At 43.7% G+C, this 72,089-nt stretch overlaps 1 protein-coding gene and 1 pseudogene across 7 annotated transcripts; one reads left to right on the top strand and one right to left on the bottom strand.

Annotated features, from left to right (window-relative positions):
• Nucleotides 1–15,885: 15,885 nt before the first annotated feature.
• LOC308625910 (methionine adenosyltransferase 2 subunit beta-like) lies at nt 15,886–17,497 on the top strand (annotated as a pseudogene). Its single transcript has 2 exons — nt 15,886–15,993; nt 16,361–17,497. The product of its transcript is annotated as a methionine adenosyltransferase 2 subunit beta-like (transcript).
• A 5,694-nt stretch (nt 17,498–23,191) lies between these two features.
• On the bottom strand, nt 23,192–50,631 carry CEP43 (centrosomal protein 43). Of its 6 annotated transcripts, none has more exons than XR_014017245.1 (14): nt 50,440–50,631; nt 49,691–49,744; nt 47,710–47,764; nt 47,142–47,230; nt 46,552–46,689; nt 44,087–44,167; nt 41,586–41,645; nt 33,499–33,725; nt 31,298–31,410; nt 29,829–29,897; nt 28,155–28,194; nt 27,156–27,252; nt 24,245–25,577; nt 23,192–23,651 (listed from the first exon to the last, which is right to left on the bottom strand). XR_014017245.1 is itself a non-coding variant. In XM_081251431.1 (13 exons), the coding sequence occupies exons 1-13, from the start codon at nt 50,539–50,541 to the stop codon at nt 25,503–25,505; spliced, it is 1,200 nt and encodes a 399-aa protein (XP_081107557.1). In that variant the 5' UTR covers nt 50,542–50,631; the 3' UTR covers nt 23,192–25,502. The 6 variants fall into 6 exon arrangements, 4 of the variants coding, with proteins under 4 accessions (XP_081107557.1, XP_081107558.1, XP_081107559.1 ...); XR_014017246.1 differs by having other exon boundaries at nt 23,192–24,315; nt 24,825–25,577; XM_081251431.1 differs by having other exon boundaries at nt 23,192–25,577.
• Between the last annotated feature and the right edge of the window lie 21,458 nt (nt 50,632–72,089).

Genomic DNA, 72,089 nt, shown 5'->3' with positions numbered 1-72,089 from the left:
TAAGCTGCTCTCTTTGCCATGGTAAGACAGCCAGGTCTCTCTCCTTCCCGTGCCAAGCCTGGGATGCTTCATGCATCTCATCTCTCGTCTACGGGGCTCTCCCTCTCTTCGGAATTCGGCCCACATAGCTGTCTTGCACCTGAAGCTCTCTGAAGGGCTTAAGAAATGCTGTGATTTGACAGATGACCTGGAGTCTCCTTGTTGTTAGGATGGGAACAAATCTCTCCTGAGCCTTCCATGGACGTCTAACATCCGGCATTTAATACTAAACACTTGCGTGATTCCAGGGGCTGCAACAAACAAATTCAGCCCCTTCACGGAAGAAGTTCACATTTTAATGTGTGTCCAATTTCCCTCATCCTGGGGTCTCGGTAAAATCCAGAAGGGCCCTGAGCAGGCTGAGGAGATGATGCACCAGGGTCAAAGCTGAGTGGGGCTGGGAGGCACCTGGAGTCACCTGGCGAGAGTGAGCAGAGGCTGCAACCCAGGACGGGCAGAAGGTGAAACCAGGGGCTAGCTCTCTGGAGCAGGGCCAGAAACACGAGAAGCAGCAATGAAAGCTATGAATCAAAGCAAGGAGGTGTGGTCCATATACACAATGGAATACTACTCAGCCATAAACAAGGCTGAAATCCTGCCAGCTGCAGGAACATGGATGGACTTGGAGGGTATTATGCTAAATGAAATAAGTCAGACAGAGAAAGACAAATATTGTATGATATCACTTATATGTGGAATCTAAAAGATACAACAAACTTGTGAATAGAACAAGAAAGAAGCAGGACTCACCGATATAGAGAACAAACCAGTGGTCACCAGTGGGGAGAGGGAAGGGGGAGGGGCAAAATCGGGGGAGGGGAGTAAGAGGTAAAAACTGTTATGTATATTGTACACCATGGGGAATACCGTCAATATTTTATAACTATAAATGGAGTAAATAACCTTTAAAAACTGTGAATCGCTATACTGTACACCTGTAACATATAATATTACAACTACACTTCAGTTAAAAAATTAGATTAATGCATAAGATGAAAGGAACAACACAAAACAAAGAAAGCCCCCAAGCAGCTAGTTAAAAGACTGGCCACGTCCTAAGATGGAAGCCCCCTCTTATGCGTGCTGCTTCAGGAGGGTACGCTGTCCTCGGCTGGCTTACTTAGAGTGCTGCAAGTGCTGATATGAAGTCAAGGTAGAGCCAGGGGGGCCGGAGAGGACGGGGCCTACGGACCCGTCTGAGCAGCAGAGACGAGAACATTCTCACATGGTTGTCCTCCAGTCATCCGTTACGGGCTGAGCTGTGTGTCATCTCTCTGTCCCACAAGGAGCCCCGAGTGTGGTCATTAGAGATCAAAGTGCGGAAGGAAACAGAAGACATTTCTCCTCCTACCAGAAGTTTAAAGTTCAGGGCTTGTGAAGCAGCCTTCTTTAATTAGCTGTGCAACAGCCCGGTCTTAAATGAGAACCCAGAAAACCATCATTTCTAATTCTGAGAGTCTCGTGCTTCTCAAATTTAAGGAGCACATAAATTCCCTGAAATCTTGTGAACGCACGGACACTGGGACCACAGCCCTGGGGTGGGCCCGAGAGTCTGCATTTCTAACAAGTTCTGGGTGACACAGTGCTGATACAGTGCAGGGACCACTCGCTGGGCAGCAAGTTTCCAGAACACAGACCGGGCGCTGATCTAGGACCCACCGAGCACTCCTAGAAGGTCTGCAGCCCTCCCAGCTCTCCCACCACTAAATACACCCTGGGAGGGGCAAGAATGTGTAACTAGAAACTCTGCAAGTTGACTAAAAGGATTCTCAACTTGAGGACCTGAAACTGAGGCTTTTGTGAAGGGCCTCGCTGTAGCAACCGGGACTTCCCCAGGTTTCCAGGACAGAGAAAACACACAGCAAAAGCACTGATGGAGTTCCATTAAAGCAACTATCAAGCACCCACTCTGAGCCAGACACTAAGCATTTTTAGGTATGTTGCTACCCCCGTGTTCATTATTTACTTACTTTTCCACACTAATACACTCTACAAATGAATGTATTACCATAAGCCTGGGACAAAATACAAGCCTATTGTTTGTCAATTTCAGTTTGTCTGCACATTTCTAATCCTTCCCCTAACCCCTGGATTCTACTCTCCCAGCAGAAGGACGTATCCTTGTCACTCCATTACTCACAATCCCTGAGTGTTTCTGCTGTGTGTTCTTCTATATTAAGTGACATCTCAGTCAGTGGACACAGTTTATGCTAAGGCCAACTAGACATCTGCTGCTATCGGTGAGATCTTCTAAAGTTACCACTTACTGGAAGATGTGTACACTGGGCACACATCTTAAGAAAGACCAGTTCCCACCGTAACACAGAACTCGTGGGGTCTTATTTAATAACAGATCTGTTGGCATGAAAGTTGTCACCAAAAAAAAGTTCCTGCTGACACTTTAAATGGGAATATGGTCCATATGAACCCGTTGTCTTTTCCTTAGAGGTTTTGTTATCAGCCTCTCACTGGCAAAAATTGTTGAACACTTAATTTCTATTAGGAGCAATGATATTCAGCTTTTCACTTCAGATAAAATCACGGTTCCAGGCTCCAAGTCTCTAGGTCCCAAATCCATCTGTATCTGATCGTTAGTTCCTCGAAAAAGCTATTCCTAAACATCACTGTAAATTCAGCCGTGAAATGGTGGGTCTTGTTTGGAATTTTCCTCTGGGAATCAAAGAGGACCACGTACCCTGCCATCCCCCAGTGCAGCGCTGCCAGAAATGCAGAGTCCTTTCACGGGCGAGGTGGAATTGGTGTGCTCAAACACCCTGCTTCTGTATACATGTCCGTACACACGCACAGGGCAGATTCCAGCTCCCCACCGAGTTGGTTTCCTTCGTGAACATCGAGACTGGAGGAGATCCCTCGCACTTTCAGGCAAGCCCCTTAAGTGCTGGCGTCCAAGTAGCCACATCCTCTCTCCTCTCGTGGTGCTCCAAACGGGGGAGCCCTGTCAGCTTGCCTCCCCAAGTGATGGCAGTGTGGGCCAGGCCTGGGAGGGACACGGATCTGGGCGAGACATGAGGCTGCCACCGTAGCAGAATCTAGCCTACCCTGAGCGACCTGGTTGGTTTATCATAAGTGACAAGTTTGGAAAACTCAAAAGGTAAACAAAGGTCTCCCTCAAGAGAAATGATCTAAAATTTTCTTAACTTCTTAGAACACTTCTTCAAGAGGCGTACTTCAACGGCTCTAAAGCAGGGTTATTTTAGTCCTTTCTTGCCCTTTGAAGAGAGTGGGCTCCACCTCCTAGAGGGTGTTAGAAAAGCTGCACTCAATTCCGGGTGCCATGCCTGGGCCCCTACCTCTGCACCCAGCAGTGCGCGAATAAGCACTTTGCGTGGGTAATCTTCTGTCTCCTCCACACACCTACGAGGAGGAAACATTACAACCGAGAGCAGAGAGGAAACGTGCCCAGTCACATGGCCAGGAAGCAATGAAACCAGGATCGGACCCCAGGACCCCCTTATGTTCTTAGGAAATGGAGTACTTACAACATACTGACTTATCTCTATACCCACACCCTATGTACAGAAGACATACCATCTGGAGATGCTGACTTTATGCTGGTGGTCCCATAGATCTTTGTTAAAATCCACACATATTGCTTAGGAATAATAAGTCTTAGAAAACAGAGGTGAGGAGGAAGACGATGAATTAATATTGAGAACCCACTGTGTGCTGGATGCTGCTTTCTTGCTTAGTATTCACAACCTTTATGTCAATGAGGTGCTATCTCCATGTTACAGATGCACAAACTGAGGCTTGGAGGAAGATTAAATAACTTGGCCCTAATACATGTACTGCATGTCAGAATTAGATTTCAATCCAAAATCTGTCCTTTATGTGGCCCATGCTCTCCCCACACATGATGGTGCAAGGTGTTTCAGAAGTGGATTACAAGAAAGCCAAGTTTTTCTGGAGGTTGCTAGAAAGATCCGGTGCCTGGCCAGCTGCATCATGAGGAATAAGGCCACGGGAGACACCAGGGAGGAGAAGCGCTGTAAAGGGAGCTGAAGAAAGCTCGTCTGCTTTGTCTTTCCATCCCACGGCCAGGCCCAGGCCAGAGCAGAGCCGCTTTGTCTCCCTCTCCGATCTGACTGAAATCAGAGTACTTTTAAGGGGAGTACTCAAATCGGGTACTCTTAAGGAGAAATCAGAAATTTAATTGCTTTTTTGATAAACTGATGAAGTTTTATTCTGGACAGAAAAAGGCAATTTAACTGATGGCCAGTTTTCCCACTAATTCTATTCTCCCCTGCTTTCTGGACACAAGGCACGCAGCTGGGGAACAAACTTACAAAAACTGGAGAATCAAACTTGATTTCTATCATGGCTACCTCTAACTACGAATCAAGAAATCATTTAGTTTAGACAAAAACTATCCAAAATTTGATATTAAGAAATCTAGTAACTGGGATTTACACAATACGTGTGTAAATTATTCCACTCTAAAACCGTTTAGCAGATAAAAGCACTATAGGTAAATTGCCAGGTTTAAAAAAAAATAAAAGAGGGAAGATGAAAAAAAGGGTCATGGAGTTTCACCTTCCCTTCAGGAACCAACTTAGAATCTTTTTTTTTTTTAATGTATTTATTTATTTTATTTTTGGCCGCATGGGTCTTCACTGCTGTGCGTGGGTCTTCATTGCTGTGCGTGGCTTTCTCTAGTTGCAGAGAGCTGCGGTGGCTTCTCTTGTTGCAGAGCATGGGCTCTAGGCACGCGGGCTTCAGTAGTTGTGGCTCACGGGCTCTAGAGCGCAGGCTCAGGAGTTGTGGCGCATGGGTTTATTTGCTCCGTGGCATGTGGGATCTTCCCGGACCAGGGCTCGAACCCGTGTCCCCTGCATTGGCAGGCGGATTCTTAACCACTGTGCCACCAGGGAAGTCCCTATAGCATGGTTTCTAATGAGAAATCTGCATTCATTTGAATTTTTGTTCCTCTATAAGTAATGCATTGTTTGACTGCTCTAAAGACTTTTTTTGTCGAGTTTTCAGTAGTTTGATCATGATGTGTCTAGAATATGGATTTGGTAGAGGCGGGTGGTTATCCTGTTTGGAGGTTGCTGAGGTTCTCGAATCTGTTGGTTTATGTGTTTTGCCAGACTTGAAAGTTTTTAGCCGTTACTTCTTCAAATATTTTTTCTGTACACTCTTTCTCATCTCTTTCTGGCATGCCAGTGATATAAATGTTAGCATTTTTGGTAATATCCCAAAGTTCCCTCTGTTCTTTGTTTCTTTCAGTGTCTTTTCTCTGTTGTTCAAGTCAGATAATTTTCTAGACCTGTCTTCAAGTTCACTGACTCCATCCTCTGTTACCCTTGTTCTGCTACTGAACCCATCCAGTGAGTATTTTGTTCCCTTTTTTGAAATTTTCAGGGTTTTTTTTTAACATCTTTATTGGAGTATAATTGCTTTACAATGGTGTGTTAGTTTCTGCTTTATAACAAAGTGAATCAGTTATACATATACATATATCCCCATATCTCTTCCCTCTTGCGTCTCCCTCCCTCCCACTCTCCCTATATCACCCCTCTAGGTGGTCACAAAGCACCGAGCTGATCTCCCTGTGCTGTGTGGCTGCTTCCCACTAGCTATCTGTTTTACATTCAGTAGTGTATATATGTCCGTGCCACACTCCCACTTCGTCCCAGCTTACCCTTCCCCCTCCCCGTGTCCTCAAGTCCATTCTCTACATCAGTGTCTTTATTCCTGTCCTGCCCCTAAGTTCTTCAGAGCTTTTTTTTTTTTAGATTCCATATATACATATATATGTGTTAGCATATGGTATTTGTTTTTCTCTTTCTGACTTACTTCACTCTCTATGACAGACCCTAGGTCCATCCACCTCACTACAAATATCTCAGTTTCGTTCCATTTTATGGCTGAGTAATATTCCATTGTATATATGTGCCACATCTTCTTTATCCATTCATCTGTTGATGGACACTTAGGTTGCTTCCATGTCCTGGCTATTGTAAATAGAGCTGCAATGAACATTTTGGTACATGACTCTTTTTGAATTATGGTTTTCTCAGGGTATATGCCCAGTAGTGGGATTGCTGGGTCGTATGGTAGTTCTATTTTTAGTTTTCTACAAACAATAAATGCTGGAGAGGGTGTGGAGAAAAGGGAACCCTCTTGCACTGCTGGTGGGAATGTAAATTGATACAGCCAGTATGGAGAACAGTATGGAAGTTCCTTAAAAAACTAGAAATTTTCAGTTCTAATTTCCATTTAGTTCTTCTTGATGCTTCTCTTTCTTTGCTTATAATTTCTATCTTTCCATTCAAAAAGCATTATTGGGGTGGGATAGGGAGGGTGGGAGGGAAGGAGATGCAAGAGGGAAGAGATATGGGAACATATGTATATGTATAACTGATTCACTTTGTTATAAAGCAGAAACTAACACACCCTTGTAAAGCAATTATACTCCAATAAAGATGTTTTTTAAAAAATTCCAATTAAGTTAAAAGCTGAAGCAGTATAAAATATTTTTCTGTAATCACAGCTTGTTTTGGTAGCACTACATTTCACTTTAACTGCTGAAAGTCCAAATTGAAAGATGCTCTAAGTGCAAAATACACACCAGGTTTCAAAGACAGTATTTAAAATATGTAAAATAGCTTATTAATATTTTTATACTTTTTGCATGATGAAGTATATTGGGTTATATAAATATGTTTTTGCATGTTGGATCTGTTGTGTTTGAGAAAATATATTATTAAAATTAGTTTTCCCTGAGAAAAAAAAGAAGCATTATTATAGTAGCTACTTTGACATCTTAGTCTGAACATTAAGATTATTAATTAATGGATTTGCATTTTAAATATTTTCTATGTTAAAGTTTCCAAATCTTTTATTTAAAGGTAAAATTTAATTAACGAGAGCACTCCACCTATGAGTCATCTTACTAAGCAGGGCTTTACCTCATACACGTATGGCTGAATAAAGGCTGATGGGCAAGGACACCTACAGCATGGCTGCTATTATATAACAGAACACACACTTAGCATATACATTATTTCTAAAACCACAGAGGCCAAACCACAGTGGAAAATTCAGCTACTCTGGAGAGAAATAGCAAGGTTATCTTCTGCAAAGTTTCCTATTCAGGTATGCATTCTAAGGTGGCCTATATTTCTAATGCTTCTTAAAACCCACACAATGAGTTAGTCTCTATGAAAAAAATGTGTCTTTTTGGAGAGTTTGCCTCTTTGGCCCTGTATTCAATCTCACAGACAGGCTTTAAATATTGGGAGGTATTTAAAATATTTCACAGCACTACAGATTTCACTCCTTTTTCCACATGCAAAGACAGACCTCAGAGAATTCTGGATTTTTTTATCAACTCATTTTTTGAGAATTACTTAAGGAGTAGACGTCACCTATAAAAATAGCCTGATATATATACCTCCCTCCCTGCCTTTTGGATTCTAGTAACCTCAGAACTGGACTAGGGAAAATCTGCTGGATTTTATATCTTGAAGCAAGTAATTTAGTAGATTATTTTGTCCACACCGCAGCAGTTGAGAATATTTCTTCCCAGGAAGTTTCTGTGGCTAATTGATCCCGAAAAGTTAATCACTGATAGAAGAGATAAGACAACTGTGTATGATGGTGGGTCATTACTGTATCAGCTGATGGCCCAGTCTCCTAAGAGGAAGACAAAGAGGGCTTCACATTCTTTCCCTGCAGGAATCATCGATCCCCCACCCGGCTCCGCCCTTGCGCTTTCCTGCCTCCTCCTCCCGCCTCCCTCCTCCTGACCCATTTCTCTTTTTCACTTTCTCCCTTGTCTGTCTCCTGTGCTCTCCCTCTCCATCCTTACTTGACCATAATGAATCAACCAATATTTATTTCTTTGTTCTTATAAAGTTGGCCATTGTATAGACTTACAGTGTTATAAACTTACAGAGTGTTTAAACACTCTATTGCCAAGTTTTTAGAGTCTTCTATTTTCTCAGTAAAAAATTTTAAAGGTTCTCTGCTGTTTCTTAGGAGACCCATTGCCAAATATCTGTATAAGCCCATGGTAATTATTCTTTTCTCTTTCAAAGAAATGGAAATAGCTGCAGATAAACTGCAGCTCCTTCTCTGGTGCTAAGATTTCAGAATGCATACTGGGTAAATGACCTAGTTTGACTCGCTGCCACTACTAGGCATATCACAACAGATGATGTTATTTAATACCTAACCATGACACAGAACAACATGACACAGTTTTAGGTGGGTGGGTTTTTTTTGGGGGGAGGGTTGCTTTTAATACATTAATTTAAGTAATTACTTTCAGGAACTTCGAGCAAGACTCACTAGATAATAGTAGGCACACAAGGTTTGCTTAGAATATGCTGGCCGATCGCTGAGAAGTCCCATCTGCTTTCTTTACAAAACGTTGCTTTCTTCCGCCAGGAGGTTACACCTTCTGGGCAGCATGCTGACGCAGCAACAGAGGCACGCAGCCCAGCAGCATCCCCCAGGGCAGTTGTTAAAGGAAAATTCTTCTTTTCAAATATTAGAACTTGATTATATGTCATGGGTGGATAAGTGGCTTTCCATTCCCCCCTCCTCAGCCCCTGAGGCACCCTGAGAGGCCTGGGCTCCTACAGCCCAGTGTGAAAACACGGAACCAAGGGTCCAGCACCCTCAGCTGACTCGTGAGAGGCAAGGTCCACAGAAGGGGCCGAGCTGAGAGGTCCAGAACCCGGTTAGTTTGACTACAGCCCAGGATTCCTTCTTTCAAACAGACCACTTCCAATTTCCAATGAGCATTCGTTCCTCATTATGTTTGTTTGCTAATTCCACCTAAAATACATATCCTACTGGGTAAAAATTGACCAGTTCTTCTTTTTCCTGATGCTCATTTGAACACCTATGTTAACACCTAAATATTTTGACTTAGCACTTAAAGCTCAGAATATTTTGGTCACCAACTTTCTAGAAAATGTCCAGATTTCATTAAACAATCATTTGGTAATGGTAAATGGTAATGGATAGGTCAATGAAGCCATTTAAATGTTCACTTACTATGATTTACCTTGATTATATACAAACTCCTTCTCCACTGATACAGAGTACAACCAAAGAAAATTACTAAAGCTTCACTTTTTGAAAGACATTTCAAAAAGTTCACTGGTAAGTCAGCGGGTTAACATTCATTTTTTTTGTAGAAACATGCGTCCAGAAGTGTAGAAAGCAAGGGGCCAACCTCCAGAAGTCGGCTCATCTCCTAAGTTACTATTTCAACTCTGCTTCCTGCTCTGAGGCTTTGCAGCACATATACCAGATCACCCTTTGGATTCATCATTCTGTACATGTTCACAATTTCATGGAAGATCACAGACAGCTATGAAAGGTTGCTGCCTAAACTTTATTTAAATTCAAGTGGAGTAATCCAAATTGTGAGAAATCACAGTAAATGGCACAGTATATGACAACTTCAACAAAGTGTGAGGTAAAAATGGGAGTACTCTGAGTCATTTTGAGATACGACCCCTAGAACAGGCGGCCTGGTAATAGGTAAGGAATGAATCAGGATACACTGTTGACTAACAGATGCAGGGTAGGGGGGTTTCATTCGCTGCCGGGTTGTCAAGTGGAAGTTCACAGATCCCCCTCTAGAAATAGCTCAGGGTATCCTATCCACTAAGAGAGGCACAGTTCCCTTTCCATATGTTTTCCTGCCTCCCCACCTCACTTTATGGGCATGGGTTCTCTAAAAGACATAAAATTATATAAAGTAAAAATTATAACAGGCAATTCTTGGATTTGTAACACATACAGACGTAATAACAAAAACAGCACAAAAACAAGGGAAGAGGGAATAGAGCTAGACAGGAACATGTTTCTATATCTCAGTGGAAATAATTTAGGATAAACCTAAAAAGATTCTTATAAGTTGAGAAGTATATTGTAAGCCCCAGAGCAACCACTAAGAAAATAACTTTAAAAAGATACTGATGATACATAGGAAGGTTGTTAAGAGAGCAGACCATAAGAGTAATTCCTCATCACAAGAAGAATTTTTTTCTTTTTATTATATCTATGAGTTGATGGATGTTAACTAGACCTACTGTGGTAATCATTTTACAATACATGTAAATCAAGCCATCATGCTGGACTTAGCACCTTACACTTACATAGTGATATATGTGGAAAATACATACACACACACACACACATACAGTGAACAAATAAGGAATCATAGTTACACTAGAAAAGATACACTTAATGCAAAAGAAAGCAGCAAAGAACAGAAAAACAAAAAATACATGACACATATAGAAAACAAAAAATTTAAATTGCAGCCATAAATCAAACTATATCAATAATAACACTAAATCTGAATGGATTAAACAATCCAATCAAAAGGCAGAGGTTATCAGACTGCACTGAAAGAAAACAAAAAAGATCCAACTATATGCTGTGTACATGAGGCAAACGTTAGATTCAGAGATACAAACAGGCTGAAAGAAAAAGGTACATCATGCAAACAGCTACCATAAGAGCAAGAATGGTTATACTAATATCAGGCAAAATGATTTTAAAAGGACAAAAAAAATTGCTAGAGATCAACAGGGACATTTTATAATGATAAAAGGGTCATCCATCAGGAAGATGTAACAATCACCTAACAAGAGAATTCCAAAATACAGGCATTTTGGACAGAATGAGAGAATTGAAGGAAGGAATAGATTGTTAAACAGTAACAGTTGAAGATTTCAATACCCCATTTTCAATAATGGATAGAAAAACTAAGAATAAGATCGAGGAAACAGAAAACTTGAAAAGCACTATTAACTAACTAGACTTAAAAGACGGCTCTAGAACATGCTACCTAACAGCAGCAGAATACACCTTCTTAAGTGCACATGAAACATGCTCCAAATGCAAACCCAAACCACAATGTGATACGACTTCACATCCACCAGAATTGCTATATTTAGAAAGAGAAATAGGGCTTCCCTGGTGGTGCAGCGGTTGAGAGTCCGCCTGCTGATGCAGGGGACACAGGTTCGTGCCCCGGTCTGGCAAGATCCCACAGGCCGTGGAGCGGCTAGGCCCGTGAGCCATGGCCGCTGAGCCTGCGTGTCCAGAGCCTGTGCTCCGCAACGGGAGAGGCCACAACAGTGAGAGGCCCGCGTACCGCAAAAAAAAAAAAAAAAAAAAACAAGAGAGATAATAATGAGCGTTGGTAGAAAAAGCTTTTGACAAACTTCAACACCCATTTATAATAAAAACTCTCCAGAAAGTGGGCATAGCGGGAACCTACCTCAACATAATAAAGGCCATATATGACAAACCCACAGCCAACATCATTCTCAATGGTGAAAAACTGAAGCCATTTCCTCTAAGATCAGGAACAAGACAAGGATGTCCACTCTCACCACTATTATTCAACATAGTTCTGGAAGTCCTAGCCATGGCAATCAGAGAAGAAAAAGAAATAAAAGGAATACAGATTGGAAAAGAAGAAGTAAAACTGTCACTGTTTGCAGATGACATGATACTATACATAGAGAATCCTAAAGATGCCACCAGAAAACTACTAGACCTAATCAATGAATTTGGTAAAGTTGCAGGATACAAAATTAATGCACAGAAATCTCTTGCATTCCTATACACTAATGATGAAAAATCTGAAAGAGAAATTAAGGAAACACTCCCATTTACCACTGCAACAAAAAGAATAAACCTACCTAAGGAGACAAAGGACCTGTATGCAGAAAACTATAAGACACTGATGAAAGAAATTAAAGATGATACCAACAGATGGAGAGATATACCATGTTCTTGGATTGGAAGAATCAATATTGTGAAAATGACTACACTACCAAAGCAATCTACAGATTCAATGCAATCCCTATCAAATGACCAATGGCATTTTTTACAGAACTAGAACAAAAAATCTTATAATTTGTGTGGAGACACAAAAGACCCCAAACAGCCAAAGCAGTCTTGAAGGAACAAAATGGAGCTGGAGGAATCAGACTCCCTGACTTCAGACTATACTACAAAGCTACAGTAATCAAGACAATATGGTACTGGCACAAAAACAAAAATATAGATCAATGGAACAGGATAGAAAGCCCAGAGATAAACCCACGCACCTATGGTCAACTAATCTATGACAAAGGAGGCAAGGATACACAATGGAGAAAAGACAGTCTCTTCAATAAGTGGTGCTGGGAAAACTGGACAGCTACATCTAAAAGAATGATATTAGGACACTCCCTAACACCATACACAAAAATAAACTCAAAATGGATTACAGATCTAAATGTAAGACTGGACACCATAAAACTCTGAGAGGAAAACATAGGCAGAACACTCTTTGACATAAATCACAGCAAGATCTTTTTTGATCCACCTCCTAGAGTAATGGAAATAAAAACAAAAATAAACAAATGGGACCTAATGAAACTTCAAAGCTTTTGCAAAGCGAAGGAAACTACAAACAAGACAGAAAGACAACCCTCAGAATGGGAGAAAATATCTGCAAACGAATCAACGGACAAAGGATTAATCTCCAAAATATACAAACAGCTCATGCAGCTCAATATTAAAAAAACAAACAACCCAATCAAAAAATGGGCAGAAGACCTAAATGGACATTTCTCCAAAGAAGACATACAGATGGCCAAGAAGCACATGAAAAGCTGCTCAACACCACTAATTATTAGAGAAACGGAAATCAAAACTACAGTGAGGTATCACCTCACACAAGTTAGAATGGGCATCATCAGAAAATCTACAAACAACAAATGCTGGAGAGGGTGTGGAGAAAAGGGAGACCTCTTGCACTGCTGGTGGGAATGTAAATTGATACAGCCACTATGCAGAACAGTATGGAGGTTCCTTAAAAAACTCAAAATAGAATTACCGTATGACCCAGCAATCCCACTCCTGGGCATATACCCTAAGAAAACCATAATTCAAAAAGACACATACACCCCAGTGTTCACTGCAGCACTATTTACAATAGACAGGACATGGAAGCAACCTAAATGCCCATCGACAGACAAATGGATAAAGAAGATGTGGCACATATATACAATGGAATATTACTCAGCCATAAAAAGGAACGAAATTGGGTCATTGTAGAGATGTGGATGGATCTAGAGACTGTCATACAGAGTGAAGTAAGTCAGAAAGAGAAAAACAAATATCGTATATTAACGCATGTACGTGGAACCTAGAAAAATGGTACAGATGAACTGGTCTGCAGGGCAGAAATAGAGACACAGATATAGAAAACAAACGTATGGACACCAAGGGGGAAAAGTGGTGGGGAGGTGGTGGTGATGGGATGAATTGGGAGATTGCGATTGACATGGATACACTCATATGTATAAAAGGGATAACTAATGAGAACCTGCTGTATAAAAAATAAATAAAATTCAAAACTTCAAAAATAAAATCATATCCACCCTGATGACACACACACACACACACACAAAGAGTGTTGGTGAGGATGTGGAGAAACTGGAAGCTTCACAGATTGCTGGCAGGGATGTCAAATGGTGCAGCTAGTTTGGAATGCAGTTTAGCAGTTCCTCAAAGTACTAAACATGGGGTTATCATATGACTCAGAAATTCCACTTCTATGTATGTACTCGAGAAAACGTTCTCCCAGAAACTTGTATGTGAATACTGTGCGAATATCCTTACTAGTACTATTCATAACAGCAAAAAGTGGAGACAACTCAAATGTCCATCAGCTTATGAACTGACATATCAAATATGGTGTATCCATACAGAATATTATTCGGCAATACAAAGAAGTAAAGTAGTGATAGATGCCGCGACATGGATGAACCCTGAAAACATTATGCTAAGTGAAAGCAGCCAATCACGAAAGAAAGCATATTATGACATATTGTATCATTCCATTTATAAAAGAGGCCCAGAATAGGCACTTTCCAGAGTCAGGAAGTGGTGGTCTTGGGGGAAGGTCGGAGGGGTGGGGAAAAGGGAGGATGACTGCCAGTGGGTATGCGGTTCTTTCTGGTGGTGATGAAAATATTTTAAAACTGACTGTGGTGATGGTGGCACAACTCTTTGTGAATAGACTAAAAACTGTTGAACTGTATACTTGACATGGGTAAACTGCATGGTGTGTACATACCTCAATAAAGCTGTTTAAATTACTGGAAGGTGACAGGAACTGCATTATGGCATGTTCCAGCCTGCAATGCACACCCTGACCATTTTCTGGCCCCAAAGTTTGTCTCAGCTATCCCAGCTTGTTCTTTGGTGAGTTACACCCAGCAACTGGGTGTGGGACTGTAGGCTGCAGAGAAAATATTTCTATATTTCTGCATGGTTAGGGCTTACTGAACAAATTTTACTGGGACCTTGGACAAAGGGCGGGTCTTTACTGAATAGAGATTCACCTTTCTCATGGTCTGTGCTTACACTTCAAAAGGGTTTGAGACCTGGAGCCATGGAGATATTCCAGCAATCTCTCCTCCTGGAGACATTTAATTACAATCCAAAGAGTAAGAACCCAGGAGTCTTCCCCCTTTCTTCCTGAGGAGGATTTATTTATACTGGGAGAATCAAGTTGCTTTCCCTCTCTCAGGAGGAGAGAGGAACAATGTACATACAAGCCTGCAGATTCTTATTTCAGGGTTTCTCACCTACAGTGCAGACCCCCAGAAGGGATAAGGTGACAGCGATCTGGCCCTCACCACCTCACCACAGAAGGGGAAAAACTAGAGTAAAGGAAACAAGTCTGGTTATTGCTCTTGGGGATAATCAGTCCCCACCCAGGAAACCCCACCTCGACTTTCAGGACAACACAAATAAACACGGGTGTGGGAAAATTACCAAGGTATGTCCACTCCGGCCCTCACCACCATCAGAATCAAGCCTAGGCCACTATACAGATTTCAACCAAAACTTCAGTGCAAATTACTACCTGATTGCCTGCGGTGAGCAGTCCCACTCCTCAAAGATTCCACAACTTGCTCTCTGAACTACGTCCTGGTTCTGCTGGTGGACAGAAGCCCTGCGTTCTGCTCATCTTGTCAGAAAATGTTGAGGTCCCGCCTCTACAACCTACACAGTCTTACCTGTAAAAGAGGAATAAGTAATTCCCCTTATGTTGGGAGCATCATAGAGGAGCATTTGTCACCGACCTAAAGGGACAGCAGTGACTGAAACAAAGTGCCTGCCTTGTGAACTCCCATCCTCCTGGGAGAGCGCTCCACCAGCTGAAAAGGTTGTCACAAGCTGCTTTCGTCTACTCCTATGCATGGCGGTTATTAGTAACAGTTCCCAATGCAAATCATCTGTCTGAAGAGGCAAAAGGTAAAAACCAATGAGAATGCATCCATCATGCCTTCCATTTCTCTGGTGTGTACTAAACAGTCTTGCTGGCTGAGAAACTTTCAGGGAGGGGTCTTTATAAACGTCAAATTTAATACAGTCTGGTTTCTGATGAAGGAGCAAAGGCAGTTCAGTGGAGAAGGGATAGTTTTTCTCCAATGGTGCGCGAACAAATGAACATCCAATACGTATAGGGTTGGCCAAGAAGTTTGTTCGGGTTTTTCCATATGACGTTAAGGAAAAAATAAAATTAAAAAATAAAAATCCTGCTGCGGTACCACCAGGCTGTTTCTTTACCCATCTTCCTAGGCTCCTGCCTGGTTTTACGCCTGATTCTCCATCCTGTATCTTCCCAAGAAACTGCATTTCTGTCTAAGTTAGGGATAGACTGAGACTGTTGTCTGCAACCAGGAAGCTTGCCATTAGACCAGAGGGTACAGAGCAAGCAGCTGACGGCAGCAGGCTGCCGAGGGCCTCTGTGACGCTGATACCCCTGGAGCAGGCGTGATGCCCGGGAGACGACCAGATGTGTCCCTCTGCACGGAGAGCAGCAGGCCGCATGCCCGCTGCGTGAAGGCTCGTGAGAACGGGGAGGAGACGGGCGCCAACGGCGCTGCAGACTCTCCCGCCAAAGGTGCTCAGGATTCGGGTTTCAGGAAGGAACTTTCAATATTTCTCATTTGATCTACAGAATCTGCTCAAACTTCAGACGCCTACCTATTTTCAATGACCAGCGTTCCTTGATAACAGACTTACACTGTTTCTCCCTCTCCACTGTTTTCTGCTGGCTAGACTCCTAGCCTACTGACTAGGGCAGGGCCTCGCTCAGCAGCCTGTAACATCTGGGACTACCTTCTGCTAGAGGAGGGATACGAAATGACCTGTACAAAGCTAGCTATAAACATACATACTCTGAATAGACACAAGAGCCCAACAAACTATACATTTTAAAAGTCTGACAGATCGGCCGGCCCGGTCCTAGGGGAGGAAGGCCGAGGGCGCTGGAGTGAAAACAAATCTGCGGCGACGCCAACAGGGCGGGCACGGTGGGCGGGAGACGGAGCTCTGTATCCACTTTGTCCCAGTGAACTGCCCTTTGGTGGAGGAGGAAGTTAGCAGCCCCAACTGGCGGGTTCTGATTACTGGTGCCACCAGGCTTCTTGGCAGAGCTGTGTACTAAGAATTTCAGCAGAATAATTGGCACGCTGTCGGCTGTGGTTTTAGAAGAGCAAGACCAAAATCTGAGCAGCTTAATCGCCTGGAGTCTAAAGCAGTTCATCACATCATTTATGATTTTCAGCCCCATGTCCTAGTACATCGTGCAGCAGAGAGAAGGCCAGATGTTGTCGAAAATCAGCCGGATGCTGCTTCTCAACTTAATGTGGATGCTTCCGGGAACCCGGTGAAGAAAACAGCTGCAATCGGAGCATTTCTAATCTGCATTAACTCCGATTATGTTTTTGCTGGAACAAACCCACCTTATAGAGAGGAAGACGTACCAAGTCCCCTAAATCTATATGGCAAAACAAAACTAGAAGGAGAAAGGGCCGTCCTGGAGAACAATTTAGGAGCTGCTGTTTTGAGAATTCCTGTTCTGTACAGAGAAGTTGAAAAGCTTGAGGAAAGTGCCGTGACTGTTATGTCTGATAAAGTGCAGTTCAGCAGCAAGTCTGCGAACAGGGACCACCGGCAGCAGCGGTTCCCCACACACGTCAAAGATGTGGCCACTGTGTGTCGTCAGTTATCACAGAAGAGGATGCTGGATCCATCACTTAAGGGAACCTTTCACCGGTCTGGCAATGAACAGACGACTAAGTACGAAATGGCGTGTGCAACTGCACACGCCTTCAACCTCCCCAGCGGCCACTTAAGACCGATAACTGACAGTCCTGTCTTAGGAGCACAACATCCGAGAAACGCTCAGCTTGACTCCTCCAAATTGGAGACCTTAGGCATTGGCCAGTGAACACCATTTCGAATTGGAATCAAAGAATCACTCTGGCCTTTCCTCATTGACAAGAGATGGAGACCAACGGTCTTCATTAGCATTATGTGTGGTGGTGGTGGTGGTGTTTTAAATGAGCAGCATGTGGCACTTTTTAAAGAAAAAAGGGAATAGTTTTGTACAAGTGCTCTTTAATTGGGACTCATGATCTTTCAGGTGAACGATGCTCTTGCACTGGTGAAACTGTCTAAGGAAACCAAGGACAATAATGCCTTGTTTGAACTAGTGAGTTTTCTGTTTATCATTCTGTTCTGGCTTAACTTGCTGTTTGAATATAGTAAATTATGATTCTCAAATATTTGAGAGCCAGGATGAAACACATCTGCTGTAGACTTTTTTTTGGATGAAATGCATTGTTCATTCCTATAAATAACCTCTACATTTTCGGGACTTTTGCATCTGTTGGTCCTTCTATGTTTTAAAGTGTGTTAAATAGTATAAAAATCATTGGTGTTCATTATTTGCTTTGCTTGAGCTCAGATCAAAATGTTTGAAGAAACTTTATTTTTGCAAGTTAAGTGTAGTTTTTATGCTTGAGATGTTTCAACTTGTTATGTATATTGGAACTCCTGCAGCTTGATGCCTCCTGCTTTTGTAGCGGTGAATGGTGAGCCTCTGAGAGAACGTGTGTGTGTATTTGTTTAATATATATGAAACTGTCCTTTTCACTCCATGTCACCAAGTGATATTTCATATGTGTGGTTATACTAATAGTAATGGGCCTTGTAAGTCTTTTGACCATTCATGAATAAAAATAAATATGTACTGCTGGCATGGTGAAAATATAAAAAATAAAAATAAATAAATCTGACAAATACCACAAACATCGCAAAATACAGGAAAATAAATATTTTCATTGACTGCCTGCTGTATTTTTGTAATACATTTTGCCTACATTGCTTTAACGGCACACTTTCTGATATCACCTCTTCATATCAGAATGACTCTTAAAAATATCTTTCTACGGAGATAAAAAAATAATTTTACTCTAGAATGACTGATCAAAACGGTTTTTCAATTACTGACATATTTTAAGAGTTTCATCGATGGATGAATTCAATTACAATTCATTTTGGAAATGTCATGCATGTAAGTTTTAGAACTGTCAAATTTTGGAAACCTTTTTCGAGTTCTTTTTTCACATGAGTTTGGAATTTATAGCATTTCAATGTTTTTTCAGTGACTAGTAACATTTTAGTAACATAGATGCTCTCTTTTAATTATGTCCATTCACCAGTTTTTCATTAATGTTCTTGTCATACAGTATATCATAGTGTTATATGGTCTTCATCAATATTTTGTGTCAAATCAGTAGTAAATCTAAATGTTTTTACTGTGTATTTACATGATGCACTCCTCTTCGTTCATTGGGTTATCAAATAACACAAGAGCCTAGTGATTATTTCTATTCAAAATTTAACTCCTGAATTACTACTTTTGGTATGATCTGAGGAAGTATTCTGTTACAATTAGCTTTTAACGTCGGGATAACTTCTGATGTTCCGTCACTCATCTTTATCACACAGACCCCAGCAGCAAGACTGAGCAAAGATGCTCATCCTGTAAATTCAAGCTTGAACCTCACCCCTTAACAGCTCAGTCTGTAGTGCACTAAGAAATTACTTTTTAATCCCATAATTCTCTTGTGAAAGGAATTACAACACATTTTGGGGTGTTAAAATCATAGTTGATGTAAATTTTTATGGCATACTGTGACTTTTCAAACAGTCTGGGTGGTTTTCATTCCGTTACCACACCAGGCCTCCTTTAAGTGGTGTGCAGTCACAGCTAGAAACCCCGGTTGGGACACCACTGACAGGGACACGAGGAAAACCCAGACCATGAACACGTTACACTGCGGGTAGCTCGGTGGGGGGAAGAAGGCTTGGTGGGAAGTGGCATCCGAATCAGGCCTCGGGAGAGCAACAGAAATTCATCTGCCATCACCCAAGGCGCTCTCTCTTCTCCTTGCCCTCCACATCCAAGTTAAACTACATCCCGTGACTCTTACCTTCTTAGTAAAAAGACCGTTAACATTTACTGAGTATTATTTGCCGAGAACACTGCTCAACACTCTGCATACGTGACTTATGTTTCACAACAACCGCCGCGTCCGGTCAGGCAGTATTCACTCGCCCTTGTACCGATGAGCAACCTGGGAACATCGATGATAAATCACTTGCCCAACAGCACTCAGCCAGGAGGTTAGGTGTCCAGGATCCTGCTCTGTGCAGTGGTTGCAACACGTACACTCAATCCCTCTGCTACTCAGCCTCCTGCATCTCTGCTGCCCCCCACTTCCTTCTGGTGACACCCTTCCTTCTCAGAAGGGCCCCTGGCTCATTCCCCATGAGTCCGGCAACCCTGGGCAGAACCCATCAGCCCACCAGTTTCCAGGGAACCAAAGTCCAAAGATCATCTCGAACGTCATCTTTCTGGTGGTGCTGCGTGTAACATTCTCACAGGGCCCGTGAGCAGCACATGGTGGCACAGACGTGGTATTTCCCAAGCCCCCGTTACCGACTGTGCACAGAGCGTGTACACACCTGGCACAGCACCTGGCACCCAGCACCTTAAACGTTTGTAAACATCTGCTGGACTTCTGGTATATTTCCCCCACAACGGGATGTGCAGGGAGTCAAAGGGACAGACGACAAGTACCGGGCACACCAAGGAGACGAAACACTTGCTTCCTCTCACCTGGGCCTTGAAAGAGGAGAAAGGGTAAGCGTAGCCCAGGTGTGTGCAATGGGGAAGAGGGGTCAGGGAAGGTGGCGCCCCAGCCAAAGAGCCAACACACCTGGGGCTGCAGGAGCACCTGCCATCAAGGCCCAACACCAGACTAAGGACAGTGGGTGCAGCACAGCATTCTGTCTACCAAAATTTAAACATAAGGTCAGATAAAAAAAATCACACATCACATGGACTGAGACAGAAGGGGGAGAGAAATGCTAAATGCCTGAAGTAAAAAGGGAACTCATTCACCAAAAATTTCCATTTCGGAAAAGCTACCATTCAGTTTTACAAACTATAAATGATTTAAAAGAGAGATTAAGATCCATATCCAATAGTCTAGTGATTTATAAAACATGCCCAAGGGCTCCTCTGGTGACGCAGTGGTTGAGAGTCTGCCTGCCGATGCAGGGAACACGGGTTCGTGCCCCGGTCTGGGAGGATCTCACATGCCACGGAGCGGCTGGGCCCGTGAGCCATGACCGCCTGCGTGTCCGGAGCCTGTGCTCCCCAACGGGAAAGGCCACAAAAGTGAGAGGCCCTCATACCGCAAAAACAAAATAAAACAAAACAAAATGCCTAAATTGGCTTTTAGCAACTAGAAGTGTTTGAAAATTAAACATTTACGGGAAAAATAATTTCATCATCAAATCGGAAGATTGCATAAATTGCCAAAGCAACAAACTCAGGTGAAAATATCAGAAATGACCCCTGTATATAAGGCATGGCCCAGACACCTCTATCCTGCAGCTCCCCTGTCCCTATTTCTCTCCATCCACCCTGAGATGCAGGCCCGGGGACCCCCTGCCCTCTCTTCTCCTTCCTGGTTTTGGGGAAGCAGGCCTGACTTTACCCAAAGTCACCATTCTGCAGAGGCAAAGCCCTGGTAAAGGCACAGCGTGCCCCAGAAGGTGGGGAGGGGTCCACAGGTCCCCTCCCACTGCCGGTAGCAGCACAGACTGCCCCGCGGAGACGTGACGTAAGACTGATGCCACGTGAGAGGTCAGACCCATCTTACCTTGCTTTGTGATCCATCCTACAAGGCAGAAAGGTTCCTTTTTTTTTTTTTTTTTTTCCATCAGGGTAGAAATTCTTTGCTCAAAATTCATTTTCCCTCCTAACTTTGTAGCTATTGCTCTATTACTTGTAGCATCCGGTCAGGCAATTTCATTCTCATTCCTTTAAAATGATCTTGGAAGAGTCTTTTTTTCACACTAATCAGGATCCACCCAGCTGTGGGCCTGGCTTTCCCTCATCCAGACACTCAGGTGTCTCCGAACTTATGCACATTTCTGCCAATGTTTCCTGCCTCAGTTTTAACCCTGTGGATGGACACGTAGCTGCTGCAGTCCTTAGTCAATCCTCTGTCCACATCTCCTGACCATTCTGTTTCCACCTTGGTCTTTTTGCTACACATGCAGGGGGTTCTTTACCTTTGAGGGTTACTAATTTTTTTTTTTTTTTTTTTTTTGCGTTATCCCATCATTCAATCCATCCACCGAATGACTTGGCCTAACAATTTTTTAATCAAAAATCGAAATTTTGGGGGCTTCCCTGGTAGCGCTGTGGTTAAGAATCCGCCTGCCAATGCAGGGGACACAAGTTCAAGCCCTGGTCCAGGAAGATCCCACATGCCATGGAGCAACTAAGCCCGTGCGCCACAACTACTGAGCCTGCGCTCTAGAACCCGTGAGGCACGACTACTGAGCCTGCGTCCTGCAACTACTGAAGCCCACACGCCTAGAGCCCATGCTCCGCAATAAGAGAAGCCACCGCAATGAGAAGCCCGCACACCGCAACAAAGAGTAGCCCCCACTCACCACTAGAGAAAGCCCACGTGCAGCAACAAAGACCCAACGCAGCCAAAAATAAATAATTTGAAAAAATCATTTTGATTGCACCTTTTTCATAGCGGCCTTTTTTAGGTACAAACGTTCTCAAATCTCAAGTAGTGCAATTAGGTTACTTTAAAATTACTTTGTTCTCTGAATCGTTTCCCCCAAGATAAGCCATTCTGCTGGTTCATCTCAGCCTTTGTCACACGCTGTTCACTTTCCTCCTCCGTCCAGTGTGGATGACCCAAGAGAGTGGCTGCCCTCATTTCCTCTGCACTTGTTTCCACCAAATACGCCCCTTCGTACAATGGGGGCTGGCAGTGTAGACCCGTGTCAGGAGGGCAGGGTGGGTTAGTGTGCAAGGGCAGAGACCAGGTGGGGTCCCAGGCAGCCCGAGGCCGAGTCCAGGAGGGTCTGCACCTGCGCCGTGGGGCGTGCTCTTCCCCAGGTGAGCGCTGCCCTCCGGCACGTCCAACGGGGCCGTCGGTGCATGACCTCGAACCCTGCTGCTGCCCTGTGCCTGTGTCCACACTGAGCCGCAGACAGGAGGCCTGCCCACGTCCGTCAGGAGCAATGCTCCGACCAGCCTGGGGGGCAGGCGGGGCAGCCAGGCCCGCTGTCCCTGAGCCACTGCTCAGACTTGAAGCTGGGGCCTCCCTGGGTTCAGGGTAAGGACGGCTGTCCCCCTGAAAGCGTGCCGTGTTGTCCTCGGGCAGCAGCTGCCCAGCCCCAGACTGCGCTTCCCAGACCCCTGGATCTGTGGATGTGGTCGCCTTGGATCCTCACCGGGCACATACTGGGGCTGACTTCTGCTCCAGGCACCAGGGATACACACTGCTTACAAAGTCCCTGCTCCAACGGAGCTTATGGATGATAACCCAGCGCATCTCAGACAGCAATGAGAGATGAATAAAATACACAGGGCAAACGTGACAGTGACGGGGTGGGAGGGAAAACGGGCATCCCCTTCCGGCTGGAGCTTCTCTGAGAACGAGACGGAAAGAAGCCAGCCCGGCAGGATTCTGCGGGAAGGACGATCCAGACAAGGAGAGGCAGATACACCCCGAGACAGGACCCACCTTGGTAGCTCGCAGGTGCTGTGCGGCGCTGGGGCGGGGAGCGAGGAAAGAGGGGCAAGGGGCAGAGGCAGGCGGCGGCAATCGGGGCAGGACCAAGGGCAGCACAGCTGGTGCCCGGTTACCGTCGCTACGGAACACAAAGGGCGTGAGCTTTCGCCCGCTTTAGTCATCATCAATAAAACGAGACTTTTATTGACATCCGACAAGCAAAGAAACATTTGAAACACTCCACTGTACAATACAGGTTTTACCATAAAAATGTTATTTCCTGGGTTAATATTTCAACATGTACTTCTCAACAAAAAGAAAACGCTAATCACACTCAAAACCTTCTATCTAATCAAGGGACACATGTAGAAACAGAGCTTTTTCATAGCTGAATTTTAAGCTATTAAAACTATCTGATCAGATGTATGTATTGCTGATGACAGAGGGAGTCTCATATTTGGCCTTTTTCTCCCCATCCTCCCAGATACTATAAAAAGATCAGATTCTGTGGGTAGCAGAAAAATGACAAATTTCAGATGCTGCTATTCAGAAGTTTTCTGCAAAATTAAAGCGCCACACCCCGATGATCGTTCCATTGAAATGATTTCAAATCATTGCACAGAAATCTAGCTCCTATAAAATAATATAAAAAATAAATCACACGTTTGACACAGGTTCCAGAGGGCCAGAACGGAACCACAAGCTTTATAGAAAACGACTTTTTACAGAGATGACATCCAAGGAAATACATTTTACAGCGAGCGCACTGGGGGGCTTTTAGCAACAGACTGCATCTTCATGCAGTGCTATTTCCTCACACGAAACAAAAAGCCTGACCGAGACCGAGATCACACGGCCCACAAACTGAGGGCAGCTTGGCAGAGCGGCTCCCAGGCTGCCCCGGCCCACATCCTGTCCTGCTTCCTCTTGGTGTTCGTGGCTCAGCTTCACTTAAATTGTATAAAATCAGATTCTAATGTCACATAACCTTGATCCATACATTATCATTTCCCTTTACATTTCGGAGCCTAGTAAGTATTTCTGTAATGTTTAGACTCGTATGCAATGAAACACTAACATCATAGAAACCACAAAGTCCGTTCACTTCTTGAGATCAATGAATTAGGTCTAATTTGCTCCTTTTATTAATAAAGGTGACAATAAAAAGCTTTAATTTAACTGAAATTCAAAAGTACAAAATTTAACACAATCACAGCTTTACTTACATCAATGTGAACATGCACGCATCACTTCCAATTGTTCTTTTTAATACTTCAGGATCAGTAATGTCAGCAACCTACATAAATAGCAGCACAATGGATAGAATGTAAACGAGACTGCCTGAAATTCTATCACTGGCTCAACTTTTAAGGGTTACAATGAAACTATGTACAGTGTACAAAGCTTGTCAAACTGGATATGGTCTTAGGCCATTACTACTGTTACAGTCCAATTTGGATTTTAATATAACCAACTTACAGATCTGAAATAAAAGCATTGCTTAATGGTTTCAGATGCATTTTGGTATTTAATATGCTTCAAGGCATCTTTACAAATAATAAATTATAACTATGACAAGGAGAACCTGTGAATAAAGCTTCTTACATGGACATAGCGCGGCGACTGCAAGTGCTATCAGAGACAATTCCATGAATCAAAAGTCATAACCACATCTGGATTTTAATCTTTAAAACAAGCAAAACTAAGTAGCACACACATGAGTATTTTATATAACCTTAATGCTCTAACAAACCTTCCAAATGGAAGGAAATATAAAATAAAGTCAACCTATCAAATGTAACTTACAGTGATGGGCTTCAGGACTGCAGATTTTCCAGGCCACCTGCCAACTACCTGCAGAACCACCTGCTGCCGAAGTGCCTGACCGCAGGCGGCTGCCCCACAGGCGGACACGCGGAGCTTTGGGAACCTACGGCTTTACTGGCACCTTCGTTATGCGCTTAATACTGGCATTTCACAGGCTCGCTCCTTGTAGTGAATTTGAGCGTAATCAACTTCCATAGAGAAGCACATAGCTAAACCAAATTAAGAATACTGAATCTTCCACACATGGTCTCAAATAAGAGTATTTTGTTTAGTATAATGAAAAGTTAATTTTTTTTTTTTTGCGGTACACTGGCCTGTCACTGCTGTGGCCTCTCCCATTGCGGAGCACAGGCTCCGGACGCGCAAGCTCAGCGGCCATGGCTCACGGGCCCAGCCGCTCCGCGGCACGTGGTATCTTGCCAGACCGGGGCACGAACCCGTGTCCCCTGCATCAGCAGGCGGACTCTCAACCACTGCGCCACCATGGAAGCCCAAAAGTTAATTTTTTTAAATATCTGTAATCTTTTTGAAACACAAGGCACCAACAGGGAGCAGACATTTCAGCAAAGAGTGATTGTCCAGGAGAAAAAAAAAAAAAAAAGAACTGATCAGAGTCCTTTGTCCTTTGCTGATTAGAATACTTCCTTCTTTCATAGCCTAGGCAACATCTTCCAGATAATCCGCAACATCACTGAGCTGGGACACAGTTAGGTCCTGTGTCAGGTCATCAAGCTTTGTTGTTCAAAAGAAAGAAAAGAATTAGTGTCAGGATGCAAGCAGAGTCTTAAATAATGTTTAACATCTATTGCTATAACTTAAATACTATCTTATACTCTACAAACTGCTGCATAGTCAGAAGTCCTTGTCCTCACTTTCTTCTTCCTTTTCTGAAATTTTTTTGAAAGCTGAGCTAACAGTTGAACTCTACATTAACAAGAAGACTGGCTGTTAAAATAATCTGTCTGTAGTTCTTTTCGTAACTTTAAAGCAACATTTTCAGGCCTCTTTAGGATGACATAAGGTAAAAAGAGAAAGACAAATTATTACAAACTTATACCGTATCAGGAATTAGAGAAGGCACGTTATATATTATGACTTAACCTTCAGAACAAGCCTACGAGGGAGGCATTGACACCTCCATCTCACGAATAAAGAAACTGAGGATCAAAGGATGCAGCTCGCCTGAGAAAGCACATACATAAAAGAATAGGAACGCGGGCCCAGATTCACTATAAAATGCTGCTTCTCTCAAAGGCCTTCTCCCTACATGATAGTCCTTGACAGTCACAAGCACTTGGAGAGCCCTTCCTTATTCTGGAAAGCAATGTTCACCTCCAGGCTGTAGCGACCTACAACCTCAAAGGCAGACTCACCCACAGTTTACCGGGGGCACTGATATCTGATCCTGAGATGCTACCTTACATCTCAGATCTATCACACACCTAAGTATCTGCTCTCTGTCTAATAAAAGGTCAAATGTGATCTCCAAAATGCACTCCTAATTTCACACCCTGACTCCCCGTTTCTGCTGTCTTGTCTCCCTGCCTGCTCAGACCTCACAAACACTCCACACCCCAGTCTCTGCTTCAGCTCCTGCATTCACAGGGCTCTTATATACACACAAACCTTCGATACTGACGTCTCTGAAAAGGACCTCCTACCTAGTGTCTACACCCTGAGGTGGTTGATTCTGACTCTGATCCTGACCCACCATGGCCAGTTACACCCACAGCAATTGAAGCCCCAGTAATAACACGCCAGCATTTCACAAGCACTCAGTTAACAAAGCAGGCGACAAATGAAAACAATTTTACACATTCATTACAGACATTCTTTTTAGATTTGGACCAGGAAACTCCGTCATAAACTTTACGGAATTTTCAACTGCTTTTCTCCTAGTTAGTATAATTTTTTTTTTATTGGCGTATAATTGCTTCACAATGTTGTGTTAGTTTCTGCCGCACAGCAAAGTGAATCAGCCATACGCGTACACACATCCCCTCCCGCTTAGACCTCCCTCCCCGCCCCCCATCCCACCCATCTAGGCCATCACAGAGCACCGAGCTGAGCTCCCTGTGCTATACAGCAGGTTCCCACTAGATATCTATTTAACACATGCTAGTGTATTTATGTCAAACCTAATCTCCCAATTCATCCCACCCTCCCCCCTTCCCCTCCTGTGTCCCACATCTGTTCTCTAAGTCTGCCTTTCTATTCCTGCCCTGCAAAAAGTATAAAGTTTTGAAGCTTTACAGTAACTCAAGGCAACAGGCACAGATAGCACTCCATGGGAGAAGCACAACATCATACTTTATCACTGGTATTGACGTCATCTATTTCCACAGAGAGGTCTTCCTCTATCTCTTCACCAATACTTAGCTCACTTTTTTCTGAGCGATGGCTGGTACTAATTTCAGGGGAAAAAAAAAGAAAAATAAGAACTTTGAATATAAACATTTAGAGAGAGTAACTAGCATTCTTCAATCTTTCACGTAATTATTTTAATTCTTTAAATAAAATAGAATAAACTATTACACATCATTAATTCCATACATCTCATCTCACTTGAGCCTTAAAATAACTTAGCAAGGGCACAGGAATAGTCCAGTCCACTTACCAGATGAGAACACTAAGCTTCATAATAGTGACTATGGTCACAATGGCATGAAAGAAGCAAACCCAGATTTTTAAAATTTCATCTCTCAAAAAACTGTATAATATGTTAGAAAGTAAACACAAATTCTAAATTGGGGGAAAAAAACTACCAGTTACATAAAATTCTCAAACTCTGATTTAAAATTTCTAATCATATCTACAACAAATGTTACTTCCAAATTAATTATTAGCCAAGTCACAGGTTATATTTTCTTTACATACATAAAAAAATTACCTGAAACAAAATATTAAGAAATGTCACGTGAATCAGAAAAACAACTTGAGAGGGCAATTTGTTTAAGCCGAATGTAGACAATTCCCACCACTGAGATCAGAAAGGGGAGAACGAAAGCACTGAGCAACCAGTGGCCTAACGGCTTCTGCTGGCTTCTGAGTCAATCCTTCAATGTTATCTCCTTTTCTTATTCTTATCAAGTTCCCTGCACATAATATAGATGTTCTTATTCTAACGTAAACTCAAAAACATGCTTCAAAGTCCAATGTATAATTCTGGATTAACTATCTTCCATTCACCTTCAATCAATACGAACAAGAGAATCAAAGACTAAAATCAGCACCAGTGTAATCCTGTCACACTTCCCTGTTCCGAAATTGTTCACAATTCACGCATTTCTTTTCCACCACTGTTCTTACCTATTAAAATCATCAACATAGTCATCTTCCTCTCCAGTCCCTGGTAAGTTGAAGAAAAGATATATATGTTATTATTTATATAAACACACCTCACAATTTATGTACAATTAGACACACATTTCCTTCAAAAACTACACTACTGAATTATATGGCATCATTAAAAAGAACAGCTGGGCGGCAGTTTGGATTTGGGGGAAACTAACCACTCCCCCACCTTCCTCCGGCTTCTGTAGCCAATTCAAGGACAAAATAGTCACTGAATAATGGGCTGGAGCCTAACATTAGCCTCTGACTTCCTGGTCACACATACAAGCCTGTCCTGCAGGCCAAATCTGCCCACAACCTGTTTTTGTACAGCCTGCAAGTTAGGAATGGCTTTTACATTTTTCAATGATTGTAAAAATACAAAGAATACTCAGAGACTACGTGTGGCCCACAAAGCCTAAAATACCCATTCTGTCCCTTTACAGAAAGAGTTTGCCAACTCGTGCTTTAAACATGTGAAGCGCCTGTCTGTGAACATGAGTGCCTTTGACTAATATTTTTGTCTCCCAAGCTAAACTGTGCTCTAAAGCCTTATTCCAGAAGCGTCAAGGTTCTGAGGGCAGGACGGTGCCCACAAGTGGCCCGGGGCACTTGGAGGCTTCTCCTGCTGCAGGAGTACCGCTCCCGCTGCTGCTCCAGGCCACAGGACGGGGCACAACACCCCAGAGTTCCTGTTACACGTCCATCCCCATCAGACTGACTCCCTGGGGCCTGGACCACGTTCCGCCAGCCCCAGGGAAGCGCCTCTCCCTCGGCACGCACTGCGCGGCACGCACTGCGCTCGCGGTCCGAACGTCAGGCTCTCCCCTCTGCCTGCTCCAGCAGGTCTCGCAGAGCAGTCACTTCCTGGGAGAGGCTCCCCCATCGCCAAGGCTAGGCTAAGTCACACTACTACCCGCTTCCGTAAGGCTGTGGCCTGACTCTTCTAACACTCAAAGTACCCGTAAGGCACCTGTTTTTTGTTTGTTTGTTTGTTTTTTGCGGTACGCAGGCATCCCACCGTTGTGGCCTCTGCCATTGCAGAGCACAGGCTCCGGACGTGCAGGCTCAGCGGCCATGGCTCATGGACCCAGCCGCTCCACGGCATGTGGGATCTTCCCAGACTGGGGCACGAACCCGTGTCCCCTGCACTGGCAGGCGGACTCTCAGCCACTGCACCACCAGGGAAGCCCAAGGCACCTGTTAACACCCATCTTCCTGCTAGGTTTAAACCTCACAAGGACAGCATCTGCTGTGGTTACTACTCCCTCCACCCCTGGCCGACAGAGTAACCCTGGATACATAAAAACCATCCAACTGTCTGTGCACGAGGTGCTCACGGTAGGTTGACTGACACTTCATTTAAGATTTTATTCTAAAAAAATAATCGCCTTAGGCCTTCCCTGGTGGCGCAGTGGTTGAGAGTGCCTGCCGATGCAGGGGACACGGCTTCATGCCCCGGTCCGGAAGGATCCCACATGCCGCAGAGCAGCTGGGCCCGTGAGCCATGGCCGCTGAGCCTGCGCGTCTGGAGCCTGTGCTCCGCAACAGGAGAGGCCACAACAGTGAGAGGCCCGTGTACCGCAAAAATAATAATAATAATAATAATCGCCTTAAAGCAGTCAATACTGAAACTGGAAATCTACTTACCTAAACCAAGTGATCCAATTTTATCATTGACCAATTTAAGATCTTTCAAAATTGTGTTTCCCCTTTTACCTGTGAACAGAAAAAAATATTCACATTAAATTGACTTTTAGAATATAATAGTCTCTAAACCATGTCAACTTTTTTTTTGCAGTACAGTTTGTTGATACATCATAACCGAAAGCTAAGAAGAAAATTAGAAACTGTGATTACACTGCATTATGCATTATTATGCATTACACAATATCATATGCTTACACTATGTATCACACATCCCTTTTTTCACCACACTATTACATATCCTTTTTGTAGCCATACTACTCTTTATTGGAACCTGACCATCAGAATCATTTTCTACCCAACTATCAGATATCAGCCTTCTATAAAAAGCCCTACTGGGTATGAATTCACGGACTACAGTTAATTATTCTCATCAGTTTTATTTTTCCTTTGAACTTCTAAATTTTGCTTCAAGTTAATCGCTATTTCATTTACCAAACTTATCTCCTCATTGGTTTTTACTTCTTCAGTCCCCAGTTCTCAATGCCCTCTCTAAATCATCATTTCCTAGTCAGTGTGAAGAGTGACATGATCATGACTTCCGGATTCCTTCACTGAAGGTGACAACACCGTGGGAGAGGAGAAAAAGAGGGAAACTGGGCCGAACTAACAGACTCATGGCTAGTGTACTTTACATGCCCTGGGAAACCCTACTATAGTGGTATCACGTAACACAAAACGGTTAGTAAGTACTACAAGATTATGCAAAACCCCACAGCAATTTCCTAATAAAGATCTACTCAACGAGGCACATTTATATTGTAAACACTCTGCCAATTAAATCCTGTATTTACTATGATATAGTATACAAAGCTCATCTGCATGATTACATGTTTAAGGCTTTGCTTTTTAAATCCTTGGTCTTGTCACCGTCTGTGTGCCGTAGCAGCGCCATTCCATGTCTAGCTAACAATCCCTACCTCTGCTGCATATAAAAAGATATACATCTGATCCAAACCCTAAAGGGAGAATAGTATTTTAACATTCTTACGATGATTACTGTGCTATCTACAGAATCTATGAAACAAAGCTTTAAAAATTAATTGTAAGTAAATCCTACATAAGTCAATTTAAATGTCCAAAAAAGAGAGATGGCTTAAAAATTATAATGTCTATTTATTATAGAAGATGGTTAAAAAGTCAATTTCCTAAAAATATTTCCATGGCATAGGAAAAGCAGAATACAAAACAATATAGAGAATATGACCACGCTCAAAAGAAATTTTAAAAATAAAATATTAACAGAAAATATCACTGAGTAGTAAAATTATGGGCTATTTTTATGATTTTACATGTATTTTTCTGAAAAAAATAAACAATGATCATACACTACTTAATTAGAGAAAAAAATATCATCAGCATTCAAAGTCCACGGCTTCAGTCAGCAAACCTAGGGACTTCAAGACACTCACTTTCAGAGTCTTTCAATGAGGGAGCTCCAGGAAGGGAGCTGAGTCCACTTTTTAAGGGGGGGGTGTCCGAGAGCGATGCAAGGCTTCCTACTTGCTTACCAGGTTCACTTCTCCTAGCAAGAAACAAGCGTACAGTTAAATGGGATTCTTACATTCTGCCATTAAAACATAAGCAGCTTGAATATATCTTATAGGCAACACAGGAGCCGGGAAATAAAGAATATACATTTCACAGATTCAAAATCATGAAGTATACCTGGCAAGGCAAAACAGCCTAAGAATCACTGCAGATTCATGCATCGCTGCAGATTCATGCAGGAAGTTACCACCTCTCTCTAGAACTGTGTGTGATGTCTCACAAATTAAACTGCTCCCCTTCATCGGCTTCACTGTCTGGGATTTTATCGGAAGCCCCTTCCGCGGCCCAGAGATGCAGCCAAGGGACAGCGCAGGAGCGGACGAGCACAGCACGACAACAGCCCAGACGTGGCCCTGCAGAGCGGGCCGCAAATGACGCCACCAGCTGACCTCAGCACACAGCCCTGACCGCCAGCCTGCAGCGGACGCGGAGCAGTGCCCAGCAGCCCGCAGGCTCGCCCTCCGGCCCGGCGCCCTCTCACCTCCTCCGGCGCCGGCTCGGAGGCGCAGCACTCCAGGAATTCCCCTCTCCCGCTCTTACTTCTTTCATCTTTCCTCTTTAAAACCGGGTTGTTCTCATCAACACACGTACGTGCTACTGTTCTTCGCAGTTTAACGTTTCTGGCCCCACATGCCCGCCCTCCAGCCACCGCGCATCCTCTGCACCCTGTACAGGAAAACTCATCCGGAAATCGCTCTGCCGCATACAGTCCTCTCGTCTCAGGCTTTCTTGAACCCACGCTAACCCTGTAACACTGCCCCAGCCCCACCCGACGGGGCCGCCCGTGAGGGGCATCGGGGCTCCGTGGGGCCAAGTGCAAAGGGTGACTTTCAGCAGAACTTAACTCAGCGGCTCACTCGGGCCCCCTCCTCCAAGGACGCCTCTCTCTCCGGTTCTCTGGGTCCCCTTCCCGCTGCAGTGCCCCTTCCTTGGTGACCTCTTCCAGTCTCCCGGCTGCGACCTCAGCCAAGACTGATGACTCCCTAACTGTCACCTCTAGCCCGGACCTCTCCCTGAATGCCCACACCCACACCCACACCCGAAAACAGGCTTCACCTTTCCATGGCCGACCTTCTCGAACTCGCTGGTCGAGGGTGAGCTCCGGACCGCCGCGCGGCCCACCTGTGCCATCCAGCCTCGCTCCCCCTGCTCTTCCCCCGGATCGATGCATTTCCAACGCCTAGTTACTCAGCCTGGGAACTCCGGAGCTGCCCTTGATAGTGCTTTTCCTCTCGCACACTTATCAGCAAATCCTTTTGGATCCAAACTCAAAGTACATGCCAAACCGCCTATTCCTCACCACTTCCACCATCACCTCTCACCTGGATAACCCCAACAGCTTCCCGCCCGGAGACCCAGCAGCCAGGTGGCCCTGTCACAGCGCAAGTCGGACCGGTCACGCTGCTGCTCACAGCCCCAGGGCTTCCGGGCCCCTCGGGGTCAAGCCAAGCCCTGCGGTCGCCCCGGCCCCTGGCCCGACTCCACCTCCTGCAAGCTCCTTCGCCGCAGGTCCTCGGACCCGCCACACCACACACCTCTGCCTGTGCAGGGCTCCAGAAGCCCAGCTCAACACCTGGCCTGCTCTCCCCTCCGTAAGCTCGCCCTTGAGGTGAGGCCTTCTCCGACAGCTACTGAGAACCGGCCGCCCTCCACACCCACACTCCCGCCCTCTGCCGTTCCGTTCTCTCAGTTCCTGTAACACGGGCTGCATCTACACGACACGGCACCTAGGGACTCTTAACTTATTGCTGCTGCCGTCCAGAGTATGAGCTCCCGGAAGCAGAGATTCTGCCTGTTTCATCACTGTTGCACCTGTACCTGAAACGGTACCTGGCATACGGCAGGCACTCAGTACAGACCTACCTGCTGAAATCATAAACATCTAGGTCCTTCAAAACTTGGAACTGTTTTACTACATAGAAGGCTTTAAAGACACAAAATCAGACTTACGAATTCAATAATTACAGAACCATTGGTAGCTCATTACTTCTTAAACATAAAACATTTAGAAACTCTATTTTTAAGCCGCTAGTCTGATAATATAAAAGCACAGGTTACTCACCAACCATAGGTTTTTTCTGGTTTAGGAATGGGATCATCAAAGAAAGAATCTCCTTCCATATCATCTTCAACTGGACAAGGACCAGCTTTGTCTTTGACATCTAGACTTTTGTTGCTTAACAAGGATCCGATTTTTGCTTCGTGGGCCAGTAAGTGAGGACTGCTTTTGCTCTTTGGTTCTGGTGATGAGATACTGGAATCACTCTGACAAGCATCATTGCTGGCCTTCTAGGAAAAGAGAAAAGGTCTCCTTGGCGAAATAAAACTTTAATAAGACATCTTAAATAATAAAAAGTCACGTGAACATACGCAATTCTGTGTGTGCACGCGCATACACACGTGGGGTCTTGCAACTGCATGAGGTGCAGTGGGACCCCCCCGGACCTACCAGTTCATCCCTAGGCTTCAGAGCATAACTAACTTTTGAAGGGGAAAAACGTCAAACATGTTTGTACTATTCCTCTCCTCCCTCCCTAAATGGAAATACCTTTACCTAGCCCATTTATAAACAAATTTTCCCATTTCCTCTTACATATATATCACTGCTTCATAAATTACCTTAATATGTTTCCAACTCGCAAATTAAAAGCATTACTAATAAAGGAGATAAGGAAGATTAGTTCATTATCATCAGTTCATCACATAAATGAACCAAGCATTAAAACAAAGTGGTCGTCAACAAAACCAGCAGTTTTCCATCCAGTGCCAAATACAGTGGACATCAGGTGAAAGATGCCGCCTTTACCGTTCACATTTCTAAAGTAAAGTTTTGCTAGTTTTATCACTGGTCTTAATTCAGACTTTCTGAGTAACTCCCTATTCCACACCTCCCTTAAACGTCCATGGATGCATGTATTGATGCATATGTTTCTATATATCTGAAACCAATGTACAAAATTCTCAAGCATTTTTACTCCTGTCCTACTGATTTGGTGATGTTAGCAAAAATATACTGCACACTGTATTTTCTTGTTTTCAGGTAGCCCTAACCCTCACAACCTAATTTTATTCTATCCTTGGTCAGATTTCTTTTTATCTTTAGACATTTCTATGTCAACAACAATAAAAATAATAACAACAAAACCAAAATATCATGATAGTAATAATAAAAGTAGCTAACATTTATGGAAAGTCTTCAAATGCTTCCCATGTGTTACCTCATTTTAATCCTCAAAATAACCTTATGGTGCGTGGGGCAGGTTCTGTTTTCTCTGCAGAAATGGAAAAGGAGAGGTAGAGACACTGCAGTCACTTGCCAAGCCGGGGAGTAAAGGCGTCTGATATCAAAGTCTGATTCCAGAGGTTAGCTCTAATGCCTTATGCTCTGCTATTAGGTTGAGTCATATGAAACTGTCGTTTTTATGGGTTAAAAATGACAGTTTCCCAAGATTCAGCCTTCACACTACAGAGAGCAGTGCTGAGTAAGACGCCACAGTGTGTGAGACGAGTACTCTCCTGAAACGTGGAATGTGTAATGGAGTCCATACTCTACTACCAACTATATAATGTTAAGGAATTTTATGTTCTCAGGCATGAGTTTCCTCAAGAATTGAACCGCAGTAGTCTTTTCCAAGTCAAATTATTACTAGGAGGTAAGGAAAAAGGGACGGGCAGCTGGGGAAAGGTGGTAATAATGCGGGTTAGGAATTACTCAAGGACACACTGAGGATGCCTGCACTTTCAGTCTGTGCACAGACAGAAGGTGCTGTGCAGTAAGACACACATTTATAGTTTTACACTAATTAGAGGCCATGATTAGTCGACAGAAGGTAAGATATATGCTACACAATTTTTAGGGCCTTGTATAGAGCTATACATTCCGTACGTTATTAACATAGACACATCAATGGTTGTAAAAAGAGATGTCTGGAGAAATAAATACCAAGTTATCACCCTTTTAGACAACATAGGATATTTTCAAAGAAGCAGACACTTTTTCAAATTTCCCAATAACTTTCTTGAAGTTTTCCTATTATTATCAATTTTAGAGAACCACCATCCACCTATGTATTTCTTAAGTATATTCATGCCATTATAATTTCTGATTTATAAGTGTTTTAAAAATTGATTTATATCTTTTCAAAGGAATATGCATTTGGAAATAAATACCCTGCATTCTTGTGCTGTTTAAACACATTTATGATTACAGATACTAAGACAGTGAAAGACTGTCTCCTTCAAAACATCCCTGAGAAAATTCAAAAGGACACCTGACATGAAACGGACAAATACAAATGTAAAGCACATTACAGGAAACAATAATTATTCCAACAAAGTCTTTCTTCCCCATGAATTCACAGCAACATAATTTAAGTCCATATAATGAACTATCTGAACTTAATAACCAATATATATCCATGATTATTTTTGACAGGTTTTAGTCTTGCTATGAAACAAAAGACTAGTTTTAGGAAGACAAGTTTCATGGAGTAGCACATTATGATGTTCAACATAATACATATTTTTTAAAATAATAATTTGTTTTAAAATTATAGTTCTATTTATCTATGGAGTAAAATTAAACTTTAAAAACACTCAATCTGCTTTGGAAGCGCTGTCAAAATCAATTTCTAAGTCACATAGGAATGTGTCATTTACTTTGTAACTATGGCTCATTTTTTATCAAAAAGACCATTACCTAACCGGGTTACTAATGAATTCACTAAACTTAATTCCAAATATTTTTTACTATTAAAAAAAAATCCACAGGAGGAGAAGCATTTATCAAAACATTCTGCAGATTGAAACAAAAGTACTGCAAAACTTTAAGAGCAATTTTCATGGAGGAAGTCCAAATTTTCTGAGCAACAACAGATCAACTCACGATGCATATACCCTGGGATCTATTTATCTTTTTTTTTTTTAGATTTTTAAATGGTAAGTTTAATAATGGAGATACACATGGGGTACAGAGAGACACCAAATACAAACTTAGAAAAAAGGAAGCATTAAAATGTCTTCTTGGAGGTAAAGATGTCTAAGCTGAGTTTTAAAAATAAATAGAACTTTGAAGACAGGAGTTAAGGACAGGGTATTCTAGGCAGTGGATTAGCTAGAGCAAAGGCACAAAATTGAGAAACAACAGATATGCACCAAGAGACACAGAGAGCTCAGAATTGCTAAAGTGTGAACTTAAAGCAAGGCTCAGCAGAATAAAGCAAGACAGGTCCCAGATCACAGAGATATTTCACAGAGGAGTCATGTTTGCATATTAGAAAGATCACGTGACTACGTAAAAAAACAAACGTGAAGAGCCAAAACTCTTAAAAGAGGAGAACAGTTAGGAGGCTGTTTGAGTAACCCAAAAAAAGGTACAAGGGATTTAACTAGAGCTGTAGAAGCAGCTGGATGCTGTGCGTAAATCCCAACTCTTCTATGTAACTTTACACAAGGCCCTGATCTCCCTATGCTTCAATTTCTTTATCTGTAAAGCTGGCATAATAATGCTGACAAGAATTACACAATATCATCCCATTTTGCATATGAGGAAACTGACAGCTGGAATAAGGATTAATTAGACGGGACAGTTCAGACAAGTATATACAAGTTAAGTTAGCAGGACTTGGTAATGGATTTAATATGGGAACTGCGAGAGGAGTGAAATTTAAGAATGGCTCCCTGTTTCAGTTTTGGAGACTATCAACTGATATTGAGAACACAGGAAGAAGAATTGGTCTGGTGAAAATAAGGTCTATTTCTTACAACTGAAATGGAAACAGACTGGGATCTGGTTAAAAATCTTTTATCATGGCTTAAGACAAGTCTCATACACATAAACTTCAGTTAATTGAGTCTCTATCACCTAGATGTGGACAAATTAAGACTCAGGATAAATCTAAACAGCTAAGATTAAGAATTGTTTAAAATAAAGAAATGCAACCAAAAAAAAAAACTTCCCATGACAAGGCCTTAGAATTCATTCCCTGGACAACCTCAGAAGCCTTGGAGGTTATTATGGGTTAAACTGCATCCCCCACAAAAGGTAAGCTGACGTCCTAACACCCAGTACTTCAGAACGTGCAGTCATTTACAAGTAGGGTCACTACAGATGTAACCAGTTAAGGGGAGGGCACAGTGGAGGCAGGCAGGCCCCTAACTCAATACGCCTGGTGTCCCAACAAGAGAGGACAGGCACACACAGGGAGAAAGCCCCGTCAACATGATGGCAGAGACTGGAGCGATGTGTCTACAAGCCAAGGAGCACCGAGGACTGCTGCGAGCTGCGAGAAGCCAGGAGGGCGGCCGGGAACAGAGTCCCAGCCTCAGAAGGAGGCAGTCCCGCAGACACCTTGATCCCAGACTTCCGGCCTCCAGAGCCGTGTGGCAGTAAACCTCCGCTGATTTGAGCTACCAACCTTGTGAGGCTTTGTTACAGCTGCCCTAGGAGCTAAGAGGTAAGTATAATAAAACATAACAAAGTCTTGTCTGTCCAGATCAGGAGGAGGCCTACTGCACAGCACTACAGCAGTCACTTAATCCCTTGGATGGACCCCAGGGCTAAGAAGCTTTATGGTAAATTACAGCCAAACTGTAAGGAAGTTCTGGTGTATGTTTAGTTTTCTACTAGTACACTTACACATTCAAGATTTCAATCATTTCTAGATTAACAGCAAATCAGCATCATAAAGAAGTTTCACAGAGAAATAACTACCAATTTTCCAGTACCCCAAAACTGAATTATCAGTAGAATGTCTTAAAAACCTGGAAAAAATAATTTTGTTTTTCTAAACTAAAGGCTTAACCTGCACTGTTCATAACAGAGGAACAGCAAAACCAAAGAAACATCCCCGTTTTGCAAAAGTATTCAAAAATATTTGTGCAATTCCAATTCTCTTCCCCGCCCACGCTTCAGCCCCCAGCTCCCCTCCCGGACTCCGCCAAAGGCAGTCTGTGACCCATGACTTACTAATGAATTCTTCAGAAAAGTAGTTTTACTACCATTGTAACACACATATATTTAAAGGTTTAATTTACGTATCTAGAAAGTAAACACTGTGGAATTTGAAAACCACAAAACAGACACACAAGCCCCTCTTTCTAAAAACTCAGTTTTTCTAAAGAAACGCTATCCCTATGCTGTATAAACAACCTGTAATTCCCACAGATGCACATGAGAACCAATGTCCGGCTGTGACATCGGCCTGAAGGTTACCCTCTGTCCAGCCACTCTGCTCTCCTACCCCGTGCAGCCAGCTCACAGGCTCAGCGGACAAGTCTGGGATCTGAAGCAGAAGGCCAGGCACAGGTATGGGTTATGGGCCAAGTGCTGGCATCCTGTTCACCCACCTGCATTCCTTCATTTAGGTGGTGTGGTGTGGTGTGGTGGGGTGGGGTGGGGTGGGGTGCGGTGTGGTGTGGTGGGGTGGTGTGGTGGGGTGGGGTGGGGTGCAGTGTGGTGGGGTGTGGTGGGGTGTGGTGGGGTGTGGTGTGGTGTGGTGCGGTGCGGTGTGGTGTGGTGTGGTGTGTGTGTACAGAATAACACTGTTTTGTTCATCTAGAAAACCCTAAGGTGAGACTATACTTTCAGGGATCATTTCTACAGCTCGAAAACCCAAAGGCAACCGCAAAAGATGAGGAAACACACGCTCCCAACGTACACAACACGTGATCCCCATCAATGCCCTAAATCAACATAAAGCTGGGCTTATCTCAGAATTTTGAAAACAAGGAACAAATTAAGAAACGTCATTTATTAAGAACTCGAAGCAAAAAAATACCTCAACACAAATCAGTCTTAAAACACCTAAAAATTGATTATGAAAAGAAAGGATAACCTTCCATGCTACATTTAATGTGATGATTAAAACAGCTTCGTGTCAAAAACAAACAAAAACATCAAACACCTTATTTAGTTTTTTCAACTGAATGGTAAAAACCTTAGTGGAGCCTACCAAAAGTCTGTTGTAATAAATAAAACGCATTTATTTTTTTCAGACAACTAGCACCATGCTTGGTACAACAAAATGGTTCACACCAAAACAGATTATTACGGATGATACTTTGGAAGTGTTAATGCACATTTAAAATGTCTAACGCGTTAAAGAAATGCCCTCCCGTCTAATATTTATGCACCTTGTATTCTAACTCTTCTAGCATCCTTTATTGTCCTACAACAATAACAAAAAGAAACATAACTTTTATTTTTACTCAAATTAAATTAGTTCAAAACCCTTAGATTTCGCTTTGCATATTAACGGGCTTACAATACTAAGTACAAATCAATTATACATGTAACTGATTTTTTAAAGTTTATTTCTGATATGAATATAGTTTCTCTGAAAACAGCCAGAAGTCTCTGAATGAGCAATTAATACTTGTGCCTTCCCGCAGGCAAAAGAAACAGTAAGACACAGACACTTCCTGCTGGGCGCCCTGGGCTACCACTCCCAGCTCTGCCCACCCGAAGGTGCCACTACCTACCCTGTGAACGGCTCCCCCTGGAGCCTGGCTGTGGACAACCCCCATGACCAGATGCAGCTCAGGATTTGGATTATTAAGATGTTAAGAAAGTTAGGATATTAAGGGTACTGGGACCCTGCTGCATGCACAGGGCGAAAGATGAAGGCAGAGGGAGGGAGAGCTAACGGCTCCTCTACTGGGCTGGAGACAGGCAATGGTGGGTACAACACAGACTTCTTATAGACGCAATTCGGAAACAAGAGCAGGGAAGTAGAAGGGAGAAGGTTTCCAAGTTGTTGAGCAAGTGTTTTGGGCTCAGGAATATAATCGTGAAATAAAAGGGGCCCAACTTGCAGCCTGCAGCTCCAGAATAAGGCCTGTGCAGACTCTTCAGTCACCCGCAGAGCACGTGAGGCCCTGCCCGGCGCAGAGGGAGGGCGATGTCTGGGCCCCCGCCGCTGCGTCCAGCACACAAAGTGAAATGTGTCTCCTAGTGGCTTTGGTTCTACGTATCAACTTCTTTCAAATGTTTTAACTTCTTTAAAACTCATGACACCAACAAGATTTTTAAAATTTAATGTTATGAAATATACTTTACAAATGTACATGAAACTGACTTAAAACATCTATAAAAAACATGCTAGTTTATATGCTTAATTATTTTCCTTAAGATCTGTCTCACGTCTCCAATTTGACCATAAACTGCTTAAGTGAGGACCCACGTTAAATCTGTCTTGCCCCCAGCACTTAACAAAGACTTTCACTATGTAAATGTTCAAACATACTCGAATACATTTTAAAACATCTTCTCACGTAGTAGTGCATAAAGAAGAGTGTGAACAAATATAGTAACAGGAACTTACCATTGAAACCACTAGAACCAAAGCCAGCTAACACAGCAAATACAATTTTTCAGAAGCCTTTAATTTTGGAACTCCTCAACTTAGCGAAAAAAAATCTATACATAAACCTAGGCTCAACAAGGCCTAGTGATTCTCAAAGAATTGAACGTTAAATAACTTCATCTTATTCTAAATAAGTTCAAGAACTATACAGATAATTAATGCTTCTGAGAACTCCAATACTTAAATTTTATAAGCAGTTCATCTACTAGCTTAGTCGAATTTTGAGATCTTTTGGGAAGGAAGAAAGGCAGGCAAGGCAGTGACACAGCGCGCCCCCGTGAGGCTGCTGTGAGCCAGCGCTCAGAAAGGCTAACAGACATGCAGGGGCTGACAAGCTGCTCAACACAAACAGAAGTGTCTTGAAGGAAACTAGGGTTGGCCTTTACTCATCGGCTGGCACTTATCCAAAAAGTAGTCTGATGTTCTAGTTACCTCAGATAAAAATCATAATGTTAAGAACACAGAGGTGACCATCCATTCAAGAGGAAAGTATCTTCAACTTGTTTTTGTTGCTAAAAAAACAAGGAATTCTCAAAGCAAAACCGAGAGCAGAGTTTTAAAATACAGCACTATGATTTTCACCTGGATAAAAACTGAAAGTCAAACTACTTTTTCTTTTACGTCACCATGACTTTGGCATGTTCTGATCACAGAAAAAAGAAAGTGACATTTCGAAGGAAAACGCAACCCTAGGCCAATGGGAACTCAGCGCCCGAGGAGGCCCGCGTGAGGCCGGCGGCTGGCCCGGCCCAGGCCGCTCTCCTCCTCGGCCCTCCCGCGTTACCTTGGCACCAGACTTCCGCCTGCTTGGCTTCTTCTTACCTTGTCCTTTATACCTTGGTATCTGAGCATGAGAATAAAATGACATTTTACCACAAAGTATAAATCTTTAAAAATAAACTAATTCATACCAAACCAATACAGATTCCTATTAGAACATTTCTTAAAAATGGAAACTCTAACTAATGTGCTTCATTTTGAAATGCACTGTTTTAGTCTTTTCTTCACACTCTTCCTAAAGTGGTTCAGCTCACGTTTAATTCCTCTGTCCGACAGTCACGGGGCTCAACGTAGGGACCAGAGCCCCCCGCTCAGCTCCCGTGTGTGGGGACTCACTCCTTTCCCGCTCCGTCCAGCAGCACGCTAAGAAAGCCAGCCTGCACGCCTCAGCAGCTTCCTCTGGGACCCGCCCTGGCCTTACCTCTCCTCCCCCGGGAGGACACAAAGCGCGCTTCTAAGGGCCGGGCTGGACCCTGTGCTTGGCCCCAGCTTCCCGGAACTCTTAGTGCTCTCCAGACCGATGAGGCGCCCTCATGTGCAGGCCCTTCGTAGAGCCCCCAAACCACTCAAAGACCTCAGAGACAGAAGAAAGCGGGCAAGAAAAGGGTGGGGCAAGGGCTGGAATCCCAAATCCAGATCCTGTAGGACTACAGGGCAACTGCGGTTTAACTGCCAAAAGAAGGCCTTCTCTTAAAACAGACCCCATCCAGCCCCACTGGAGGGGGGATAGCGATGGGCTACGGTGTCCGGAAGTGCTCACTGCGCCCGCAGGCCTAGGATGCCGACTGAGAGCCCGGGTGAAGCTGAAAACCATGGGAAGGTGGCAGAAGCAGGGGCCATCTGGAGACACCTTAAAAGTTACCGTCACTTCTCTGCATTTAGAGCAACATTTCCTGACTTAAAACTTAAGACTCTCTTGATAATTCTCATGATAGAGCTTAATTAAAACTCTTTTTATGTAGAGAGCATACGGATATGTAAAACAGACATTAACATTTTATCTTGAAGACACAATATGCGGAAAATTAGTATTGCCAATATGCTTTAGAAAATAATATGCTAAAAAGAGAACTTCCAAATAACTCAATACTATAGGTATTAATAAGTAGTTTGGAATATGGTTAATTTTAATCCCTCTAAAGCCAGATATTTTCACAGAAAGCAAACCTTTCTTTTTACTAAGGCTCTTGTATCTGGCACTTAATTTGAAGTGAATTTCAGATTCACTCACGACCTCGTTCTCCCTGTACAGCAGGTTCCAGCCTCCAGTGAGCATCACGGGAAAATGCTTCCAAGACCAACCGACCCTATTAGGAAAGGCTAACTAGGCCTCGGGAAACAGAACAGCTACCAGCAGTGTGAGAGCCTCATTCCCAAGGCACAGCATTCCTCTGATTTCTAAATCTAAAAAATAAAAAGGAGCAACAAAATCAAAGAACCAGCAATAAAGAGCAACAGAAACCATTCACTGGTGTCTACGCCCAGGCATCTGGAAAAGCAAGGAACCTAGCAATACAATTGCTGCCCTCCAGACGTTCACCTAATTTAAAAAGACACAACTTGTATCAACGAATAACACAGCACCAGGAGCCACTTTTGGGAGGTACTCCATGGCACCTCTCCAAACAGAAGTCAGAGGAAGTCACACAACACAATCAGACCCAAGCCCGCCCTTGGGTAAGATGGGCTGCTTCATCCACCGTGCTGTGCTCAGCCAGGCACAGGAAGATGCCCTTCCAGACCACCACCTTTCTATCCATTCCTACTATTACAGAGAGCCTTGATTTTAAATTCAAGTGTTCCACACAATTTTTTTCTCCGTTAACCCAAATCCCTGAAATCAGAAGGCCTTAACTTTAACAGCTCATACAAATATAACCAGAGTGCATAGACTTTTTATAAATCCTTAAAATATCTCATTAGTATAAAAAAAATCATCGTGATTTACAATTCCAAATCTGGGCACCTGTCTACAGTATTCAACACAACGATTCTATATTCTGGAGCCTGATATTCTCAAATTACAGGAATTTATAAGTGAAAAGTAAATTTCCTTGTTAACTGAAGGACAAAACGCTCAATGTACCAAATGAATCCAAATATCCTACAATTCTGTTATTTAACAGCATATTTCTTTCTACGATACAATATTCACAACAATATCAAAGCAAAAGAATTTTCAAAAATTAAAAAATTTTTTAAATAAATTCAGTATTTTAAAAATGGAAAGTATAGTACTGAGATCCAAATCTCATGTGGCTCAACATATAAATTGTTGATAAAAAAATTTAAGAGCATATTTACATGGCATTTTAAAAAACCTACTGTCTTGCGTCATGGTCCCAAAGGAGCTTATTAAAGCTTTAGAAGACTCTCTAAATAAATAAATAAATAAACATTAAAATATCTACTTCATCAAAGACAAAAAAGCACTTCAACAACAACAAAACTTGTAACAAGAGTAGAGACAGAAAGCAGAGCCCTGTGGAGCCTCAGCCCACTCACCTTACTGGGAGGAGTGTGTGCACTTGTTTTTCCTTCTGGTGACTTTGGTGGAGAATGTACATCAGATAGATCTAGTGCACCCTGAAATATTTCACAGTTTAAAATTAAAACATTTAAAAATAAAGCATGAACATACCAATTATACCTTAACAGACTATCAGCATTTAAAACCACTATACAATATTGGCACTTTTATTTCTTCCTATTAATATAAATATCCTCATTCGATTTTCTTCGAATTTTACCAAAACACAAAGCAAACAGATTTGTGATTCTAATTACCTGTTGAGTATTTCACCCAAACACCTTGAACAGGCTATGCTCAGGCCGCATTTAAACATGCCCCCCAGCTTCCTTTCCAGAGTTATTTAACCTTCTCACTTTGCTCTCCCAACTCGCCACACTAACACTGTCCTGCGATTCTCAAGGATCTACTCTCTCTCCCTTCCCTTGACTTGCTTCCTTACTTCACTGTCTCAAAACAAAAAGCACAAACCAACTAGCAACTCTCATAAGAACAGGAGTACATTCCAAAAGTGGCTCCTGGTGCTGCGTGATTCGTGGATATAAGCAACTCTCATAGAAACAGGTAACTGGGGCGGGGGGATGAACTGGGAGATTAGGATTGACATGTACACACTATGATGTATAAAATGGATAATTAATAAGAACCTGCTGTCTAAAAGAAATAATAATAAAATTAAATTTAAAAAAAAAAAACAGGTAACTATTACAACTATGCAGGATGAGGCACTAAATTACAGGGGCTGCCAGGAGGGAGGGAGTAAAAACGAGAGAAAACGTCCCCGAAGTCAGAGTCAAGAGAACACGAATGGTGGGGCTTCCCTGGTGGCGCAGTGGTTAAGAATCTGCCTGTCAATGCAGGGGACACAGGTTCGAGCCCCGGTCCAGGAAGATCCCACATGCTGTGGAGCAACTGAGCCCATGAGCCACAACTACTGAGCCTGCGCTCTAGAGCCCGTGAGCCACAACTACTGAGCCCGTGTGCCACAACTACTGAGCCCGCGAGCCACAACTACTGAAGCCCGTGTGCCTAGAGCCCGTGCTCCGCAACAAAAGAAGCCTCCACAATGAGAAGCCTGCGAACCGAAACAAAGAATATCCCCCACTCGCTGCAAGTAAAGAAAGCCTGCACGCAGCAACAAAGACCCAACACAGCCAAAAAATAAAATAAATAAAAATAAATAAATTTACTAAAAAAAAAAAAAAGAGAGAGAACATGGATGGTAACATTGCACAGCTGGGTACAGGAGAGGATGTACCACTTCAGGTGGAGAATAGATGAGAAAAGGGGGAAGGCAAGAAAGCAAAAGCCACTTTCAAGGGTAAGCTCCACCTGGCCTAAGCACAAGGTTGCACATTTCAAAAAAAGGCATAAGGCTAGAAAGCCAGGTTGGTGCCACATCATGCAGCATCTTAAAGTTGAGGAACCTGGAGATTATTTAGTTGCCATTACATAGTCACTGTGATGTTTAAAGAGGGAAGAAACAGACAAAGAGCTGAATTAATTCAGCAATCATGAATAGAAAAGACTGAAAAGATGTGGGCATAGCAACCTGGTTTTTAAGGGGGGGTTAAAATGCACCTTTGGTAAAAGCTTCACTGAGTTCAGTGGGCTAATCCACAGCTAGTTTTCTTCTCCAGCATCACAAGTCCAAAGTCCGTTACCTTCCACATTCCTACAGACCAACCTGACTAAAGGCACACATTTAACCAGGTATCTGGGACAGTCACGACGTTGTCTACATCCATGAAACAGTATCTTTACGTAAAACTAATGTTTGTAAAGGAAATCAGACCATTAATCTCATTAGCACGATTTCTAAAAAGAAAGGATAAGACGATGGCTAATCAAAAAACGAAGTATGAAAATGTTTAGAAACTGCAAAATCAACAGCTTAAAGTTTTAAGCCTAGTTAAAAAAAGCCTTTAAGTTCAAAAAATTGTTAACTAGCCTATAATTCAGCCCTTCTATGTTTAAAAATAGTAGTAAAAGTAACAACCAACAATTGAGTGTTCTCAGCATTTCACATGCACTAACTCACGCGTGTACTAACTCACACTTGTAAGCTCCACAACACCCGCCAGGAAGACTACCATCCCATCTACAAAGGAGGACCCGGGGAGGGGAGTCGCATGACCAAGGCCGGAGGCTAGTTAGTGGAGAAGCTGGGACTGGCTCCACACAGCCCAGCCCCTGATCTCCCTGATCTGAGTGTCACTCCCCAGGACAGGTGCAGCAGCAGCCTCAGAGCAACCGCATCTCCAATTTTCATCAAAATGTGCATTTATACAATCTCTGAGTATGTCTTCTTTTGTTTTGAAGGAATAACCTCTTTTTATTTAAACCCGACTCATTACGTATGCACTAATCTGCGTGGCTGCACTAGACAGGCAATGACTGGAAAACAGAAACAGGTAATAAAGGATAGGACTGTACTTACTTCCCCGCTGGTTGGCCCTTTTTCTTTCTGTTGACAGCGTCTGATCACTTCTAATAATAAGGGTCCACCCACCGTACCTTCTGCTTCAATAATTCCTAAATCGCGGGCTAAATTCTCTCGACCTTCGAGACCTTGAAACTGGGAAAGAAATAAGATATAAAGAAGTATAAATGCACCAAAATATAGAAAAGTTATTTTCAGAGGTTAAAGAAAAATATTTTCAGAACTTAAAGACATCTCTAAACTCAAAGAGGCCATTTTTCTAAGGAATGAAACGTCCATTTTTAAGAATTACATATTTCTTTTACCAAGTCTCTGCATTCAAAGTCTCCATTACCAGGTATAGGCTTAGAGCAGAACAAGTTAACTCTATAACAATACTTCTGTCAAGTTATGTGAAGCAGGGACACTGATGCCAGCTACCTGACAGCTCAGATGGCTTTTGAGAAAAAGATAGTCAACTATAAAATATAATCTTTATGCAAGATTAAACTAAGTAAGTTGTCAAATTTTGCTAACTTTCAGCTTGTAATGAACCCAGCTGTATCAAAGGCAGTTTCAGAGAGAGACGTAAAAAGCATCATTCTTACTGTGCTAGTTTCAGGTTGAAAAACAGCCAAGGTGAAATCAAGGTTGAAGAACTGAAGAAATTCGGCAACGAGACTAGCCACGAGCCGGCCTGCAAAGAGCAGAAGAGAAGGTAGGAGAGGGTCTTCAGGAATCCGAGGCCTCCCCACTGACACTGGGAGTAAGATAACCACAGTAAAGGGAGAAAAGAAGTTTCTCAATGTTTCAAATTGCAAATTTCTTCTCTTGAATAATACAATTAAGTGATGAACATCTCAGTTCCGCCATTTCCTCATTAGGACCATTGGTCTGGAACTATCAGTAACACAATGTGACATTTCATAAAGGGATGAGTGTTTTGCTTTTCACAGTAAAGTCAGCTTTTTACAATAAAATTGGCTTTAACCAACAATTTCCCATGACCACTGATATCTAATGGCAACTCAGTTGTACAATAATATACAATTTAAAATGAGAACCTAGAAGAATCAGATACTTCAAAAAATAATCTGAAATTCCTCATTTCTCCCAAATGGAGTCAAGATTTGAAAATTCAGAGACAGACAAAATAAACAACAACAAATATCTTACCATCTTTCGTATTTAAAAACTTTTTCAGGCTCTCATTGACTAAAGGAGTTTTGTTCTGTTAAAAAAAGAAATATTTTAAGTGTTATACATTTATCCCCAAACGACTACAAAATGTAGACTAAAGTTTAATTTTTTGGCAAAGATATTAAGTTAAATACTGTCACTCACAAAGTGATGGCTAAACCCATTCTATAACTACTGATTACTACAGGAGCTACTTTTTGCTAAGGTAAGGACTGAGATATACTCAATTAGGAGATCCTTCTTGACAGCAGCAAAAGAAATTACTTAGGTGTAGTAGGGATGGATTTAAGATGTTAATGAATTAGAGGGTGCCTGGAGCACAAGGAAAGATATAAGACAGACACAGTCTTTCAAAACTGAGGAAAAAAGTTGCAGAGGTATTAAAAAGCAGAACATGAGTCAAGGGAATCAGCTTTCTCCTTGAGAGAGATGTAAACATGTTTCCATGCTCAACAGAAGAGCCAGCAGAAAGGGAGAGGCCAAAGATAACAGCTTAGAGAAGAGGCACTGACAGTAACACCTAGAAGGTAAAACCAGAGAAAGTGATTATTCTTGGACAAGATAGAGTCGCCTCTGCTAAAGCAGGAAGGAAGGAGAAACAGATGAACACAGATGCAGGGGAGCTTTTTCTGAGATGAGTGACAGATTGTGGGGGAGGACACAAAAAGTTAGGATCTGGGGCTTCCCTGGTGGCGCGGTGGTTGGGAGTCCGCCTGCCGATGCAGGGGACACGGGTTCGTGCCCCGGTCCGGGAAGATCCCACATGTCGCAGAGCGGCTGGGCCCGTGAGCCATGGCCGCTGAGCCTGTGCGTCCGGAGCCTGTGCTCCGCAACGGGAGAGGCCACAGCGGTGAGAGGCCCGCGTACCGCAAAAAAAAAAAAAAAAAAAGTTAGGATCTGATGCTTCTATTATCTAGTGAAGGGAGAGACAAGACCGTCTGTCAACAGTGAAGGAAACAGGTGATGTAGGAGGCTAACGTGAAGGCGAACTGGGAGCTGCTGGGCAGAGACGAGGATCAGGGTCAGCCAGCTCAGGACCTCACAGAGGCTGGAACCAGCAGCCAGGAACATGAGCAGTCCAGTGCGGGGTGACCGCTCCAGCGCAGACGGACACACACGGGGAGGGGAGTTAATCTGCTCAACTAAATGACCCTTAAGATTTTTCCCAAAATCAAGTATGGCTGGAAGGCAAGGTAGGGAGGATTTCTGAGATATGGACCATGGGGTCCAGACCAGCTAAGAACAAGAGGAAGCTAAGAGAAGACTGACGTCTGGAAAAACACAGAAGAGCCAAGAACTGAAGACCTTCATGACGTTAAAGAGGAGCAAGGCGTCTAGGTCTAAAGTGAGGAGGAGAAGAGGCTGATCTGTCACAGAGGAAGTTGAAGGCCTTGATTATGGAGTAACGCTTGCTGACGGCAAGTTCGAGGATATTTACTCAAGATGGTGGCAGGACGTGCCGTAGAGAGAAAAAACGAAATACACTTATACAGAGAGAAGTGACAGGACCTTTGACATAAGAAAGACTACATGATTTTAAAATGACTGGGTGACTGGATAGCTTGGAGAAAAGCTGCATACGATATTCCTCCCACCTGGTGGGGATTCACAGTGCATATTAGCATATTAAAGGTTCTAAGGGGTCCCGCAGTAAACCCACTTACTGTGAAACCGTCTCTTCAGGTGTTCTGGATTTCCCCTAGGGAAAGAGATCTATGAGATTTACTATTGGCCTCAGAGTTGTGGTGCCTTAACTTTCTTTAGATTACTCCAAACCTCTAAAATATACATGAAAAGAGAATAATCTTGACCCCCTCCCAACAGCAAAGAAGTTTAATCCTCAGTTCAAAATTGTCCCTGGCTATACACTCCTCTAAACAGTGTTCTAGAGTGGCTTTTAAGTAATTAGAAATTAAACATAAACGAATACAGTCATTAAACTTTGTAGATTTCGTACCTCTACTTTTTCTTGCTCCTCTAGCGCTAAAAACACAGCTGCTCGGAGTTCAGCCTTGAAAAAAAGCGGGGGGCGGGGGTAAAGGAACAAAAATGATCTCAGGACATTTTCAGGACAAGAAGCTCACCAGCTGAAATTTCAAAACGCAAAAGGAAAACTAGCAAGGTGGTAACGCTCAACAGGCAGGTGCAAAGAGAGGCCAGAAGGCGTCCCGAGACAACCCGAAGAAAGGACGCAAGCTCTCTGGGCCCCGTGCCCACCGTCTGGCCCCCTGGCACTGGCAGCACCCATCACTCTGGCTGCGGTCCTGATTTCCGGTCCTCATGACGCCCATCGGTCGCGTCAAGGTTGCAAAGTACACTCCGAGAAGCAGCCCGCCACCCGCTCGTCACCGCCAGCGGGAGGGGCTCGCTGCCCAGCAGGAGAGGCCAGGGGCGGGGGAGACCCAGGGGCGGGGAGCAACTCGACCACCGGGCCTAGAACGGGACCAGAGTGGGTAGCGGGCGACTCGACCACCGGACGCCGCGGTCGGCCTCCTCCGACGAAGGCTGGCCGGGCCCCCCCACCCGCTCGCCGCCGCGCGGCCCGGAAGCTCCCCGGGAGAGACCCTCGACCCGAGCGCGGACCGCCCCCGAGGTGGCCCGCGAGCTCGGACCTCAGCCCGGGCGGCCCGCCGGATGTGCCCCTTGCCCCTTTGTGACGCCCGCGGCCGGCCTCCCCTCCGCCGGACCCCCGGCCTCCCGCCCAACCTTGATGCGGTTCAGGACCCCGCTGTTCTCCAGCGTCTGCACCAGCAGGTCCCGCAGTTCCGTGTCCTCCTCCGCCACAACCGCGGCCGCCGTCGCCGCCATCTTGCTTCTCCAAGACAACCGCCCAAGCCGCGCCGACGGCCGACGGTTGCCGCAGCCCGCACGGCGCGCGGCAACGCGGCTCAGCCCACGCTCCCGGCGCCGGCGCGCAGCCAGCCGTCACGTCGGGGCGGGGCCTAGGGCTGGGGGCGGGGCCTAGGGCGTCTCCGGAGGCGGGGACTTTGGGGGCGCTGGCCGAAGCGGAGGAGGTTCTGGTGGCCGGTAAAAGCCAAAGCTGGCACCAAGTCATCTCAGTGCTGACAGCTGGAGGCTGACCCAGGTGCAGAAAAGGTTCAGCTGAAAGGCATATGCGAGCTGCCTACAGAACTGCTGTACCCCCAATATCGTGAATGCTGCTGAGTGTTTTCAATCAATTATGGGCAAAGTTTGAAAGATGTAATCATAATTGCAGAGGCGAATGCAAATTCTTGACAGTATAAAAGTAAAACTCAGACTTATAACGTTGGTGGGGGTGGTGAGAGAGTATAAATATACTAATTTCCTCATCTCCCTTTGCAGGGAGCCAATAGGGAATATGTAAGTTTATAAACAATGACATAGGTAAATAAAGTCACAAAATCTTCCACCATTAGAACTAAAAGTAATGTAAGTTTTAAAATTAGGAGCTGAAAGAGAAGATAAAATTTTATCCTTTGAAAATATGCTATTTATGGTTGATGGGTCAGGATGTATATTATTTAGAGTTATAATGAAAAGAACCAGAAGAATTAAAAACAAACTTAATTGTGGCTGAGTCTAGGGTATGGTACCAGGTGTGCACAGGGGAACAGGGAGGTCTCAGAGACCTTTCAGTATTTTCCCCTTTTGTTTGGCTTTTTTTTTTTTGCGGTACGCGGGCCTCTCACTGTTGTGGCCTCTCCCGTTGCGGAGCACAGGCTCCGGACGCACAGGCTCAGCGACCATGGCTCTCGGGCCCAGCTGCTCCGCGGCATGTGGGATCTTCCCAGACCGGGGCACGAACCCCTGTCCCCTGCATCAGCAGGCGGTCTCTCAACCACTGCGCCAACAGGGAAGCCCTGTTTGGCTCTTTAACCACTGATCTGAGTAACCTCCACAGCAACAAAACAAATGCAAATGGACCGTAGTCTAGTCACAAAGCATAACTGTGAAACATCCTTACACAGAATGCAGGAGTTAAAGAGAATGAGGCTGAATATATGTGTGTGTGTATATATATATATATATATGTATATATATATATATATACATATATATATATACATATATATATATATAAAGATGATTGGGAATTATAAAGTGAAATTAGTAAATTAAAAGACAGTGGGTGGAGGGGGCTTCTCTGGTGGCACAGTGGTTGAGAGTCTGCCTGCCGATGCAGGGGACACGAGTTCGTGCCCCGGTCCGGCAGGATCCCACATGCCGCGGAGCGGTTGGGCCCGTGAGCCATGGCCGCTGAGCCTGCGCGTCCGGAGCCTGTGCTCCGCAACGGGAGAGGCCACAACAGTGAGAGGCCCGCGTACCGCAAAAAAAAAAAAAAAAAAAAAAGACAGTAAGCAAAGGATCCAAATTAGGGAAGTAGAAAAATTACTTGTGTGTCTGTAACATGTCTATGAAAAGAAGCTGTCTGCAAAATCTCTGCTCGTCCCAAATAAACCTGTTCTGCCTGCATTTGAGGAAGATCTAAAGTGCCAGGGAGTTTGTACCTCCCAAGAGGGCCGGCAGGCAATGAGTGGGTAAGGACCCTTAGCCCCCTCACCCCTGGGGGCAGGAGGTACATCTAAGTTGTGTCCACTAGCTTCCAGTGTTTCGAGTTTGAGCTCTAGTTAAATAGAAACGTGCTTGAAAACACAGCCTTTATTAGTTCCTTCCCTGCCTGACCCCATTTCCCTACTTCCCCACTGGTGCTTCCTGGCATCCTCTCCCAAATAAACTGCACCCAAAGCCTTATCTTAGGCTCTGCTTCTGGGCCACTCAAACCAAGACAGTTGCCCCAGATTGGGTCATGTGAAGCAGACCTGGGAAGGGGGTTCTGGAATCGGGTTACTCATCAGCCGGATGGCCACGAGGACCCACCCTTGGTAGTAAGCAGGGTGGCCATACCCCCCAGGGTGGTGCCACAGCTTTGCAGTTGTGACTAAGCGGGAGGGGATGCACGTGGGGAGGGGGGCTCTGACTTGTGCAATCTCTCCAGCATTTGTGGAAATGGGGGCAATGGTAAATTTTTAAAGACTGTGGAGTCAGGTTTTTTTATTAATGATAGAAAAATGCTGAAGGAAGAATATGACAGCCAACTATCAACCCAAGGTGTGTTCCCATGATATCACATTGGTAGCCTGAAACCCACTATGGTAGGAAACACTAAGGAAATTGGCAAATACTGTAAATGAGGGGCTTTAAAAAAAGAAAAAACAGAGAGCCAGGTGTTAAACGTTTACTAGCACACCTGCCTTCACTGGGTTTCCTGAGTCTGAGGATTTGTACCGTTTGTTACTTCTCAAGGCCTCTTGACCTTTCTAAGCCTCGGTTTCCTCAGCTATCAAGTATTAACCTACCTCATAGAGATTTGTAATTTAAAATAACATAAATGTGGATCTGATTCGTTGGTGATGGGGGGTGAGGGGAGATGGACGCAGGCAGAGGGAACTTGCGGGCAGTGAGTAGGCCACTGTGCACTTGATCTTTATTTGGCTTTTTCTAGGTCTGCAACTCGAGTTCCTCTTTCAGCTAAGCTACGGTTCTCCATTTCGATTCTTTTAGCAGCTTTGTAAGAAAACTTTCGAAGTCACTAGGGTATTATTTCAATTACTACTCTATCATAAAAGTTAGTATAACTCCTCACTCCCAGGGAGTCGTTTATACAACGGGAGACTTTGCCTTAAAACGCATGCGTTTTTCCTACCATAAAGTCAACAAAGTAGAAGCTCTGTGAAAAAGCATTCACTTCCTTGAGCACTTTAAGGCCGAAGATGTCACTGTTTATCATTTGTAAACATGGGATTTTTAATACTACTGCTTAAAGTTTATTTTACTAACTGAAGGAAACATACCATTAAATTTTTAAAATGTCCCAAATAAGCCTTAAATTAAGGAAGAAGAAATGGGAAATGCATTATTGTTTGAGTTGGGAGGTGAGAGAGCTACTCATTTGTTAATTTCCATATCTCACCAAAACTGATGGATTAAAAGTTAAAAAAAATACTTACAATGAAATGATAGAAAAGATGCCCTTAGATGTGGTACCAATTTATGTGCTCACGTTTAGCTTGTTCTTGTATTTTCTAATTTAGCCTCCGTGTTTTATTTAAGAGAAACAACACACAGTTGATGGTTTGGCATTATTGAACTCACCTCCTTATGGGAGTTATTCAGTATATCACTCTGTTTGTCACAGCTTTGTTGAGAAATAATTCATACGTCGTACATTTGTCCATTTAAAGTGTACAAGTCAATGATTTTCATACAAGTTACAGAGTTGTGCAACATCACCGCATCCTAATTTTCATCCATGTTGTGGCATTGACTCTGTACTTCATTTCATATTACTATTAATACAGGGTAATATTGCATTGTATGGTTATAACATTTTATTTATCTACTCATTAGTCAGTGGACGTTTGGATTGCTTCCTAGTTTGGGCTATTATGAAAAACACTGCTGTGAACACTCATGTACAACTTTTTGTGTGAACATATATTTTTTCAATGTATTTCTGATTGACACCTAAAAATAGACAATTTGCTTTAAAAAAAAAAAAAGAAAGAAGGGCCTGGACTCATGCTGCAATGCTGCAGAAGTGAGGGTACAGAGAAGATGAACTCAAGAGATGGGACTATGTTATAGAAACAAACTCTTTTACTAGATTCTGATAATAAGTTCAGGAGGCTGGAACAGGGGAAATGCCTTCTGACTTCCTACTTGCATATTCTTGGCATAGAAAGTCCCTGTTTCTTTAATATCAAGAAATTGAAAATGCATATTGACTCATGGGGATAGCCTCTCCATCTGCACTCAGGAGTATTAATGTTTTCCCTCTTGTGCTTGAGAGGTCGGGATGGTTTACACAGAGGTGAAGAATGAATAAAGTGCTTCATGACCTATGAGTTCTCATAAATGCTTCATAGATTGTGCGAATGACACTAACATGCTGGGAAAGAGGAGAAGTCTGTACTTCCCCTGTTAGCATATTCATCATACATTTCTGAAATTACTTAGTTCATTATTTCAATGAAGATTTTCTGATAACGGGTTTTGTGTCGTGGTTAAAAGTATGGACTTTTGGGGCTTCCCTGGTGGCGCAGTGGTTGGGAGTCCGCCTGCCGATGCAGGGGACACGGGTTTGTGCCCCGGTCCTGGAAGATCCCACATGCCGCGAAGCGGCTGGGCCCGTGAGCCACGGCCGCTGGGCCTGCGCGTCCGGAGCCTGTGCTTCGCAACGGGAGAGGCCACAACAGTGAGAGGCCCGCGTACCGCAAAAAAAAAAAAAAAAAAGTATGGACTTTTGAGCCATGTTGCATGAGTTCAGATCCTCTTACTGGTTGTGTTGACTGTAGCAAGTTCCTTAATCTCTCCGTGCCTTGGTTTCCGATTTGTAAACGGGGTAAAATTCTCCATGTGTGGGAATATGTATAGTTAGAAAGATTGCTAGATAGTATTGAATGTCTAAAACAGAGAGCACGGTAAGAATATTAACTATTATGAGTTGGTTTTATATACAGCCTCATCGCATTTTTTCCATGATACTCTGAGCTAATTTTTGTGTTTTCTAAGCTCTGTTTTATGGATGAGACAACTAATGCTCAGAGAAGTTAGGCAGCTTACCCACAGTCACACAGCAGCTAAGATGAACCATCCAAGTCTACTTGGTTCTCAAAATATTTTATGGAAATACTCCTCCCAATGTTTATATAATGTAACTTGATTAAATCAAATGGAATTAAAGAAATAGAAAAAAAATGATTGGATGAAGACGTGGACTGCAGGAGATAGGAAAGGTGAGTCTACCTTCCCAAAGATGCATTCAGAGCCACCAGGGGGCAGCGTGCACCAGGACAACTGGCAAGGATCACCTTTTTCACTAATTTTCATTAACTGCTCTAAGATATGACAGCTAATACTGTCAGATAATAGATTCACCACTTAGCTGATGCCTTTAAATTAAATATTCTTCAACGCCGAGGACAATAGGAAAGTGGTTTTCTTCTACCCCACGACTTCTCTCAGGTTTTATTTACTTATTTAGCTTTACAATGCTTAGCCCTCTTTATGAATTTAATTATCTTGTTGCTAAGTACATGTCTAAGCATAAGTAGCTGGTACAAGAAGCCATCTCTATGGTACCATATCAGTGTATGGTACATTCACACCTTGGAAACGTACACTCCCTGTGTTTTAGAAGCTGTGTACTACTGATTCTTGAAGAATTGGGATTTTTAAAAATCACTTTGAGTTGTCGTTACTATTTTGATACATTGTTTTAACCCATTAATTAAATACCTTTGATGCTGAAGTTCAGAATTTGACCAGTGTGTTAGAGCTAGAATAAATTAATTAAAACCATTAACTTAATTAAATTGAATAGAATTTAATACCATTATAAGTCCAAGATAGATGTGAATTCATTCTCTAAAACGTGGGTGATATAGAAAATTAGGCTCCCTTAATTGGTGAATCTAAAAAATAAACAAGAAGAATAAAATATACACAACACACAAAGATCAGGATATGTCCATTGAAAGAAACCCAGCCTCTTCAAATGTCTCATATATACGTGTATATATACATATACCATCTCTTCTTTTTGCTTTTGACGTTTCTTGTACCATTGACTCTAAAACAGTGGTTCTCAACTGGCGATTTTGCCCTCCCCGGAACATCTGGAGACATATGGGTTGTTGGCGGCGGAGAGCTCCCTGCCACTGGCATCCAGTAGCTGGAGGCCAGCGATGCTGCTCAACATCCTTCAATGCCCAGGACACCCCACAACAAAGAATTGTCAGGCTCAGAATGTCAGTCAAACCGATGTTGAGAAATCACGCTGTAGAGCAACACCCTAATTATCATCAGTGCGACGTATGTGCAAGTTACCCACTTTTCGGCCCACTGTTAGTAAGGTTTTGGTCCAGGTTAAACCCCTTCTGCTTTCTAACACAAGGCCTCTTTCTCGCCTGCTGAAGCAACTGCCAGCTCTTATTCGTAGCTTTCCATTCAGAACGCAATGGAACTTTGCAAGTCTAAAGCTGAAAGGAAACAAAATAATTTCATTTTTAACAGAAAAATGTATGTGTAACAAATTATTTTTAAAATAGAAAAGTATTCATGCATTCATTTTATCATAAGACATCTTAAAGAAAATTTTAAATCTTTAAGAAAGGCCACTTCAAGGTGCTATGAGAGCCTTAGACTAAAGAGCTACATCCTGTGTGACTTTCACGAATCAGTCATGTTTCCAGGACTTCATAGCCTATAGCAAATTGGGGTTGGAGCTTTTTGTTTCTGTTTTGTTTTTTTTAATTTAAGACGTACAGAAAGTGACAAGAATAGTACAAAGAACTATTTACCCAGATTTACCAAAAGTCACCATTTTGTTGTATTACTGTATTATTGTCTATCACCTATGAATGTATATCTACGTATTGATCAATGAATTGATCTATCTTGAACTGTTTGAGAGTAAGCAGCAGACATTGGGTCCCTTTACCCTCAAATACTTCACTGTGGACTCCCTGAGAAAAAGAAGGTTGCCCTACACAGTAGAGGACCAAAATGAGGAAATTGAACATTGTCACAATCCAACTGTCACGTGGCATGCTGGTGCACTGGGGGTGAGGCAGGGGGGGTCCTAATTCCTAACACTTGCCACTTCCATGGGAAATGGCTCACCATGGCTGATTTCAAGTTACCAATAATTTAACACCCAGTTTGCAAAATTCCTCAATATTTAACCATAAGCTCTGGGCCACCTGGGCCCACTACGACTGGTATCTAATCTGCCATTCATAGTCAAACTTTGTTCCCATTTGTTTGTTCCCATAGCAGATGTTGTTCCCATTTCAGGATTCAGTCCACAGTCACCACTGGTCAAGTCCCCTTAGTCTCCTGTAATCTGGAGTGGCATCAGCCTTTCTTGTCTGTCATGACATCGCCGTTTTTGAAGAGTACAGGCTAGGTCTTTTGTAGAATGTCCTTTAATTAGGGTCCATCTGACGTCTTCTCGTGTTTAGATTTAGATTATGCATTTTTGGCAGGAATACCACATAAGTGATGTGTCCTCAGTTCGCCAGCTTAGAAGCACATGGTGTCAGTTTGTCCCATTCCGGGTGATGCACATTTTGGTCACTTGGTGCAATGGTCTGAATGTTTGTGTCTTTCCCCCCACACTCACATGTTTCAATCCTAACCTCCAGTGTGATGGTGTCAGGAGCTGTGCCTTACAGGAGACCTAGGAGAACTCTCTAGCTCTCTTCCCGCCCTGTGAGGACATGGGGAGAAGTCGGCAATCTGCCGCCCGTGGAAGAGGCTCCTCCCCAGATCCTGACCCTGCTGCCGCCCTCATCTTGGGTATCCAGCCTTCGGAGCTGTGAGAAAGTAAGTGTGTGTTGTTTGTAAGCCACCCAGTCTGTGGGACTTTGGTACAGCAGCCCGAACTGACCAGGGCTCTTGGTTAAGTGGTGTTTGTGAGGTTTCTCCCTTATCAAATTATTGAATTATTGTTTTGCCCCTGTAACTAATAAGCATTTTATGAGAAGACATAATGCAAATATCTTCTCCTTCATTAAACTTTTACTGATTTTAGCATCTGGTAGCCATCCTCCAAAATGGCCCCAGGTATCCCACAACTGGCACTTAGGTCCTCCCACACTGAACAGGGAGGACATAGGTGTGCACCCAGTGGGATGAGAGGGAAATGGTGGCGTCTGGCTTCGGAGGCTGGGTTCCAGAGGAGGGCGCTCTCTCCTATGTTGCTCTCTGGGATCACTGGCTCTAGGGAAGCCAGAAAGTCATGCCTCCCACATAGGTGGGAACGATAATCTGATATTTTAAAATAAATTAAGGTGGAAATTAATAAAGGGAAACCTCACTAAAAGATTGGAGTGGCCAGAAGGGGGAGCGCTCATGCACGTACCACTCAAGGTCAATACAGACGCCAACAAAAAGAGATGTACCTTGCATCTCCCCCAGGGATGGATGCTACTTTACTATCTCCCGCAGTGGGGAGAAAGATTTTTTTTCTCCTTGTCTGGAAACAGCTCAGCCAATGAACAGCCACTATACTTTAAACTAATTTCTTCCAAGGGAATTTTGTTTATTACAGCCTCCAACGTCCCCTTGTCCTCTAGAAAAGAGTTTTCTCTCCTTTGCTTTACTGGGCTTGCATGTGGTTCACCATAGTTGCCTGTCCCAAATAGCAATTCTTTGCTGCTCCTGAATAAACCTGTTTTGCTGGTAAAGTAACTGGCTGTTTTATTGTTTTAGGTTTATAGCAGACATAAAGAATGACATAAGATATGGAAAGCAACATATGTCAGATTTAGAAAAACTCAGAAAGGAAGTGACAAACTCAGGAAAGAATTTAAGTTTGTATGTGTTAAAAATAACGCATGAGGGCTTCCCTGGTGGCACAGTGGTTAAGAATCCACCTGCCAATGCAGGGGACACGGGTTCGAGCCCTGGTCTGGGAAGATCCCACGTGCCATGGAGCAACTAAGCCGGTGTGCCACAACTAGTGAAGTCCACGCACCACAACTACCGAAGCCCGCACATCGCAGTGAAGAATAGCCCCCATTCACCGCAACTAGAGAAAGCACTCGTGCAGCAATGAAGACCCAACACAGCCAAAAAATAAAATAAAATAAATAAATTTATAAAAAATAATAACAAGAGAGCAAATTAACCAAATTGATAATGCACTAAGAGAAATAAGTGAACAAAATTAGGACGATATAAAAGATATGTAAAGTGGCCAGAATAATGGGTACCCACAGATATCCACATACTAATCCCCAGAACTTGTGTGTATGTTTTCTTATCTAGCAAAGCAGATATTGCAGGTGTGATTAAATGAACACTTTCAACACATTACCCTGGATCATCTGGATGAGTTTAATCTAATCACACAGGTCCTTAAAAGCAGAGAATTTTTCCTGGCTGTGGTGATGCAAATACAGTAGAAGTGAGAAGTAAACAGAAGTCCTGGGAGGACAGGTGTACAGAAGGGTTAGGAAGAAACCTATTTCTACTGGAACGGAGGATGATGCCAGAGAGACTAAAACAATAACTCCCCGATGTGCTGATATGCTTGGCCATTTGGAAATAGCAATTAGTTTAGTTTTGTTTTTTAACATAATTCTTTTGGCGAGGCTAAGAGGAGAAATGATAGAAGACACCTAAATTTTTAACCCTAGGAAAAGCAAACATTGTAAAAGAAAGAAATAAGAAATAGAATCATGGTATACAACTTGTCTTGCAGGAAAAAGTACCTATATTTCCATATAGGGTAAATTAATGTTGTTTTAATTCTTACTGCATGGCAGGAAAGAGGAAAATTTGGGAAGATGATTAGAGAAGCCATTAAGTCTTTATCTTCCATTATTGGATGACCACCGAGAATGTCTTAGAGTGATACAGGGAGAGATGTAAGTACAAACACAGTTAGAATGAGGGAAATGAGTATCTGTGGAAACAGCAAAAGGAGCTGAAAAAGGCTGCTTCTGGGAACAGTAAGGTATGACTGGAAACTATTCACGAATCAGTTGGGAAATAATTTTAAATAACTTTAAAAGGATAATAAAATGAATGTTTTTATTAGAAACAAAGTATGTTCTACTTTAAGATTTTCATTTTACTTTAGGAATATTTCTTCATTAAGTGAAACTATTGTAACACATGTTATAACATTAAAATGTTATACTTTTAAAATTTACTAACTTCTTGTGTTTAGTATATATTTTATAGTAAATTTCATGTGGCAGACACTGACCTCCAAATGTTGTTTAAAAAAACAAAGTATTATTCTGACTGATAATCAGTCATTTCATGCAGCTTGAAAGATTTTAACTTGGAGGTTTGCTTTAACATTTTTCTATATACTTCTATGCTACTTTGGGTGAGAATTCTATGCCTGATTTTCAGTATTGTGCCCAGTATTCTAGAACAGCTAAGGCTTGTGAATTTAATTAGATTGACAAGAAACCCGATGAAGATGAAGTTTTGTATTTCTAGATTTTAATTTTTTTAATTATATCTCTGTTTACGAAAGTAGCATGTGGTCATTATAAAACCTTGGAAAATAAATAAAAGAACTTTTTTCAGAGTTTTTCTCCAGGCTTTTTCTCAATACATATATATTATGTATACACATATGTGTTTACATCTATATTTAAAACATCATTATTTAAGACAAAACATTCTTTTTTTTTTTTTTTTTCTTTTTGCGGTATGCGGGCCTCTCACTGTTGTGGCCTCTCCCGCTGCGGAGCACAGGCTCCGGACGCGCAGGCCCAGCGGCCATGGCTCACGGGCCCAGCCGCTCCGCGGCATATGGGATCCTCCCAGACCGGGGCACGAACCCGTATCCCCTGCATCGGCAGGCGGACTCTCAACCACTGCGCCACCAGGGAGGCCCAAAGACAAAACATTCTTAATGAGAGAACTTCTAGAATGTCATTTACATTCGCCCAACCCCGTTATAAAGGGACATAAGGTTACAAAGGAAAAAAATGAGTTTGCCCGAACCTGAGTTTTATATTTAGGGCTTCTGATACCAGAACAAGGGCTACACCTAGATCCAGATGGATTTCATGGGGTCCTAAGTTTCCCCAAACCCAAAACTAATTGCCAGCTGTGAGATTTTCTTGGGATAATTGGTTATTGCCAAAATTGGATTCAAATTTCTCTCTTAGAGCCAAACCTCTATATGTTTTACTCAACAGTAACACCACACACGCAATTTTATGGGAATAACTGGATGACATGGCTTTCAAGGCCTTAGAAGAAAGTTTGATGAACCCACCTTCCCTTGGGCATCTCAGTTATCACATTCCTTTTTGTACGTGAAAAGGAAGGGAAGGCCCTGTGGTTACTCACCCCAAAACATGGGGACCGCCATTGACCCATAAGGTTATTATTATCCTCCAAAACTAGACCCTCTGGCAGAGAACTACCCCCTTGCCTCAGAGCCATTATTGCCTTTGCCCTTTTGGTTAAGGCCACCGAGGAAATCCTGGTGGATTCCCTTTAACCATTTTTACCCCATGCAGCGGAAGCCCTCCTGAATTCCCACCACACTCAGCATTTCTCAGCCAGCCACCTCACCTCTTAAGAAGCCCTTCTGTTAACTGCCCCTCACATACCTCTTTTACACTGTAATAACCGTACCCTGGCTACTTCTCTGCCCTCCAGCAATGACAAAGTCCCTCATGACCATTTAACACTGATGGACCACATCCTGATTCCTTGTGATGAGCCACAGGAAATTCCATGGTTCACGGAGGGTTCTTGTGTAAAAGATGACAAAGGAAGACCTTGTGTTGGGTGTGCTATTACAACCACTTCTGATGTTGTCTGAGGTAAGGACAACAAGAACCTATGGCTTCTTCAGCCTAACAGGCTGAATTATATACTCCTGTGCTTTAGCCAAGGACAAAACTTCCAATATTTATACTAATAGTAGGTATACGTTTGGAGTAGCTGATGATTTTGGAATCTTGTGGAAACAATGTGGCTTCCTTACTTCCAGTGGAAGTAAAATTTGAAATGTTCCCTATGTTCAGGAATTATTAAATGCAATACTTTAACCTGCCACTTCAGATATCAAGATTCCAGGGCATTCTAAACTTGACCCTCTAGGGATCAAGTTAATTTTTGAATAATTATTAACTTATTAATAATAAATTAGGAATGCCGCCCTTAAAAGGACCAACAGAAGCCAAACCTCTGTCATGGTCCAAAGGGAAATTTCCCCAAAGAATAACTTAGAAAAATTGCCTAGAGAAGTCCAACAACTGGCTTCAGAAAAGGAAAAACAAGATTAGAAATTCAACAGCTGTTGGTTGGATAGAAAGAGAAACTCTGGTTGGGACCAAATAACCCAGTCCTACTGGAGACTGTACAATTCCCACTCCCCACTACTGTACATGCGTCAAACCATTGTTCTGGCAAAATGATAGCTATTATGAATCAATATTGGTGGGGAAACTTTTTTGTTTGTTTTAGCTGTGTTGGGTCTTCGTTGCTGTGCATGGGCTACTCTTCGTTGCGGTGCACAGGCTTCTCATTGCGGTGGCTTCCCTTGTTGCAGAGCACGGGCTCTAGGCGTGCAGGCTCGGTAGTTGTGGCTCGCGGGCTCTAGGGTGCAGGCTCAGTAGTCGGGCTTAGTTGCTCCGCGGCATGTGGGATCTTCCCGGACCAGGGCTCGAACCCATGTCCCCTGCATTGGCAGGCGGATTCTTAACCACTGCACCACCAGGGAAGTCCCTACTGGGGAAACATTTTAAAAGGCCACAAAACTGCCTACCTCACTTGTCCCACTTGTCCAAAGTACAACCCAGGGAAGACAACTCACACTGCCCTGGACATGTAAAACTGCCCAATGGATCATTCAAGTTCTGGCCAGTGGACTTCATACAACTCCCTTTACCTCTTGGCTAGAAATATGTTTAGTCGTGGTCTGTGTGTTTTCACACTGGACTGAAGTCTTCCCTTGCAGACAGCTACTGCCTCTTCTGTGGCTAAAGTCCTTTCAGAAAAGATTGTCCCCTCAAACTGTACAGTGATGGAGGAATCCATCCCTTGGCCAGGTGCTCGGATAGGTCTGTGCTGTCCAGCTGCTTTTACAACGCTGCCACTGTGCTAACCACCTTCAATCCTCTGGTTTAATAGAACGTGCTAAGGGAATTCCTAAGACTCAGTTGACAAAACACCTTGGGCAAAAGTTTGCCACTGGTCCTTGTAAATCTCAGATGCATGTTTTTTGGAATTCACAACCTCTCACCCTTTGAGATGGTCCCAGGGACTCAACGCACTTGGCTCCTCCTTCTTTTGACCCACGGCTGATAAAAGGAGAGATACTCCAATACTGTAAAAGCCTACTTGCTTCTATTTAAAAATAGCCATGTTGGGCTTCCCTGGTGGCGCAGTGGTTGAGAGTCCGCCCGCCGATGCAGGGGACACGGGTTCGTGCCCCGGTCCGGGAGGATCCCACATGCCGCGGAGCGGCTGGGCCCGTGAGCCATGGCCGCTGAGCCTGCGCGTCCGGAGCCTGTGCTCCACAACGGGAGAGGCCACAACAGTGAGAGGCCCGCATACCGCAAAAAAAAAAAAAAAAAAAAAAATAGCCATGTTTTGGTAAAGCAGTCTTCACAGTGTGCCCTCAGGAGATACTTTAAGCATCACACTTTGCAGCCTGGAGCTTTGGTCTGTTGCAAAAGTCACCTCCAGAAGAACTCTCTTCCAGCTCACTGGAAGGGTCCCTATCAGGTGCTGCCAACCCACCCTCGTGCCACCAAACTCCAAAGAAGAGACTCTTGGGTTCACATGGCACACCTAAAAAAAAAAAAGCACTGAACCCTGAGTGGACCTGCATGTCATCTGGTGACCTGAAAGTAAAGATTTCCCAGAACTGAAGCGGACAACATCTGACGAGAGAGCTTTCCCAAGATATCTAGACCAGGCCGGTTGGAAGTTTGTCTCCAAACCTTTGAACATGACATACTGCTTTAGATGATCTCCAGTGTCTACGATCTTGATAACATATAGACTTTGACAAAAAGTGTCAGAGTTCTCCCTCCCTCCTGGGTCTCCTTGCTACTCAAATGTGACCTCAATAGGTTTCCAATCTGTGCACTTTCCCTCCGACGTAGGACACTACACGCTGAAAAGTCCTTCCTGGCACTGAGGGACAAAAATCCACTGAAATAGAAAACCTGACTCTTGATCAGTGATGCTTTCAGAGAAAGATCTTGATCAAAAGGGGAAATGTGGGGCTTCCCTGGTGGCGCAGTGGTTGGGAGTCCGCCTGCCGATGCAGGGGACACGGGTTTGTGCCCCGGTCCTGGAAGATCCCACATGCCGCGGAGCGGCTGGGCCCGTGAGCCATGGCTGCGGAGCCTGCGCGTCCGGAGCCTGTGCTCTGCAGGGGGAGAGGCCACAGCAGTGAGAGGCCCGCCTACCGCAAAAAAAAAAAAAAAAAAAAAGGGGGAAATGTGAAAAATTAATACACAGAAACCTCAGTTAACCAGGGTTGGGAGACCAGAGGAGGAGCTGTCACTCCCTGTGATGGTTGATGGCAGAGCCCAACAGGAAGAGAAAGAGGCATCTTCTTCCCGCAAGGACTCAGCCAATGAAAAGCCATGGACTCTTTGTTTACTGTAGCTCCCACCCCGCAACTTCCTTTTCCCTATAAAAGCATTCATCATCCCTTGCTGCGCAGGGATGGCATGTGGCTCACACCGTGGTTGCAGACCCTGAACTGGTCTGCAGTTCTGGTCTCCAAGTCTCTGCTGGTCCTGAATAAACCCATCTTTGCTGGAGAAATATCTGGCAGCCATTTGTTTTAGGTCAACAGCCCCGTTTAACCTAATTTCTCCTCACTCTCTGTATGAATTCTGCTCTCAGCCACGTTGAGCCATTATTCACGGGCCCTGATCACAGCATGATCTTTCGGTATTCTTCATTCTCTCCACCCAGAACATGCTTCCTTGTGTTGTCTACCTGAAAAGTCCTCATCCTCTAAGATTCAGCTCAAATGCCGTCTACTCTGGAGAGGCCACAACAGTGAGAGGCCCACGTACTGCAAAAAAAAAAAAAAAAAAGGGAATAGATTCAGAGACAGGGACTTATTTTTTTTTTTTGGCTGTGCTGGGTCTTCGTTTCTGTGCAAAGGCTTTCTCTAGTTGCTGAGAGCGGGGGCCACTCTTCATCGCAGTGCACTGGCCTCTCCCATTGCGGAGCACAGGCTCCAGACGCGCAGGCACGGTGGTTGTGGCTCACGGGCCTAGTTGCTCCGCGGCATGTAGGATCTTCCCAGACCAGGGCTCGAACCCGTGCCCCCTGCATTGGCAGGCAGATTCGCAACCACTGCACCACCAGGGAAGCCCAGAGACAGGAACCTTTTGAGGTTCATTAGAGATCACCACTATTTGAACTGTGTTAGTACTCCAAGGCAGGGACTGTTTTCTATCAATAGTAGTGGGGCTCAGCACTGAGCATGTGGCTCCAGCATCAGTTAGGACTGGAAAAGGTTCATCCCCATCTGGAGAGATGTTCAGGCCAATGAAGAGGGAAGGTTGGGAAGAGCCCCTGTAGTTACTTGGAGCCCCGTCACCGGGAACCGGGTGGACCCTGGAGAGGCTGCTTGGCGAGCTGAAGGCCCCTGACATGTTCAAATTTGTAACCATCTCCTTTCCAATGTCCTGGCTCTTTGCAACAAGAGCAGGAGCTAGGAGGGTCTGGGATTTGTTCAGGAGCCTTCATTTGCTGGAGGTGAAGGTGAAGAATTTTGGTGGCCTTCCTTGGAGGTGAGTGATCTAGAGTGTGGGAGAGCTGACTTGGCAGGGTAACTAAATCTGGAGTGGACACAGCCTCCCGTTCCATCCTGGCCCTTATGACTAGAAAGGTCCCAGTTCAGCCTATTAATAAACAGAATTAAAAGCTACCCAGGTGGAGTCAACATCTGTAGAAAGACCAGAATTTTCTTTAAAAACATTCTGAAGTCAATTATAATAATCATGAACAGTTCATCAGATTTTTGTGTGCAAGCTTGAATTTTGTTCCAGTCAACAGGCCTTGCAGAAGCCCTAGGAAGGACTGGTCTCCTAGCTGTGATTCTAGACACCTCTCGGGACTTTCCAAATTAGCAGTTTTCATTGAATCTGGGCCTGACCCTCGCTGATAATCTGAACTGGCTGCTACGAGTCAGAGAAACCACGTTGATAAGTTTGAGTGACTATATTAAACTCCTCAGCAAATCTGGGAGGATCTTCAGTTACTTTGAGAAAATCCTTGGCTGTGGGTTGCAGTTCAGCTTTAGTCCAGGGAATATGAAAAATGAAGGGTTTATTCCCTGGATTCTCAGAAGGCTTAATTTTAAAGGGACGGGTTCTGACACGTTCAGAGGAAAAAGGAGTGAGAAAAGAGAAAGTTTGGTGGGAAACTTTGTGTGACTGGACGGAGGTTATAGCGAGGCATAGGTGGCTTAGAAGGAAAGGAGGAAGGTGGCCCTGGAGTCAGAGCCCGAGACAAAGAAGCAAAGGAGAGGAACCTGGGGCTTCCGGAGCTATTTTGCCTTTTCCTTTGCTCACTTCAGTTAATCCTGCCCGAGCCCCATTGTCATCTGCAAGAAGCACCGGGAGGCAAGCTGGTTGTTTACACTTCAGTATGTAGAAGACATTTTTCAAGGGTGCATGGAGTTAGTCTGCCACTTCAAGGGAAACAGCTGACACTATTTGTCGCCAATGATAAAATAAAAGTGTTCAAGTGAAAATGTTGATAGCTTCTGTGAGTCCTTGAAAGCTTCCTAATATTTAAAGGGTTTTCTGACGAAGTCAGTGTGATATTAATGATTCTTTGAGACTATGTAATGAACCACGTCAACACTGGGAAAATCTGCACATAACCCAGTGAACCACTACTTTCCAAATGACCAGCTCACGACATTACAAAGTCTACATGGCGGCAGCGTTTCCCGTTGCTGCTGCAACAAACCACCGCAAACTTAGCGCCTCACACAACACAGCTCTGTGATCTTGCAGTTCTGCGGCTCTGCCGTCTGACATGGGTCTCCCTGTGCTCCTTTCTGGAGGCCCCAGGGGAGACTCTGCTTCCTTGTCTTTGAAGCCAGCCACGGTGGGTTGAGTCCTTCTCCTGTTGTCACTCGCTTCTGTCTGTCTGTCTCCCTCTCAGTTTCCCTCACAATCACAGCAGCAAATGTCTCTTTTGCCACGTTTCCCAGGTTCAGGCAGTAGGACCGGGGTGCCTTTCGGGGCCTTTATTCTGCTACCACACGCGGATAAATGATGCCCTTCAACGTTCCAGAAAGGGCAACGGATTCCAAGGTCACAGAGTGCAAAACGTTCACTGATAGAGCTTCAGATTCCACACTGCCGCTGATCTTCTATCATTTTAGATTATTTGTCCAGTTTCTAAAAGGCTATTAAAATGCTCCTCCCCTTTCCAACTACATACCTGCGTGGGCCTGGATTTTCTTTATCCAAGCAACCTCTTGCAACAGATTGAATACAGAAGCAAATATGAGAATCCAATTTTCTTCCATTAAGCCAGACATTGAGGACATTTGCAAAAATGTAGGAACAATGCCACTCTTCTCACTAAGTTGGTTTTGTTTTGGAACATATGTTAATTTTTATTAAAAATATGTTATTTATGTTAATCCGTAGGGGGCTTGCCATTATTTTAAAATTAAGTAATAAATGTTTGGATGTTCCTCAGCTTTAATTTCAAATAAGGTAAATATTGTTAAATATAACACATATTTACAAAAGTTCTTTGGAGTCCTCAATAATTTTTAAGGGTATAAGGGATTCTGAGACCAAAAAGCTTGAGAACTGCTGTTGCAGAGAATAAAGCATCCTTGGGGGGCCTGTGAGGTGATGTTCCAGGGTGACACTCGAAGGACCTGGAATCATCTTTTTCCATTATCGCCAAGCTTTTAGGCAACATTTCTTACACATTTTCCAGAACTATTGGGGTACAGGAGGAAGAGAAGTCTGAAGGCTTACACCGGCTCTGCCGTTGGCTCACCCACCGAGGAGCTGTGTCTTCATCAGGTGCTGAGCTTCTCAAGGGCTCACTTTCCTCCTTTTGGAAAAGGGACATACATTCCGGCTCTGTCCACCGTCAGGGGTGTTAGAAAACTAAGTCAGATAATGAAAGTGAAATGCTTTCTAATCCAGAAAGTACTATATAAATGTACGTTGGGTTTGGTGGGGTTTTTTGTTTGTTTGCTTGCTTGCTTTGTGTTGTTTTTTAGCACATATAGAGGCATACCTGCGAACAAAGTGCTTTTGGCTGAATGGTGCTAAAGCAATAAACTAGCTGATTAATAACTATTAAGCGTCTGCCGTGTCACAGCACAGCGGGGACATGCAAGGATTGAAAGACCCAGCTCTGTCCCCAGGAGTTCATCATATTGTGGAAGAGAGGGATAAAGCAAGACACAAGGGTACATTGTCAAAGGCTTTAGCCTACAAGAGAAATTAGAATTCAGGAGCTGGGGAAATTAGGTGAAGGAGGTCAACTGTCAGAAAAAGGATGAAACCGGAGTTGTGTTGTGAGGAATGGAGAGGATGTGAGGGGCAGGAGGAGTCAGAGCTCCCAGCAGAGATGTGAAAATGAAACACTAGCAGTGCAGGAGGGAGACGACTGGGAAAAAGCAGGATTTCTGGTGTTCTGAGCCCACGTACCACGGCTGCCTTTACGTTTGGGGTACTTCCAGGCTCTAATCCTACTGCCGGTCTAGCAGGAAGCAGCCTCCACTCTCTTCCTGGGACCCCCTTTTAACTCTTCTTGCCCTGCGGCGTTTGCTGTTGCATTAACAGACCTGTAAGGAGAGTTAATAGCAATGATGTGTCAAATGACCCCCTACTTCTTTTTTTCTTTTTTTTTTACATCTTTATTGGAGTATGATTGCTTTACAGTGGTGTGTTAGATTCTGCTTTATAACAAAGTGAATCAGTTATACATATACATATGTCCCCATATCTCTTCCCTCTTGCGTCGCCCTCCCTCCCACCCTCCCTATCCCACCCCTCTAGGTGGTCTTCTTAAGATCATAATGAAAGGCAATTGAAGATGAAATCCTCCTTACTTTAAGCAAGTTAAGACAGGTTATGAGTCGGCATCTTAATCCGGTCCAGATAAACTACTCTGTGGTTTAATCAGTTTCCCAGGCCAAAATCAGCCCCAAGGTGAAGGTAAATTACTTTAATGACTAGCTAACCCGTACCCTAAACCTAATCCTGACCCTTACCCTAACCCATACCCTAACCCTAAACCTAACCCTTACCCTAATCCTAAACCGTACCCTAACACTAACTCGTACCATACACGTCCCCTAACCCTAACACGTTTTGGTACCCTCACCTGTACCCTAAACTTTACCCGTTCGCTAACCCTAACCCTAACCGTAAACCTAACCCTAACCCTAAACCTTACCCTAACCCGTACCCTAATCCTAAACTGTACACTAACACTAACACATACCCTAACATGTACCCTGAAACTAACACGGTTCCGTACCCTCACCTGTACCCTAAAACTTACCCATTTGCTAACCATAACCCTAACCCTAAACCTAAACCTAACCCTAACCCTAACCCGTACCCTAATCCTAACCCGGACACTAACAATAACCCATACCCTAACACGTACCCTAACCCTAACACGTTTTCGTACCCACAACTGTACCCTAAACCTTACCAGTTCACTAACCCTAACCCTAACCCTTACCCTAACCCGTACCCTAACCCTAAACCTAACCCTTACCCTAACCCGTACCCTACTCCTAAACCGTACCCTAACACTAACCCGTACCATAACACGTACCCTAACCCTAACACGTTTTCGTACCCTCACCTCTACCCTAAACCTTACCCTTAAGTTTTCATGCATTTCTTAATTTCTTTAATCTCCCTTTTTGCACCGACTTTCTCACAGACTTAAAACAACCCTAGTGGCATTAATATCATGACTTATTTGCTGTGTTTATTTTATTTATTTAGTTTCACAGTAACAATACTCCGTGCTTAGTAACAAAATGGAAACCGAAAACAGTGTAAGTTTCCTCTGCGGGAATTTAGCCTTAGGATATGTCCCACTAGGAAGTACTAGGAAGTAAAGTCACTGTGTTTAAAAAAATACTTGAGGCCTTCCCAGGTGGCGCACTGGTTTAGAGTCCGCCTGCCGATGCAGGGGACACGGGTTCGTGCTCTGGTCCGGGAAGATCCCACATGCCGCGGAGCGGCTGGGCTCGTGAGCCACGGCCGCTGCGCCTGAGCGTCCGGAGCCTGTGCTCCGCAATGGGAGAGGCCACAACAGTGAGAGGCCCGCGTACCGCAATAAATAAATAAATAAATAAATGAAAAATACTTGAAATACTTCTTCCTGTGTGGTCAAGCAACCTACCCAATACCTACAGACATTTCTTTCACTTTTCTTTTAGTTTTGAGGGGTGGCCTTTTAAGAATTTTTATGTAAAACATTTATTCTACACTGTTCTAAAGTTAAATCTACCAAACAATTACAATCAAAGAATTCTGGCTTCCGTCCTGTCCCTTGGTTAGTTTCCTCCACTCGTCACCAGTTGTTCCAGTTACTGAGGCTACAGAACAAAATGCCCCAAACCTAGTGCCGTGCACGACCATCCATCACACTCACTCATTTGGGGCCACAGCTCAGACAGGCCCCCGCAGAGTGACTTGACTCTGCTTGCTGATGTCGGGTCTCACCTGGAAGAGTGAGGTTGGGTGCTGGGGTCACCTGGGGCACTGCTGCTGGCTCCGGTCCTTCCTAGGTGGCCGTCCCACGTGCCTCTCTGCCTGAGTCTGTGCTTCAGCGCCTGGCAGGCTTGCTCCAGGGAGCATCCCAGGAGAGAGAGCCCAGGGAGGCTGTTAGACCTCAGAAGCCACACAGCGTCCCCTCCGCTACATTCTCCCAGGCGAAGGGTCATCAATCCCACCCAGGGTCACTGAAGCAGGGGCCTCCGTAACTCCACGGAGCAGGACAAGGTTCTGGAAGAGTCTCTGGGCTGGCAAGAATGCCGTGGCCACTTTAGAAAATGACACGACACTGGGATGAGGTTCGGTTTGTCCGTCCGTTTTAAATGCTTGAAGATGGGAGAAGAATGGGGACAGTTCTGCAAAGGCATTCCACGAGGCAGCGGATCCGGGAGGGGACTTGGAAGGATGGACAGTGCTGGTGGCGACAAGGACAGGGGCCCCAAGAAGGTGGAAGTGGGCGCGAGCAGGAAGCCAGAGCCGCGCTGCAAGGCCAGCAGGAGGCCCACGCTTCTCATTCCTTTGGGGGAAAGAGGAATCCCATTTGAATGAGCTGGGATTTTTTTCCTTTGAAATTGACTTGTCAGTGCTTGTACATAAGGGATAATTATTTGGGACTTGTATTCACAGCAAGCACAAGCTTGCACAAGCTTTTTTCTGCACAGCAGCCTCCTATATATAATGCCTATGGGCTCCCACTACCCATCTCACTCAGAGGAGGTCTTTGTAGGGGAGCAGGGCCGGTGCAATGAATGCAGGGTGCCAGGCCCTCTCCCGGGCATGCATGGGCACAGCTGGAAACCTCAGCTGCACCTGTTCAAGGTCACACAGTAGCTCTAAGGCCACTCGATGGCTGACTTCAGAGCTCTTTCCAGTATGTCTGAGCACTAGTTATACGTATTTATATCAGCTACTAAACACTATTGACCAAGACTAAATATTAATAGAATATCCACTACATTAACTGTTAATGAATATTCAACTATTATTTGTAAAGCAGAAGTGCTTATCTAAGGGAAAACAGCTCAGTCATGTCGTAAAATCTCAGAAGTCTAAGTCTGC

The sequence above is a fragment of the Mesoplodon bidens genome (genome assembly GCF_964165515.1).
Source record: "Mesoplodon bidens genome assembly, chromosome: 12".
NCBI classification, from domain to species: domain Eukaryota; kingdom Metazoa; phylum Chordata; class Mammalia; order Artiodactyla; family Ziphiidae; genus Mesoplodon; species Mesoplodon bidens.
This window is presented reverse-complemented; position numbering and strand designations above follow the sequence as displayed.

Bases quoted from the DNA above. Each gene is read 5' to 3' on its own strand.
- CEP43 (XM_081251431.1), bottom strand. From the start codon at position 50,541: ATGGCGGCGACGGCGGCCGCGGTTGTGGCGGAGGAGGACACGGAACTG. The intron at 29,898-31,297 runs GTGAGTGTCTTG...TTCTGTTCACAG, and splicing joins CTCATTGAAAGACTCTGAAA to GTAAAAGGGGAAACACAATT. The intron at 27,253-28,154 runs GTAAGAACAGTG...CCCTGAAATTAG, and splicing joins TATGTTGATGATTTTAATAG to TACCAGCCATCGCTCAGAAA.